Below are 72,089 nucleotides of genomic sequence, written 5' to 3'. Positions count from 1 at the left end.
AAAATAAAGATTAGAAATTAAAATCTAATTATCACACGAAAAGAAAAATATTAAAAGAGAATGGAAATCGGCATTTATAATGATTTATGTGTTTGTGCGTGTTGCGTGATTTTTTTTTGTGTTACGTGTATATGTTTTATTCTTTTATTTTATAGAATTTTGGAAATATTGTCTTTTTTGTTCTATAATCCATTTTTTTATTTTGTGTTTGAATTTATTTTGATTTTCCTTAATTTTTGTTTCAAGTGGAAGACTGTTGAATGCTTTAATAGCGTGGTATTTATGGTGCCTTTGTCCAAAGGTAGTGTTTACCGTCGGAGTTTTTATGTTTTTTTATACGCTCTTCTGACCGGTCTATTAGTGATATTTTGTGTTTGTTTTGTTTTTTTGGTCGAAAATGTAATTTAGTAGTGTTTTTACATATAATTGGCGTATATCAAGTAAGTCACAGCTTTTAAATATTTGGTCTGTGTCGGTTAGTTTATGTTTTTTTAGTTTTACCTTTAATATCGTTTTCTGTGCGATTTCTATTTGAGCGGTAGCTGCGATAATACACACGATGTCGAATAAAAGTCGTCATAATGTTTTTTTGTAACATGAACAATGTGTGTACTGAATTGTCAAAAAAGTTAGGTATGTATAGGTATACATGACAGGTATAAGTTTGTACACACCACTACATTTTTTGAATGCATCACCTTTACATACTTTTGATGACTGTTGAATTTGACATCCGCTTCTGGTTATGGGCCGATGCTAAGAAACTTTACTCAAGTGAATTCTGAAATCCATAAGGGGCTGTTCCGGTCACATTTGATCCCATACAGTGATCAATACTTCGGAGTAGTGTTTATTAGTCATTCACACAGAATACGACACTTGGCCGGTCTGCGCCTGCACTACGAGCCCTGCGTGGTCGCATCACCTACCGTCAAGTTCCACCGCATCTCTCTCACTGGAGCATCAGGAAGATCACTCAGTCTGGTCTCTGTCAAGCTACCGACTACATCCCCGTGATGATGGAGCACGGATTCACATCCCATTGAGGTGTGACCTACATGCATCCCATCGTGATGCACACCAACCAACAACCAAAATGATACTATCATTCATCGTCAGCATCAAACCACTACTAAATTCTTTATTCTATATATTCCGACTACTTCAATTGAGCAACTTCAATTTTCAACTTCACTCATCTTTCATTCATCCCTCACAACCACACCAACTATCTAAATTGACACAGCCCTGTTGTAAGACCACCATTCAGAATTGAAACGTTGCTTGGAATGGCTTTAATCTCCCACCTTCCTCATCCCAACTCCTTCCCCTCTCCAATACCTTCAGCCTCACAACATACCCCAATCTGGGTAGCCGTAGTCTCACCGGTTCCAAATGGTTGGGAGCAGTTGGGACCAATGTTTGACAGCATAAGACGATCAACATTGAAAGCAAAGCGGGCGTGGTGAGTAGGTCTGTGTCCTGTAGCAGCGCGGTGAAGTAACGCAGGGGGCTGGCTACTCAGTAGGCAGCATAAATAAACTACTCTCTTGATCAATATCTTCGGCCTTTTTCATCCTAAAAATTTTATACAGTACTTAACCACAGATATACACGCAGTACTTGACGTACGGAGCAGAACAGAAGACAAGGTAGAAAATCTCAAGGCCTTTTAGAAAAGGTGCAACCCTAGAAAATATAATCGCAATGAGCGATTCATTATTTAGCCCAAAAAACTATTTTAAAAATAAAAATTTCCTTAACTTACTGTATAGTCAATACACATTTCAAAATAAGCAATTTAATATCGGAAAAATTTGAATATTTATAGCTAATCGCTTATGTTTACTATATTTTATATCAAAAGTGATAATAATTGTAATTTAATTGCTGAAAACATGAAAAAACCATCGGCAGATGCTAAAAAAACGTGCGAGGAGTCCTTATCTAACGACGGTCTGCGACCGACTGGCTGGCGGCTGATGGTGGACCCACACGCAGCTGTACGGTCGTAGGCATAAATGAACCTACACCTAGATCGTCATCTTCGTGCTTTTAGTACTGAACATATTTCGTCCGACGGATTTTTTTGGAACTAAGAGAAAAAGAAAGAGAAGGGAATATGTTGTCACGACGTCACAAACCATCGACCAAAGATAGAGGAAAGTAAAAAAAAAAAACGGTACTACCATAGACAATATAAATACGGTCCCAATTTATTAGCCTAAAATATTATTTAAAAATGAAAAACTCGTAATTGCATGAATTATTTTACTACTCAAACACAGATAACACAAAAAAGGGACATACAAGCTTGTGCAAACACAAAACACATTTTAAATGACAATAAAATGTTAACACACCAAAACAGAATATTAGAATATTATTTCCTTTAGAGAAAAATAAAACAGTTGTATATAGAAGCGTATGAAGGTATACGCTTCTACGTCCATTTTGGCAGCAATGGGCCCGCTGCTGGGAAGACATTAGCATCTGAAATAAATAAACATCACATCATCACATTACTCAAACAAAACATAGAATATTATATCAGTTGCTGGGTTTGAAGAAATAATAATTCAAATAATAATAATAATAATTCCATTAGCGCAGTTGGTAGAGCATTGTCCCGGAAAGACAAGGGTCCTGGGTTCGTGTCCCAGATGTGACCGTTTCCTTTTCTGATTTTTCTGTTTCAGATTTGCATTTAAGAATCACTAATATTGTCTTCAATATTTCTATTGAATGAATATCTTTATCATAATAACGACTCAAATCAACGTCTATTCTTTCTCTCTACCAACACTCACAATCATATGAATAATATTAAGATAGGTCGATAGAGATTTATACCTTTAAAACTGTAATTGTGATCTCGGAGGGCACCACAATTTGTGCAGTAGTATTCTGGGGGTACACGTGGAACACGAATACGGTCTCAAAAAGAAAATAGATTCAATTCTAAGGTGATTCAAGTTAATGATAAGTTACATTAGAAACATTGAACAAACAGAGGGAGATTCGCACCTGCATTTTGGTTAACATCCCGGGTCCCTTGTGCACCAGGTAAATCCCGATATATTCCGATATCTGGAAGATTAAGGGTCGGCAAAGCATCTTTTTTCAACGAGCCACAAGTCGTTTTTAAATTAGCGAGGCATTTTAACAAATCTACTTTCACTTTTCACAAATATTTACGTCGGCGAAGAACCATGAACATAACCATAAACATGTGGTGTTTTGACTTTTGTTACCACAGATATCCCATTTTATACAACTCAGTTCTTCTATGGCGTTCAAAGTGTTCCTATTGGATATTGGCATTTTAAATATTGCTATGATGTCACCAAAGCACCACCATGGAATTCGAACTTTGACAGTTGAAGAACTCACTTGTCTTTTTTCCGTTCGAATACGAAAAAACCTAATTTTATTGCCTTTTTTCGGTTAAAACTATATTTTTTGTCCTCTTTGAGTGCCTTTATTGCTGACCAAGTCCAGTAAGTGTTATTTTATATTAATATACATTCCTTTTGCCCCAATGGCCTTTGCCATGGGTAAAAAACCACCAGATCCCGTCCCCCCTGATCCTGACCCTGTTAATTTTGATAATGACATTGCTAGCGAGGTTGAAATAATTACTGATTCCTCTACTCCCAAAAAACGAAAAGTTAGCGTCCTTCCGAAAAAGGAATCTTCTCAGGTTACAGTTCCTGTAGAGACTGTCGCTCCTCCACTCGCTTCACTGTACCCAACTTCAGCAAAAGCCCCCTTCATCGTGTATGTGCAAAACAACACACAAGGCCACTCACTGCATCCCCTTGATTTCGGTAAATTTGTTGGAAAAAAACCACTTGGCATTTCCCCAGGTGGTATCAGATCCGAAGGAAGATTCCGCATTTGTGTAGAGTTCACAACTGCACTCAATGCCAATAAATTTATAAATTCCATTGACTATCTCTCTGCCAAAAAATACAAGGCTTACATCCCTTCATTCAATGTCTCCCGCATGGGTCTAGTGAGAGGTATCCCCACAGACCTATCCGAGGAAGAACTCATCACGGAACTTATTATCCCAGCATCTTCGGGGAAAGTTTTAAAGACTAGGCGGCTGAATTATAAAGATAGAACTTCCGATTCTATAGTTTGGAAACCCTCCCAAACTGTAGTTCTTACATTTGAAGGTCAATCTCTTCCCTCTCATGTGTACCTTTTCCACAACTCTCTCCCAGTGGAAATTTATTCATACCCGACAATTCAGTGCTTTAACTGTTGTCGGTTCGGCCATTCCAAGCAATCATGTCGTTCTTCTCCTCGCTGCTTTAAATGTGCAGAAAGTCATTTAGCAGAGCAATGCCCCTCCCCTTCCAACCCCCCTACTTGCATCAACTGCTCAGGCTCTCACACAGCCATAAATTCATCCTGCCCCGAACTTTCACGCCAAAAAAACATTAAAAGTTATATGGCTTTCAATAGCGTATCATACTTCCACGCTTCTAAAATAATAGCTCCCTCTAAAAAATCTTTTGCTGAAGTCGCCTCTCAACCCCAGTTAACTCAAAACATTATTCCTCCAAACTCGTCATACAGGAAGACTGTAATGACAAAATCTGCTTCTCGTCCTCTTAAATCCCCCGGATATGATCATCTTGGCCATAACTCCCAGCTCTTGTTCCCAAATGGTAACATCAGCTCCCCATTTCCACAAAATACCGTCTTTCCTAACACCAATTCTTTGAACTGCAATTCCTTTATCCCTGATTCAAATCCCAATTCCTCAAACAACATTATTTCTAATGACAATTCTAATATTATTCAAACTCTCATCATGTTACTTATTTCTATAATTAATAACAATAATTCCCTACCGTCCAACGCTGCCTCTATACTCTCCTCCTTAAATTCTCTTGTTTCCAATGGCTGCCCTGACAGCAGGGATTCTTCAGTGGAATAGTAGAAGCGCCTTCTCCAATAAGGCTGACCTCATCCGCCTTCTACAATTACACACAATTTCTATTGCTGCCATCTCTGAGACTTGGTTTAAACCATCTCAGCTCTTCAAGGTGAGTGGCTACCAATGTCTGCGGGACGACCGCATTGATGGGAAGGGTGGTGCAGCCCTTCTAATCAAAAACTCCCTGTCCTTCACCCCTATTTCCATTAAACCCCCAGATTCATCCTTCCAGTTAGTGGCAGCTACTGTCTCTAATATTACGTTTGTATCCCTCTACATTCCCCCTTCTACCCCATTTGACATTTCATTATGGATCCACATGTTTAGAAAAATATCTTCTCCCCTGGTCATTCTGGGTGACTTCAATGCCCACTCCCCTCTCTGGGGTTCTTCATCAACGGATCCCTCAGGAATCAAAATAATTGACCTTATGGACTCCTTGAACATGTGCCTTCTAAATGACGGATCCCCAACAAGGTTAAGTCTACCTGGGCAGAGCCCTAGTGCGGTGGATATAACTCTTTGTTCCCCAAGTATATATCCAATAATTTCCTGGAGAACTTCATCAGACCCCTGCGGCAGTAACCACTATCCAATTATTATAAATCTGGCTCAAGGGTTAAATACTAACCTCTTTAAAAGAAAGCCAAAATTTATCACAAAAAAAGCCGACTGGTGCCATTTTAGAGAATCTGTCCAGGGTCACACCCTTTCCCTGCCTACCCCTTCTTCAGATAACTGCACCTCCTCTTACAAATCTTGGTCTGATTCCATTCTAAAATCTGCAGACAAGTCTATTCCCAAATCATCCCCTGTAAGCACGAAGGCTCACCCTCCCCCCTGGTGGGATGAAGAATGCCTTCGAGTGCTGAAGGAGAGGAAAGCGGCCAATAAGATATACTGCCAACAGATGAGAATGGAAAATTTCTTGAAAGCCAAGAATGCCCAAGCTGTTGCTAAACGTACATTCCGTTTTAAAAAAAAAAACAGCTGGCGTAATTTCTGCACTAATATATCCCCTGCTACTCCGGCGGGGGAGGTTTGGTCCATGATTCGCAGGTTTAGGTCTTCCTTTTCCCTGCCGAAGTCATCTCACAATTCTGGTATTTGGATTTCTGACTTTCTTAACAAAATTGCTCCCCCTTATGTACCTAATCTTGACGAAGTGCCTGTTTTATCTTACTCCCCAAATTCTTCATCTTGGCTAGATGCTCCATTTTCCATAGACGAGTTAAAAAGAGCCACGGAAGACCTAAAAGACTCAGCTCCGGGCAATGACGAAATCTTGAACATATTCATCCGCCACACAGATGACGATTCCCTTTCCTACTTTCTCTCTCTCATCAATATCTTTCTGGACTCTGGTATTATTCCCCCGGACTGGAAAATTCAAAAAATCATTCCCATTTACAAAAGTACCAAAGATCCAAGTCTAGGCTCAAGTTACAGACCGATTGCTCTCTCTTCAACACTTTGCAAAGTAGCTGAAAGAATGATTAAGAATAGATTAGACTGGTTTGTAGAGAAAAATCATATTCTTCCCCCTTCCCAGTTTGGATTTAGAAAGGGTAAAAGTACCCTTGACAACCTTTCCTCTCTTGTTACAGATGTCAAATTAGCGTTATCTAAAAACGAATATTGTATTGCAGTATTTTTAGACATCTGTGGAGCATACGACAATGTAAATATACCCATTCTTAAAGAAAAGTTACTGGCGATTGGCATTCCTCCTAAATTAGTTCAATTCATTATCAATTTGCTCTCCGAAAGAACTGTTTTTGTAAATGGATCCGAATCCTCTCCCCACATAAGACAAATATTCAAAGGACTCCCGCAAGGGTCTGTCTTAAGCCCGATTCTGTATAATATTTACACATACGATCTGGAAAAATCTATTAATTTTATGTGCAACATACTCCAATATGCTGACGACTTAACGTTTTACAAAATATCTGCCAATCTTTTCATCGAAGCATCAGCAATTAACAACGCTCTTAGAAAACTCTTGGCTTGGTTAAATAGTAATGGTCTTGAACTTTCCCCTGCCAAAAGCAAAGTTGTCATCTTCACTCGTCGACGAAAGCTTCCGGATATTCAGGTAATATTTGGCGATGAAGTGATCCCTATCTCGAAGGAAGTTAAATTCCTTGGAATGTTTTTGGACTCCAAGCTTACTTGGAACTCTCATATAAATCACGTTGTTACAAAATGTGAAAGCAACATCAATCCCCTCAGATTTCTAGCAGGAGTGTGGTGGGGATCCCACCCAGCTTCATTAAAACTTCTATACAATGCCCTCATCCGAAGCCATCTCGATTACGGATCTTGTCTGTTTGATCCAATGTCCACTTCAAATTCTCATAAATTAGATAAAATCCAGTCAAAATCACTTCGCCTTGTCTTAGGAGCCATGAAATCTTCTCCAATCAACGCAATGCAAGTGGAATGTTGCGAACCTCCCTTACATATAAGAAGGCGATGCCTAGCAGAAAAATATGTTTACAAAACATGTTCAATAACATCCCATCCCTTGATTCCTATACTTCAATCCTTAAAGTATGAGGTTAATTCAAATCACTTTTGGAAAAATCATACCCCTCCCCTTTTTTATGATTGCTACAACTCTTTCCTGGATTTATCTACAAACACCTATCTCAATGAATCTCTTCCCTTATACTCATACCCCTATGAAAGCCTTACTTTCTATCCGAAGGTCCATCAATTTATAGGAATAAGTAAAAAAAACATTAAAAACTCAACTCAATTAAATAATGCAGAATTTAACACAATTATTGAAAACAACTGGCCAAATTACATAAAATTTTTCACAGATGGCTCCAAACTCAGTCAGGACTCCCATTGCGGGGCCAGTGTCTATGTTCCTCACAGAAAATTGTGTTTCCCACACAAACTTCCCAAAGAATGCTCCATTTTCTCTGCTGAATGCATAGCTATCATAGAAGCTCTTCAACTCGTCAAATCATTAAATATTAAAAACGCACTCATCCTTTCAGACTCGCTTAGCTCACTACAAAAAATAAGCGCATCCCCACTCAATTCCAGTAGCGACTCTCTAATCTGCTCGATCAGGAACCTACTGCATTCCATGTCACTGGTTCATGCATCAGTGGTCCTAGCCTGGATACCGGGACACCTTGGTATTACTGGGAATGACATGGCTGATCATATTGCTAAGGAAGCCACTGCCCATGGTCCGTTAAGTGATATCCCTATTCCGGTTAGAGATCATTTCCCTATTCTAAAAATTAAGTACCAACTCCAATGGTCTTCTGAATGGAAAAAATCTTCTCTGATAAAAGGTCACCAGTACTCATTAATTCAACCTTCTATTCCTGTTAAGCCCTGGTTTCACAAATACACTACCATGCCTAAAAAATATATTTCTTCCTTAACCCGAATGCGGCTGGGTCACACTTGTTGTCTTAGCCATCTTGCCAGGTTCCACATAGTCAGTTCGCCGTACTGTGATTGTGGGTCAGAGGATACTCTGGACCATAATTTTTTTGAGTGTCCTATCAATGACCAATATCCAAACTTCATGCATGAATTGGTAAAACTTGATATTAAATTGCCTACCAGTATTCCCTGCCTTCTTAGTTTAAACACTCCTGAAATTTACCATTTGTTGGCAAAATTTATTTATAAAAATGGCCTTAATATCTGACCATAATAATAAATATAAACCAAATTTCTTTCACTTTCATTTGTATTCACTTGTTCAGGTTCCTATTTTCATCTATTTTTACTAATCCCAACTCTGCATATTTTGACTGAGTTAAAACACTATTCTTTATGCATTTGTATATTTTTCTTTATTCTTTTATTGTATTTGTTTATATTCATATCATAGAACTGTTTTTAAAAAAATAATGCTTCTAATTTTGGAAAAATCTGTTCTTTTAAATAACAAAAAATGCCCACTACTATTGTGCACAGGTTCCTATTTTTATAATTTTGTAATTACCCATTATTACCAACTCTGTATTGTTTTTGTTAAGTTATGTTTATGTTACACCCATGTTATGTTTATGGTAGGTTTATGTTTATGATATGTTATGTTCATGTTATGTGCATGTTATGTTATGTTTATGTTATGTTCATAGTATGTTTGTGTTATGTTTATCTTTATGTTTTATAATCACATTTGTTTACTCCCATATGCTGTGTTTGTTTATAAGATTGCCAATTTCATAATTCTATTTTTAAAAAACGCTACTAATTTTAGAAAAATCTTTGGTTTAATAACGAAAAGCGCCCACTTATATTGTACACAAGTTCCTATTTTTATAATTTTGTAATTACCCATTATTACCAGCTCTGTATTGTTTTTGTTAAGTTATGTTTATGTTACACCCATGTTATGTTTATGGTAGGTTTATGTTTATGATATGTTATGTTCATGTTATGTGCATGTTATGTTATGATATGTTTGTGTTATGTTCATAGTATGTTTGTGTTATGTTTATCTTTATGTTTTATAATCACATTTGTTTACTCCCATATGCTGTGTTTGTTTATAAGATTGCCAATTTCATAATTCTATTTTTAAAAAACGCTACTAATTTTAGAAAAATCTTTGGTTTAATAACGAAAAGCGCCCACTTATATTGTACACAAGTTCCTATTTTTATAATTTTGTGATAATCTACTGTTACCAGCTCTGTACCGTTTATGTTAAGTATGTTATGTTTATGTTATGTTATGCTTATGTTATGTTTATGTTATGTTATGTTATGTTATGCTATGTTTATGTTATGTTTGGTTTATTTATGTTACGTTATGTTATGTTATGTTGTTTTATCAATGTTGTTTTGTCAATCATGTCAATTTTATCCTGTAATTTGTTGTATTTATTAATAAGAAAAATGTTGTAATGTATGGCCAAGATCACTCTTAATGGGTGAAAGCCAAAATAAAGAATAAAAAAAAAAGCACCACCATTCTAGGACCAAAATTTAGGTCGGAGTCGACCCCCCCTGTCTGTGTCTATGAACAACTTAAAATAGGGATGTGCAGTGTTGTCTGTTTTACATAATATTATTTTTATGTTAGGGTGGTCAGATGCAAAAAATCCAGAGTTATAACGAAAACAGACCATTAATTTTGTGCGATACCTACTCACAAATATCAATTCCAATAAAACAATGGACGAATACAAACAATTCGATAACAACCCGCGGAGTGCGGGGGAAAATATTTTTTTCAATTACGTATCCAATTCCCTTTGTCATCAAATATTTAATAATATTAGCCGATATAACTGCATTCACAACACAAAAATAAAATCATTAATTTTAAACCATAAGCATTAATTTGCTATCCGTTGTGCTATGCTTATGTGCTTTGTGCCAAATAATATAATGATAGTTCAATATTTACTGCACTGCAAACAAATCAGTTCAAAAGTAGTAATTCAAGATGGCTGTTAGGCAATTTCCTCTCACCCTAGATGTGGCTTCAATTGTATATTCTGTAAAGTATTACCTTGCCTTTGACATATGTATAATATCCAATCTATTTCCTTGTTTATTTTTGTAGTTTCTTGTACTTACTTTCCTTTATACTGTTTCGTATGTGAAACTTATAATTTTGCTATCAAAATTCCAATGTACAATATTATCTACTCCCAACTATGTATTATTAACCTCTCGTCCTACAATGAGTGTTGTAATTCATCGGTATTGCTCTAGCAAAAAATAAAAATATAAAAAAATATTGTCATTCATACAAAAACGCACCAATGCTCTGTGCAAGGTTTTTCAGGTCAATGCATTAAAAGAAATGCCCGGTTCCTACTTTGTGATTATTTTCTGCAATTGTGTTTTGTCTATGGATCTGACAATTTTCGGCTTAGCATCATTTTTCATGCAGTAATAATAATTTTTGTCCACCTTTCTAACGCAATATCGAATAAAGTGCACAATAATTGTATTAAACTTATTCGGTTTGAGATTACTTCAACAACAATCGCATTTACTTCTCTAGTGACGTTTTTTCCGTCGCGCTGCGCTTTGTTCTTATACGTAGTAAGTAAACTGCCGTCGTAAGCATAAGGGCAACTAGGAATTTGCAAGTCACATTTTGAAGTATTTTTTGTAAGTCGCATGTATCAGAATTAGAGTATGACTTTTGCAAATTCCTAGCTGCCTTGTACGTTCTTTCTATATCGGTCAAGTAAATCCTTAGCTCGGTCTTACAAAATGCTTGGTTTTGTCCTACGTGTAAATAAAGAGTTCATTATTTCGCATTAGTCAGAATTACACTGGAATATGAATCGCATATGCACAGTAAACAGTACATAGATATTACATAACTCGTTCAAAACAAATTTATTAAATATATTACCTCCAAATTCAACAATAACTTTAAATTTACATTTTAAGCTTTGCAGCAAAGGCGAGTAGTAGTAGTAGTATTAGTAATTTCAACAATAAAATTGACTGTACCGAACTTTGATACGTACACGACATAGAGTGCTATTCCACACGCTTAATTACAAAACAAATGCAGCATATAATTCCCCAAACAACTGTGCTCTTCATAAATTCAATAATATTTCTCTAATTTCTAACATCGATTTTTTTTCGGATCCAGTGCCCAAATTTAAAAGTGGCATCATGTCAATAATATTATAAACTTTTCAATGCGGATACGCCATCTGTAGGACGTAAAAGCAACATGCGCTACTGTTTCATTATCTGCGCAGACAGACTGAGCCACAGCAACGCGTGGCGCTGTACATTTATAAGTAAATATATATTTTTTTTTAATATTTAAATTTGAATACTAAAATTATTGATACGAAAAAAATATTTTTCAATATAAAAATTAACTACTATCATTTTATCTCCTTTTTTGTCATTTCATAAGTTATTCTCAAATTGCGGTCGGAACCTTTGGTTTGATAGAGGTGTACATTTTAATAATTCTGTGGTTAACGTCTACATTTGAATATGAAGCTTGGTGTTTTATCTTTTTAACACCGTTTAGAACATATTTCTAACTATGGCGGCAAAAGATACACAAAGATTTCGATGAGACCAATATCAGTTGTTCTAAACAGCGAACAAATAGACTGATGGGTACTAGCTTTTTTTTCCCAAAACCGAACAAATTAGCCTGTGAACTTAATGTTATATTCTTCATTTATGGAACTGGTTAGACTCACATAAAACTACACGAGCTTAAAATTGACAGTTATCCACTAAATACACGAGAATAACGCACTTTAACTAAAACACTTTATAATTTTTTAAAGTCCATATAATACAATAACACATATTTATCACCTCTGAACACAATTGTCTATTCTGTATTGATCTATACTCTATTTATCAATGCTATCGATTATTTTCTAATCACCCAACTATATTAAAAACTTATACACTACCCCTCCCATTTTTTCTACCTTACAACTCCTGCGGTGATCTGTCTTTTTATTACTACTATCTGGCTGTTATTTACTTTACCGGTTTTGTTTTATATTAAGCGCTAAATTATGATATCAACTAAACTCGTCAATTTGACTGGCCTAAAACAGGATCCATTCCTAGTTGGCTAGTCAAAGTTTCCGCATGTTTTATTGTATGATTTTTATGTGAAATAAATTTATTATTATTATTATTTTTATTAGTGTACCGTTTAACGGCCCTCGCTACTAAATGTTTCTAGCGCGAATTCGAATATCTAACTCGCTGCACCTGGCAGCTGGCCGGTGCGTTCCATTCAATACAAGACACGCATAGAGCAAAACAAATTATTATTAATTAAAGATATTGTGATTATGAAAATTATGTTAAAATATATTTTAGAATGTAATGCAATATTACAATAGCTTGATTCATGGAGGAGGTTCTCAGTAACAACATTTAATATAACTTTTTATTTGGTTTTTTTTTTGATAAATACAATTATAAAGAGTTATAAAAGGCTTCCCTTTATTCCAGACTATACACCCATAATAGGTTAAGGTGCTCCCATAGCCGCTGTGCCCACATGATGCACAGATGGGGCCTTAAAGAGTCGGCGATGTGTGAATGTGGTGCGGTGCAGACTACCGAACATGTGGTCAACGAATGCCCGCTCCATTCATTCCCCGGCGGGATTGATGAGGTCCACATGGCGACGCCTGAGGCCCTAAAATGGCTCGCAGATCTAGATGTCCCCCTCTGACCCCCCACCATACGAAAGAAGAAGAAGATTCCAGACTGGTTTCGCAGTGCGTCGGGGCACTGTTAATACTAAATTGTATAGTTTAATTTGAGGTCACGGGTTCAAAAGCCGGCGAGGACAAAACAAATTTAATTTAATTTATATAAGTATGTCATATTATAGAATTAAAATAAATTTTATATAGTTACATATAATGAATCTGTACCTCGTTCAAAAGTGGAAGATACGTTCAGTATCACCCTGGTGAGAGACCATAATTCAGGATTGAAAGTTGCTTGAGAACGGCGTAGATATGTTTAGTGATTAGATCTGAATAGCCTGGAACTTTCCAAACCCCCATCTTCCCTATCTCTAAAAATGTAGACCACATACATAAGGAATATAAATGAAATTTCTTTTGAGGACACTTCAATGAAAATGTTATTGATCTTCTTAACAATTCTTACATGTTTTGGTTTTAGCTGAAACCAATTTTACTTTACTTCTTTTCTGTATTATGCACTTTGAATTACTCAGGATTTATAATAGGCATGCAGCGATTATGTCCAGGATCAATTAATTCGGGTAGCATGCAAAAATTGTAAAAGCGATTCAGCTGTTCAACCATATTAGTCTGCCGAAATTCGTCATCCCGTAAAATTTTTTCAATTTTTATCCGAGTTCAGTCCATACAACAAACATACAAATAGCTTTTTTTGTTACATGTAATTGGCCCTGAACCTGGTAAAACCAATGGTGAGATGTATTTACCAGAATTTCTCCATTTTTGCTAACATAATTTTTTTGGATTTTACTGCTTCTTATATGAGCATGCTGCGTGCTGGGAAAGGACATTTAATTTCAATCACGGTGTATTCAGAAGAAATTCCATCTGGTGTCGCACCCATATACGGATACTCTTCATGTATGAAAAGACCACACTTTTCTATGGTAATGCTTTCTAGTTCTGCAAGCTCCTTCAGGACATTGTATTCATGTTTGACTTTGACTTTGGACAATACCCTCAACACTACATCACTTGTTCCTGTATTCTCTCTGAAACCAAACTGATTGCTAGAGAGTATATTATATGTTTCTAAGAATGATACCAATCTCGACATAGCTAATCTCTCTATTACTTTTGAAAGAGTATTGAGTAAGAATATAGGTCTGTAATTATTAACATCTAGACGATCTCCATATTTAAAAAGGGGAATTACTTTAGCTTTCTTACAATGAGAAGGGAACATCCCACTCTCGAAGCTAATAAAAATAAAATCGTCGCATCTGAGGCTCGAAAAACCCAAGAGTTATTGTTAAAAAGCCTCTTTACACTCAACGTGTGACAGTTTGGTGCGGTTTATGGTCCGGCGGAGTCATTGGACCTTACTTTTTTGAAAATGAGGCTGGAGCAACAGAATGGACAACAGTGAATGGACTGCGCTACCGAAAAAAAATGAATGATGTTTTATGGCCGGAATCGGATGGTATTAATCTGGACAACGTTTACTTTCAACAAGACGGCGCTACGTGCCACACAAGCAACGAAACCATTGATATTTTACGATTAAATATCAAAATTACACCTCTTATTGGAAAACTCCTGTACTTACAAGGTGAGATATGAGACAAGCTAATTCGGATACATGCATTTTATACACCATAACACTTAAAGAATCAATACCGCACGAGAAAGACATTTTTAAATCATTTATCACATTTGTGACTTCAGAAATGCTAGTTGGTTTAAAATAAAAATTGTCCCCTGTAACGTGAATTTCAGATTCAAAATCATTCACCAGACACATCTCAATAGTTTTATTAGCACTGCACAAATTACTAGCGAAGCTTGGACCAATGTCACTGAAGAAGTAATTTATATGATTAGTAATTATATTTGGACTCTCTTCTATTGAAGTAATAATACTATTAATTTTCAATTTTTTAAGGTAGTTTGTTTCTTTAGTTGTTTAGTGACTAGATCTGAATAGCCAGTAACTTTCCAACCCTCCTTTTCCCTATTTCTAAAAATGTGGACTACATACATTAGGAATATAAATGAAATTTCTTCTGAAGACACTTCAATGAAATAAAATGTTATTGATTTCTTCGAAACAATTCCTTTTTACATATTTTTCTTTTAGTGTTAAAATTATATTTTTAAATTTTAATCTTTATTTTTATTTTAAATTTATCTTTATTTTAATGTTGTTTTTCTTTTTTTTTAAATGTATAAATTCTTAAATTATAAAATGGGGGCCTCAGCACGGGTAAACAACCCAGTGAGGCCAACATTACTGAATTGAAATATGAAATATTGTAAAAAAAATGTATCAACAATAAAATAAAAAAAAAATATATACATTTTATAAGGTATAATTTACATCTTATATCTACAGAATCAACAATTTTTTCATACAATTTTTCATACATATTAGAGTAAATATTTTTTTTCCGATAGCCAATTTTTCACCATATATTTAACCTTATTCATAGATTTACATTGCTTTATAGCGTCAGGTAATAAATTAAATATCTTCGGTATGTTGTATTCAAACGTTCTCTGTCCGTATTTATTATTAAATTTCGGAACTATTAACCCGTCATTGCGCGTGAATCTAGTACTGTATTTATGTTCTAATTTTTGTTTATGCTGCGGGGTAAATATATATTGAATTATGATTTTTTGCCATAGAATAGCCTTAACAGGTAAAATTTTGGCACTCTGAAACAGCAACGGTGTATTATGTCTCTGTTTAAAAATATTAGGGACGACTAGTAATTTTACAATTGCGTTTTGTACAACTTGGACTTGTTTCAGATTGGTTATACTAGTATTTCCCCATATGGTTAATCCATATCTTATAATAGATTCTGCCATTGACATATAAATTATTTTAAGTGTTTCAATTGATAAGAAAAAATTTAATGTGTACTTAAAATTAATTTAAAATTGAATATAACAACCTGCAAATCCTGATACAGGAGAAATATCTTGGGCTGTGCATTGATAAACACCTAACTTTCAAACAGCATATTCAAGATATCAAAGATAAAATTACCCCCTTAATTAGCGTATTTAGCCGGATATCATATATTTTTTACCAAATAAAATTAAAAAAAGGTCTATATTATAGCCTCGTACACTCACATTTAAACTACTTGATTGAAATCTGGGGAAATACATGTGAAACATATATAAATGAACTACAGGTAACACAAAACAAAGTAATCAAAAAGCTATTTCATTTCAAACCCAGAACATCAACAAAAAAATTATACATGGAAACAAAACTATTAAAATTAAGAAAATTAAATGAATATAATACATGTCTCCTTATTTACAAAATAAATAATAAACACATACATACAAATACAGAACTCATCAAAACGTCCCAAGTACCTACACACTTTACACGGCAACACGAAAAAATACATTTAAACACCATACATACTAATTATGGCAAGCAATCCATTGGTTACAAAGGGAGCAACATATATAATTGCCTCCCAGACGAAATTAAAAATAAAAAAAGTTATGGTACATTTAAAAAAAAATTGTTCAGTTTTATGCTCAATCAACAAAACAATGAAAGTGAATAATATCGTTGTGAAATATATTTATTTGTAATTTATTCTTTATTTCTAGTTAAATAAATGAAAAAAATGTAATTTTTCTTTTTATCTAGAATAAAAAAAATAAAATAAAAAAACCATAACCTTTGAGAATCGATTTCGGGAATGGTGTCGGAGATATTAGGAAAATCTGAATTCATTGATTTTCCAATCTTAGCTCAATATGCATCAGATTGTGGGTCTCATTTCAGTATAATAATAAGTAATTTAGGTTCCGAAGTAGAATTATATTGTCTATGGTTGCGCTATATTTTTTAAATTTCCTCTATCCTTTGTCGATGGTGTGATGTGACGTCACCGATGCGTTGTGTCTTAAAATTTGCCAGATCTAAGGTTAAAATTAGACCAAACCAATCGTATGGAAAGAGGGTGGATTTATCAATCTATAGATAGATTTATGTTGAGTGGTTTATTTATAGGCCTACCTGTCAAATGAACAAGAAGCTTTACAGCTTGATGTGTTGTAAATATCAAAAGTGCAATTCCTTGTGATCATTGAACAGCTAACTGTGAGTAAGAAGATAATGTTAGTACCCATTAACTTTAAATATTACTGGATTATTCCGAGAGTCATGCCATAGATCGTTTTCCATATTTTGTGTTAAAATTAATTGAGGTTATGTGCGTCTTCACGCATTGTGCTTAGATACCATTTAGTTTGGCTAAGCGGTTGTATCAATCTGGTTGAGTTTAACCTAAAGTTGAACCATGTGAAGATGCGTTGTATGTGATATGTGGCGTGGCTATTAAGTAGAACGGTTAGAACATACAATCGAACTGTTAAACTGATAAAATAAATAAAATATCAGGCATGACTAAAGGACGTGATGTTTTGACGGATTTTTTGACATTATATGTTTAATGATTTGACTAGCTTTGGGTATACTACATGCAAGAAGTACTTAGTAAGAGATGCTAGGAACGAAGTTCTTGTTATCTTTTTGGAACAGTTCAAATGTATTTAAAAGGATGTGGCGAATGAAACCGCAAAAAGATATATTTTTATTATTTGAGTAGCATCATTGTTATTTTTGTGCCGAGGTTCAATTTGTTTCTTTTCATACTTATAGTTAACGAAGCTTCAAGAGCACACAATTAGAATCATGTTGTATATGTTTTCGAGAGTAAAAAACTGACGAAATGGACTCATAAGATAACCTATAACTAGAGCTTAATACCACAAAATACTTTTTTAGGTTTGGGTTTCTTAGTATAAGCAGGTAGTTTGTTATGTCACATTATAAATTAAAATAAAACAATAACTTATCGATTTCGTATTTAGTACTAAATTCTAAGGCTTTATAATACTGTATTTAACCTTAAAATCTAAAATCTACAATCTACCAGTAAGTAGGGGGTTCAAGCTCCCTTATTGAAATGATTAATAAATATTTATTAATTAACCAATTACCATCACATAACAGCAGTGCCATGGACCTTCCCAAACCAGAGAGTGTTTCCATCAAGACGGAACCAGGATACCAGGAAGCAGGCGCAGGTGAAATGCCGTATATGGATATAGACATCCACCTTCCGGGTGTAAAGAAGGAATGTTTGCAGTATGCTGAGAGTGTTCAGCCAACTAGTAAGTTGCATTAAGTATATTATCACAAAGGAGTTGCAGTCAGGACAGCTGCTTGTTTTCTCCTTCCCCTCTCGTCGTCCATCAGTACTTTTGTGTTTACCTTTGTAATATTGCTTTGCAGGAAACCGTCGAACTAAGAAAATGTGAACTTATAATGCCCGCAAAGAATTCCTTGTTCCTCAAGCTATTGCTTCGCTACATTTTACCAATAAAATAAAGTATCTTTTCTAAACGTTTTCTGTTCCTAAGAAAAAATTAATAATTTGAGATAATAAGATAAATGTAACGTGTATTTCTTAATTAAACTTGTATCCTGACGTTTGATGGGGATTTCGGAATTCATTATTCGATTGACATTAAGAAACTAGACCTTCTCAAGAATAGAACACAACCGCTGGAAAATGCGGCCATCTGGTGTAATATTTATAAGTGAACATAATTACAAATTTTCTTTTCTTATTTCCCCTTCCTTCATAATTTCTCAATAGTATCTACCTAATCTAGCTAGTAAATGTGATGCTACCTACCTGTCTACGAGTACCTACTTGCGAGTGAACTACTTACTCGCGACGTCTAGAGCTACTTACGACAATACGTTGCGAGTTGGTCTAGCACATTACGCGAATTCGCTAGAAGGTTCTAGCCTGTTGCCTAGGCATAATTTCAGCGCCAACGAAAATTCCAGTAGCACCCAGACTGAGCGAGTTGTCTCCATTTTACCCGCGATCTCGCGCAGCTACTGATGCTATCGGCCGGGCTATATAAATAGGCCCGACGTAGCGAGCAGTCAGTCAGTCAGTCATTAGTTGGCCAACAATTAACAACAACAAAGGGTTTTTCAAAGCACAAAGTTCTTGCAAAAACTAATATGTAATATTGTTGTTTTAAAAAAAAAATTCCTTACATGTAATGACTCGGTGATGGCATTATTAATTTTATTTAAATGACAAATAATTAATCTATATAAAATAAAGTGAAAATCTTTGTCTTAATAAAATAAACTGTATTTATATAATTGCATGTTTTTAATGGAAATTTGTACCCGCAAATCGCAGGCCGACATTCAGCACGTCTTTACATATCATTGTGTTGATGTTTTGTTATTCCAGGTAGCATTAATGTGGAGACTGTTCCGATCCAGGCAGGACACAGAGAAGAAGACGGAGGTAGGATTCCTTATACGGAAATAGACATAGACCTGCTGGATGTTAAAAGGGACTGCTTAGAGCATTCTGAAAGTTTTAACCAGACTGCAGGTAAAATCGGTTTGATTTGTCTGAACCCGTATTAATATTTTTTGTTTTCATTTATAATAATAAAAACTTATTGGGCTTTATCCACTATCTTTTTCAGACTTGAAATTGGCCCTGAAGACGCATCCTGGAGGAAAATCTAATTCATGTTCCCACTTCTTCAGTCGCCGCAAGTCAGTGTTAGCACGACACTTGCATTCTCATACTGGAGAAAAGACTTGCAACCATTCATATTCTCACAAGGAAACTTTAAACCGCCACATGCTTTCCCGTACTGGAGAAAAACCTTATTCATGTTCCTTCTGCAACTATTCTTCTTCTCTAAAGGGAAATTTAAAATGTCACTTGCTTACCCACACTGGAGAAAAACCTTATTCATGTTCGTTATGCAGCTATTCATGTTATATTAAGGGAATATTAAAACGTCACATGTTTACCCATACTGGAGAAAAACCATATTCATGTTCCTTATGCAGTTTTTCATGTTCTATAAAGGCATATTTGAAAAATCACCTGCTTACCCATACTGGAGAAAAACCTTTTTCTTGTTCATTGTGCAGCTATTCTGGTTCTCGGAAGGGAAATTTAAAACGTCACATGCTTACCCATTCTGAAGAAAAACCTTTTTCTTGTGTTATGCATGGCCATGTTGGCAGTCCTGATGCGTCACGTGGGAGATTATAACGAGTGTGCGGAGTGTCAATAAACGTCACAGGTCTGAGTCAACAGTCTTTTAATTTTAATAATCCCCGATATTATAATTGGCGACGAGGATAATCTAAAAAGTTTAATGTAAAAACGAGTAATATTCATTTAATAGTCCAGAGTAAAACAGTGATTGCGTCTGTGTTTTTTTTCAATCATTTTAACATGTCTACGAGTACTTTGCCAGTGCCGCAATACGAGTCGAGTTGTGAAACCTTCGGAATGTTTTTAGAACGTGTTCAAATTTATTTAAAAGTAATTAATATTACGGACAAAGAGAAAATTGGTTATCTTTGTATAATTATTGGTGCGGAAAAATATAAAATTTTAAAAGAAACATTTCATCCGAAAAATATTGAAGACTTAACTTTTAACGAGATTGTAACAACACTTCAAAATAAATTCGAAGAAAAAAAATGTACGATCGCCCAAAGATATAAATTTTATAATCGTCAACAACAGCCGAACGAGGGAATTGATGATTACATTTCAGAAATAAAAAGTCTGTCAATATCATGTAATTTTGGAGCATTTCTGGATGAAGCCTTGAGGGATAAATTGGTGTGCGGTGTGAAAAATGAAGCCTTGACTATAAGATTACTGTCTGAAGATGAATCGCTGAGTTTCGAAAAAGCAAAAAAAATTGTCAAGAATATGGAGACAGTAAGTTGTTCTGCAGAAATATTACACAAAGAAGATCTTTCATCGGGAGTTTTCGAAGTAAAGCCGAAAACGTCACGTCAAAGGAGTACTAGTCCGCAACAAGGTCGAAGGAGTTCAATGTCATCAAGTCGTCTTTCATCTCCATCACGTGGAAATCCCAGGAAAAGATGCGAGAGGTGTTTTATCAGTCATCAACCAGAGTCATGTCCGTCAAGGAATTGGAAATGTTACAAGTGTAATACATACGGTCATACGTCAAAATTTTGTTCTAGTGTAAAATCAAATGTTATTAATCATGTAAAATGTGTGGGTAATATAAATGTTTTAAATATGTCCGTGTCTGAAACAGCTAATATTGATTTGTTTGTAAACGGTAGGAAAATGTCCTTCATGATTGACACAGGGAGTTCATCGACCTTAATAAGTCACAAAATGTACATAAAATTTTTCAAAACTTGTAAATTAAGTCAATTCTATGGTAATTTGTTTACAGCAAATAGTCAAAATTTATATTATTTTGGATTTTTTATTGCAAAAGTAAGTGTAAAAGATGATTCTAATTTGGTCGTGGATTTACCAGTATTAGTTATTAAAAATCTATCGTCTGAAGCTATTCTTGGTAGGAATTGGATAAATGTTTTGAATCCGTCTTGGGAAAATACATTTATAAATTCTTTTATGTCAAATATTGGTAATGATAATACTGTAAATTCAGTGTCTGTCAGTGAAAAAAATAAATCAAAAATTGTCGAAAAATTGTCACAAAAATATTTAAATTCTTTTTCTAAAACGAATAACGACATACCAATTAGAGAGTTTTCGGTAAATTTAAGTTTAAAAAATAATTCAACTCCTGTTTTCCACAAAGCATATGAGGTACCTTATGCACTGCGTGCAGAAGTATGCCAAGAGCTAGATCGTCTTGAAAGCGAAGGCATAATTTCTAAAGTTAAATATAGTACTTGGTCTTCTCCAATAGTTTATGTACCAAAACAAAATGGAAAAATACGTTTATGTGCAGATTTAAAATCTACAGTCAATCCACAATTGAGAATTGATCAATATCCTATTCCACGTCCAGAGGATATTTTTAATAAATTTTCAGGTTGTCAAGTATTTTGTAAATTAGACTTAACAAATGCATATTTACAGTTGTCTGTGTCAGATTCTAGTAAAGAATTACTTACAATTAATACATGTAATGGTTTATATGTTTACAATCGTTTACCTTTTGGGTTGTCATCGGCTCCTGCCACATTTCAAATGGTCATTGATACAGTCTTGGGAGGCATAAAAAACTGTGCTGCATACATTGATGATATTTGTGTAGGTGGTAAAGATGAAACGGAGTGTTGTAATACCTTAGAAAAAGTTTTGTCAAAGTTAAATGAGTTTAATATAAAAATTAATGTGTCAAAAAGTGAATTTTTTGTATCTTCTTTTGAATTTTTAGGTTTTACTTTGTCAGGTCAAGGCAAAAGTCCGTCTTTGTCGAAAGTTGAGGAAATTAAGTCTACTGGGTGTCCAGAAAATGTTACTCAACTAAAATCGTATTTGTCAATGTTGAATTTTTATAGGAATTTTATTCCTATGTGTCCTACAGTACTAGAACCACTCCATAATTTATTAAGAAAGAATGTAGAATGGTGTTGGTCTGATGAATGCGAAAAAGCATTTATAAATAGTAAGTCTCTCTTGTCAGATAAAACTATGTTAGTTTTATTTGATCCGTCAAAACCATTGTGTCTTACAGTCGACTCCAGTGCATACGGTGTCGGATGTGTCTTAAGTCATGTCGTAAAGAATCAAGAATTTCCTATAGCTTTTGAGTCTGCAACGTTAAATTCAGCTCAAAGAAATTATAGCCAATTGCACAAGGAAGCCCTTGCTGTTATTTTTGGAATCAAGAAATTTCATAAATATTTAATTGGTCGTCATTTTACTATATATACTGATCATGCTCCATTGTTGTCTTTATTTGCCGAAAATAAAAAAGTCCCCGTTTTAGCTGCATCACGTCTCATAAGATGGTCTATAATATTGTCCGCGTACAATTATAAATTAGTTTTTAAAAATGGACTGAAAATTCCTCAAGCTGATGTGATGTCACGTTTGCCAAGTGAACAACAATTTAATGTAGAGGAATGTAATTTTGTATACATGTCAACACCCTTAATTCCATTTTCAGAAGTTGAAAGTCATTCTGAAAAAGATGAAATGTTATCTAAAGTCATTAAGTATGTTTCAATCGGTTGGATTGAAAACTTGTCAAGTCCAGAAATTAAAAAATATTTCAAGTTCAGAAATTTACTGTCGGTCAAGGGAAAATGTCTTTTATTTGGTGACAGAATTGCAATACCAGAATCTCTTAAGTCTAAAGTCTTAAATTTAATACATTATTGTCATCCTGGTATAGTCAGATCAAAAATTCTTGCTCGTTCTTATGTTTGGTGGTTAGGTATGAATCAAGATATTGAAGATATTATTTCTAGATGTGAAATGTGTCAGTCGGTACAAAAAGCTAACAAAAATGTGCGTCATAATTGGCTTATTGCTGAAAGTCCATGGGAAAGAGTCCATTTGGATTTTTTTGAATTGAAAGGTTCCAAATACTTATTAGTTTGTGATTCATATTCAAAGTGGATAGAATGTTTTTATATGAAAAATTCTAATTATTCGGATTTGTTATCAAAATTAAGTGAAGTTTTTTCCAGATTTGCGTTTCCGAAAACTATTGTTTGTGATAACGGTCCTCCATTTTCATGTAAAGAATTTTCTATTTTTTGTAAAGAAAAATCTATTAAATTATTATTTTCTCCACCATATAATCCCGAGTCAAATGGATTAGCAGAACGATCTGTTCAAACATTCAAAAAGATTTTATTTAAATTTATGTTTTCAAAAAATTCTAAATTTTTGTCACCAGCTCAACGTCTAGTAGATTGTTTGTATACTTATCGTTCCACCCCTACTTCTGTCATCGGTTTGTCTCCTATGGCTAAAATATTTTCGTATGAGCCACGTACACCTCTTCATATTTTGACAGAAGAAAATAATGTAAATAAAAGTAAGCAATCAAGTAAAAATGCATTGACAGAGTATGAGGAAAATGATAATGTATTGGTATACTTAAGACATTTGAAAGGTCCTATGAAATGGGTTCAGGGAACTATTAAGTTAAAATTAAGTTCATGGGTGTATTTAATTCTTTTAATCGGAGGAGAGGTAAAAAAGGTCCATGTTAACCAAATAAAAAAAAGTTGTATAAAGTTAAAATCAAATTATGAAAATCCCGATAAATGGTATTTTATTTTATTTATACATTTTAGGAAAAGTTGACAGCAAATCTTTAATTATACAATGATACAATAATAATATAGTTAATTATGCCAATTATGAACTTTCCACTGATGAATAGTTAATGGTAAGGTGTACAATGTCATAGAGATGTTCTCTTAAAATAATTTCTTCTTTAGTTAGAAAATATTAAAATAAAGGAGGGTGAGGGGTGAGGAGGAGGAAATATAGGATAAGGATTAAGGACGGGAATATATAGGAATTGAACTTCTAGTTTGAGTTTTGTTGATTATTGAGTTTTTGTTTTATGACTTGGGAAGTCAAGAAAATAAAAATGGTAGTGAGCCTTTACCCAGCACTAGTGGGAAAACTGATGTAGTAACTAGGGCTGGCAGATTGGTGAAACCTCCTGTCAGATTTAGTCAAAGTGATTATGTTTAAGTTTTATTTGGTATTGTAAATTGTTTGAAAATAAAAAAAAATTAAAGGAGGAAAGGATGTTATGTATGGCCATGTTGGCAGTCCTGATGCGTCACGTGTGAGATTATAACGAGTGTGCGTAGTGTCAATAAACTTCATAGGTCTGAGTCAACAGTCTTTTATTTTTAATAATCCCCGATATCATAAAATCAATATGTATTTATAACCTTAAAATGGGTTTTGTATTTTATATTATCTAAATTAGAGAAATTGTGTTGATTTTCTGCAAAAAAACTCTATAAAACAAAACGCTAAACTAAAACTCAGTACAACAATACGACAGTAAAATTTGATTAAATATTCATCAATTAATTATGTACCTAACCTACTTATTTAAAAATTACGATTTAATTTATTTTTTTGCCCACAGGTCCGCCGTAAGCTTGCGAACAGGGCATGCACTGCACACGGGCGGCACTTTCAGGGGGCGACAAATACAGTGAACTCGGAATGTTCTAAATGGTTATCATTTTAGGATTTCTTACTTATGTGTTTTGGGTTAAAACAGATCCTAAAGGACTCTCAATATCAGAAGGTTGTTTTTAATAAAAGAATATATAAATTCACTGAGTTTATTTGAACACATTGTTATACGCGACAGTAAAATTTACATGGACGATTCTAGAATGTAGACGGTAATCTAAAAGGCACAACCAGTCGGGACAAAAGGGAAATCAAGAATGATTCGGTCGGCGCACTGGCGGACCGTTGTGTTGAACACAGAATGTTGCCATAATAAGGAAATTAACTTAATAATTATTTTGTGCTGTTCGCTGGTAGGTCGCTGGTAGGTACCGTCTACATACTTCGCCCCCAGTTGTTAAACGATATATAAAATAAGAAACATATAGTAGTATACATGATTTAAAAAGAAAAAATTATAAAGTTGAGAACTTGTAAGTGATTTTAACACACAATTGTACATTTTTAAATTTAATATAACAGGAATTATTATTTTTTTAAAAGTATTTTTAAATTATTTTCAACTGTATATCGAAATGTGTTATTTATTATCTCTACATACTAATGGAGATAGTAATATTAAACAAAAATGAGACTGGGCAGTGTTCTCATCCAGTCTGGCATATTCCATTTTTATTTCCATTGTAAACTATTGTTATTACCTTTGAAATGCCAAATAACATTTACATGTTTACATAAACATTAGGATAGAATTATCACATAAATTATCACATGTTACATTATATTACTACATTAAAAATTTTTATCATCTGTGAATTTGATATTAAAAAATATAGCTTAAAAATGCTTAAAATTATAGCTTAAAATTATACAAGGATTCAACGCGTAAAGCGTAATTATTTTCAATGCAAGTTGCAATGTCATCGCTATTTGCGGAATATTTTTAAAATTATAAAAAACTTAAAAACTATTATCGCTTGCGGAATATTTTTAAAATTATAAAAAACATGTTTGTACAGTTATATACTTAATGGTAATATGTGATACATTGTTTTGCATGAACAATATAAGACATATTATTAAGCTATTATATATTTAGGACATTAGCGTAGTTTGCAATTTATAAGTATAGGTATATAAGATTTGCTTATACATATCTAAGTACATAGGTTAAATCATTTATTTACTTTTTAGGAAAAGAAATGCCTTTTTATGCTTTAAACTGTCCTAATCTGTCTGGGAAATGAACTCTTCGACCAGATTTTGTGGTTCTGATTATTTCTGGTAATACTGGAACAGATGTAGGAACAGATACATTTTCTTCTGCAGGAACAAAAGCAGGTTTTAGGCGGTCTATTGTGACACGCTTAGGTTTTCCTTTTACAGTTATTAGGAATGTTTTTTCATTCCGTTCTTCCACTTTGTATGGGCCTTCGTACGGATTCTGCAGTGGTCTTCTTCCACCGTCAGTTCTGAGGAACACATGTGTCGCGCTAGGTAGGTCTTTGTGGACAAAAAACTTTCCTGTACCATGAACACTGGCAGGAGTTGGTTTAATGGCTTTGAACGTATTTTGTAGCCGTCCGATATATGTGTCTGGTTCCTCGCGTGGTGTTGCTGTGAAGAAATCACAAGGTAACTTAAGGGTTCTACCGTAGGTTAATTCAGCTGGTGAACACTTCAGATCTTCACGTACCGTTGCTCTTAAACCAAGTAGAACTAGTGGGAGGCTTTCGACCCAATTTCGATCGCCACAAGCCATGAGAGAGGCTTTTAAGGTACGGTGCCATCTCTCGATCATACCATTCGCTTGTGGGTGGTACGCGGTGGTCCTAGAATGCTTTATTCCAAACTTTTCGGTTAGTTTTTTGAAGAGGCAGGACTCAAATTGTCTGCCCTGATCCAAACTGATGGTATCTGGGGTTCCGTGACGGGCAATCCAATGTGTCGTCAGTGCAGTAGCGACGGTTTCTGCAGTCATATCTTTCAAAGGGATTGCTTCGGGCCATCGTGTGTACCTGTCAATCATAGTGAGTATATACTGGTACTCGTTACACGCTGGGAGAGGTCCAACCAGGTCGATATGAATATTACGGAATCGATCCTCTGGTAGTAAATACGTTGCTAATGGTGCAGCCGTATGTCGAGAGACCTTAGCTTTTTGGCAAGCTATGCACTGTTTGACAAAGTTTTTTATGTCTGTCGCCATGTTAGGCCAAACAAATCTTTGTTTTATTGTCTTTGTCGTTCCCAGGATGCCAGGATGGCAAACATTGTGTACACTTTCGATTACCTGCATTCGCATGCAAGCGGGTACGAATGGTCTGATGTGGCCCGTTGATGCGTCACACCATATTGAAGCTTCAGAGCCAGGAATCACCATTTGACGTAAGGCGAGGGCGGTGTCATCTTTTGCCTTCATAAGTCCGTCATCTTGACACTGCGCTTTCTCCATCTGCCTGTAGTCAATAGAAGTAGGGCTGTTAATCTCTTCGATTCGAGATAGTGCGTCCGCTACTATATTCTGTTCTCCAGAAATATGTCTGATGTCCGTTGAAAATTGGGCAATATAATCCAATTGTCTCTCTTGACGTGGAGAGCTAGAGGCTCGCTTCTTGCAAAAAGCAAAGGTGATTGGCTTGTGATCTGTATAGATGGTGAAATTTCGACCTTCAATCTGACTTCTAAAATATTTTACCGCTTCGAAAACACCAGTAAGTTCTCGATCGAAGGTACTGTATTTTCGCTGCGCTGGTGAAAATTTCTTGGAAAAGAATGCTAAAGGTTCCCAAGAATCGCCATTTGACTGTTGTAATGACGCACCCATAGCTATGTCGCTAGCATCAACCATTATAGCTATTTTAGCATCGGTATTTGGGTGTGCGAGTAATGCTGCGTCAGCTAAATGTTGTTTGCATTCCTTGAATGCGTCCGTCAGTTCTTGATTCCAAGTTATTTCCCTCTTGTCATTTTTCTTATAACCGGCAATGCAATCAAATAATTTAGTTTGAGTGTTGATAGCCTTAGGGAGGAATCTTCTATAATAATTCAACATGCCTAAAAAACGTCGCAAGTCTTTTGCTGTTTTAGGTAATGGAAAATTTATGACGGCATTTACCTTTTCTTTGATAGGCGACATTCCTTTTTGTGTAATTGTGTGTCCCAGGAAGTTGACTGTAGGTACGCCAAATTGGCATTTGTTAATATTGATTACTAGATCATATTCAGCAAGGCGTTTGAGTAATATTTCAAGTGTTTTCTATGTTCTTCTTCATTTTTAGAAGCAATCAGGATGTCATCAAGGTATACGAAACAAAAGTCCAAATCTCTTGTCACAGCATACATAAAACGTTGAAAGCTTTGCGCTTTCCTTTTATGACTAATCCTGTTGACTGGTCTGCGATTGTTGACTTTTTTAAATTCACCGTCAGGTTGAAATGATGAAGAAAGTCTGCACCTAGGATTGGTCTTGATACATCAGCAACAATAAATCGCCATTTTAGTGCTCGACGTAGGCCAAAATCGAGTTCTACTGTTCTTGTGCCGTATGTCTTGATGGGATTTCCGTTTGCACCATATAGTGTAGCTGGACAGTTGTCAGAAGTGATGTTATTTTTGTTGTATGACGGGTTTCTAGGGATGACAGAAACGTCCACCCCAGTGTCCACTAGGAATTTTTGTCTAGTTTGTAGATCATAAACAAAGAGACGACATGTGTTACTCGGAATCTCGCACGTCCCTACTGAGAGGTTCCGTTGTCGTTTCCCGAATTTTTGTTTTTGAAATGACATGGTTGGTAACATCTGAAGGATTTTTCGCCATAACGTCTATGGAAATGACATAATCCATCAGGATTCCTCTTGGGTGATCTACCGCGAGACCTGGACCTCGGTCTTCCAGCGGGATTCTGTTGTGATGAATTGTTGTAAGAGTAATTTCGACGTGGGCTCTGATTTTGTCGTCCACGGAAGTTTGTAAAGTTGTTATTTTGAGACATTTTTAAACGTGACACTTCATGTGTAAGGTCGGAAATTTGCTGTTGAAGTTGTAATAATATAGAATTTTCCGTATTTTCCTTTTTTGAGGTACCCGGTTTATTTTGATGGTCTACAGCACTGCATTCGGATGACTGGTAGACGTCTATTATTTTATCAGCCGCCAACGCGAGCTGATTTGTGTCATTGTCGGTTAAAGCTGACAGGATTGCTTGGACGTGTTGCGGTAAACGCTGCAACCAGAGTGTTCTCACTATAGCACTGTCCGCTAAAGCTGGTCCGGCAAGTTCCATCATGTGTCGGAGGAGTCCGGTTGGTTTCCGATCTTCCAGCTGGATTCCAGTAAGTAGTCGGGTGAGTCGTTTCTCAGATGAATCTTGCAGTCTGTCAATAAGTGCCGCTTTGAGGCTTAAATATTTGTCAGTTGCGGGTGGTTTTGTGACAATATCGCTAACGCATTGTAAAGTCTGAGAATCTAGCGCTGCAATAATTATGTTATATTTAGTAAAGTCGTCCTTAACACGTGAATTAGCAAATTGCGCTTCCGCCTGTACTAGCCAAAGCGATATACTTTCTCTCCAGCATGGTGGTAACCTGACTGTTACATAATTGATATTTGAATCGGGATTAGTTCCGCTTGACGATTCCACGTTTTCGGTTTTCTTTGTATCCAGTTTATTCGTAGTTGGTTCAAATGTTTTCTTCAAGTTGGGAATTTCTTCATCCGATATCATTCTGACATTTTCGTAGTATTTAAATGGACACGTTTAATGCATGTAAGGCTTAAGATTTAAATACGTATTTAAACAAAATGTAATTAGTTAACATAAGATTATCTTGAACCATTCACTATCAAGTAAAAAAATCAGAAAAACTTTAATACATATGTTTAGAACCATCTATGTATTTATGTTGAAAATATTTGTAAATACTGCGTGGATAATCAAAGACGCAAACCAAAAATTTAAATGTAGGTAGTCCACACCAATTAGTTTTCAAAGATTTCGAATAATAATGTTAAATCAATAATGTCAAATAATTAATAATATAATGAAATTCAAGAATCATACATGTTTTTCAGATTCATTCACATTATTTAAAATTTGCTAATTAATTTCAGATTCATGCACATTATTTTAAAATTTATTTAAGGTTTGTTAAAATCGCAAGAATTGTAAAATCATTAGGAATATTTGCCAAATATGAATTTATTTTTAAAAAACAATCAACGTTAATCATAAAATATTTTTTGGAACTGCATAAAATTATTAAAATCTTTTATATTATTATGTAGTTTCATGTTAATCAACTGTAGGTATGACTCTAATATTGTAGTTACAATATTCCAAAAGTTCTAGAAGATTTTTTTATTCAAACATGTGCTGATTTGCAACATATTATTTAAAATTCATTATTATTTACGTCTAATCAATGCAACATATTATTTGAAATGCATTATTATTTACGTCAAATCAATGCAACATATTAACTTTAATTTTAAAAATGTGGAAATGAAGGATATGTAAAAACTGTTTAAACATTTACGTGACGTGAATATGATTTTTTCTTTCTTTCTGGAACTTGTAATCCCAGGATGACTCAGGAAAACTGGAATTCGCCCAGCAGATCGTCTTTCTGCATATGGACCGATGTAATGTGGCAAAATCTCGCCCCGCTGATGAAGTGTATCGTGATGTCGTGTTTCGTCGTGCTGACGCAGTCCGTCTTCCACTGGATATAGCTGGTCGATCTTTCCTGGAATTAAGTTTAAAACGCACTTAATGCTCGAAGAAACAAGTATATTGTATGATTAGTTGGGACATTTTATTAAAAAAAGTTGAAAGACTTTAATCATTTGTAGGTATTTCGTTAAATTGACAACTCGTACTGCATATTAATGCTTGTAAACAGGTTTTGGGCTGCTGTTAATAGCAGGTCGCGCGATGCGCTTTATCTTAAACGATACTGAGAACATTTATTTTCGTTAATTATGAGAAAATAATAATAGTTAAAGTTACTTACGGAGGGGTACTCTATCTCAGGATTCTTGATTCCACGCTGTCTCGACTGGATGGCAGATGACAATAATGATAAATACGCGTAATTTAGAATGACAATAATGTTAATACGTGTGAAACGTCGGGTCACCAATTTAGGATTTCTTACTTATGTGTTTTGGGTTAAAACAGATCCTTAAGTACTCTCAATATCAGAAGGTTGTTTTTAATAAAAGAATATATAAATTCACTGAGTTTATTTGAACACATTGTTATACGCGACAATAAAATTTACATGGACGATTCTAGAATGTAGACGGTAATCTAAAAGGTACAACCAGTCGGGACAAAAGGGAAATCAAGAATGATTCGGTCGGCGCACTTGCGGACCGTTGTGTTGAACGTTGTTTTTCTTTCAACTAGCATCGAGAAAGCACGGCTTTTGTTGTGAAAATGTCAAGTGATGATGATGAAGGGATTATTGCATACAATTTTATTAGAAGACGACGAAACAGGCGAAGAAAGTACTGGATTCATCCATACGTCGAAAGAAATATAAATTGTAGATTGTTTGTTGCTGCCAGAGAGTTATCAGAAGATGATTCTGCATTTCAATCATTTTACCGAATGACTAAACATATTTAGTCATTCAGAAAAATGCGTTTGTGTGTTCGCCTCCAAAAATTGATAGAGTGCATTGTCATCGACAACGAGTCTATCTGACGAGACAGCTCAATTAGATGTCAGGAAGTGGGTTTATGTGCGTTTCCAACATTTGCTTCAAATTCAATGAATTTGATTCATTCCGAATACCTATAAATATTCAAATAGATGTGATTAAAAATAATGTTACTGTTATTATTATTCTTATTGCCTTCCTGTTATTCTTATCGCACTGACTTCCTGTTATTCTTATCGCATTGCCTTCATGTTGTTCTTATTGCATTGCCTTCCTGTTATTGTAATTTGGCCAGTTATTATACTGTCAATATGATTTTACTGGCAATCAAGTCCGCCGCTAGCAGCTTGAACGCCCGTGTACATATCCGTCAATGCCGCCCCCACCCCCCATCCGTACTCTACTTACCAACACGAGTTTTCATCAAAAATAATTTAAAGCTGTTTCAAAAGATATCTCCATATTTCTGTGCCACTTGAATAGTGTTTCTTTGAGACAGTTTTCTCCGAAAAAGCATTTCAGAAGTTAGGAGGGGTGTAGTGAGGTGGGGGGAGGGCTAATGAGTGTTCACCCAAAACTCAAATTTGCTACATTGATATGACGACATTTCGGTATCTACCGAAAAGAAATCTTCTCTATTTCCAATTTCAACGATAATTATGGAAAAATTGTTTGCTAAACAATGCATGCAATAAATCCAATGAGAATTGTAATTCTGGAAAGATTAATGATAACCATTTAGAACATTCCGAGTTCACTGTATTTGCCGCCCCCTGAAAGTGCCGCCCGTGTGCAGTGCATGCCCTGTTCGCAAGCTTACGGCGAACCTGTGGGCAAAAAAATAAATTAAATCGTAATTTTTAAGTAATTAGGTTAGGTACATCATTAATTGATGAATATTTAATCAAATTTTACTGTCGTATTGTTGTACTGAGATTTATACATTTTTTTTATTTATTTATTATTGATACATTATTTTACAGTATTTCATATCTTAATTCAGTAATGTTGGCCTCACTGGGTTATTTACCCGTGCTGAGGCCCCCATTTTAAAATATACGAATTTATACATTTAAACAAAAAGCAACATTAAAATAAAGATAATTTTAAACTTAAAATGAAGATTAGAAATTAAAATTTAATTTTCACACTAAAATTAACTAACATTAATTAATTAATTAATTAACATTAATCTAACATTAGTTTAGCGTTTTGTTTTATAGAGTTTTTTTGCAGAAAATCAACACAATTTCACTAATTTAGATAATATAAAATACAAAACCCATTTTAAGGTTATAAATACATATTGATTTAACTGGTAGAAGAACCAGTAATAAATGACACGATTAAGTGAATCAAGTATGTAGTTATTCGATCAGGTCATGTCAAAAGTGGAGATAACAGAAGACGCAGTATGTTGGATGAGACAATGTATAAACATTCATATGTTCATTGTTCAGTGTACCTATATTATTTGGGTTAGTTTGTGTGCCTTTAGATACTGACTGATAATTTTACATATAAATATTAATAACAATCTGGTTTGACTTTCATGTTTGTCTGAAATGAGGCCTTGATTCAAAGCAAAATTTATAGAGTTCAATGAACTGGAGTAACAGACACAATAAAAATTTAGTGCTTGTAAAAATAATTATGGTTAGGATAGCAGATATAGAGAGATAGGATAAGGAATCAACGCTATATTAAAAAAGCGGATAAATTACGGATAGGCTAAGGAATCAACGCTATATTAAAAAAGCGGATATATTACGGATAGGCTAAGGAATCAACGCAATATTAAAAAAGCGGATATATTACGGATAGGCTAAGGAATCAACGCAATATTAACTCTTAAACCCTACCACTCTGGGAATGTAATTATTCCTACCACGGGGTACTGAAGTACCCCACGCAAAAAAAAATGAATAAAATAAAAGTCTTTCATATTTTCTTAAATATTATTTTCATTATGGCAAAGTTATAAGAAAAGACAATAAAATTTATTAATAAAAAACTAATGGACATTATTGTTGTTACATTAAGGACAGATTTTGTATTGATGGTTAGCACAAATATGGCTGCGACAAGTGTTAAAGACAGATCGAGATTTTCTGTCCTTTGTGCGCGGACAAAAGCAGCAGCGACCAGGTTTGGGATTATCAGGGACCGGCCTATGATCTTCACTATAAATATTCAAGACTGCACGTATAGTTTCTCTGATATCCCGGGGTAAACTTGGCTATTGTATAACACTATATTTATCCGCTATTTTATAACACTATATGTGTATTCTCACTTACCCAATTGGCTACTTTCGATAAGAAAACACATAATCAATATAATGTACTTGCTCTCTAATTAATTAATAATAATCTAACATTTCAGGTTTCTGTTAAGACGTTACCAGGTGGGTGCAACAAAATATTGCGGCGAGGCATTCTTGAGTGAGAAGGCTTAACACCAGTCCACTTAAGTCGATTATTATGACCTTTTCCGTACATAACTAATGGAGAATCTAGCACACGAACCAAGCACCTACCTTCTTCATTTATAACAGCCCCGTCATTTTCAGGCTTAAATACTCTTCATCTCCTTCCACACTTTCTTGATCACCGTCTTCGTGAGATGCGACTTCAAAACGGTCGCGGAAATCCTCGATAACACCGTCGGGCTCATCTTCTGAATCTTTCCTAGGTTGAGCTCTTCGTCGTCAGAAACCAACAAAGCACTTTATTAACACTGTACACTAACCATTATCACAAAGTAAAGTAAATCATGAATAATGTGTAAACTTACCAGAGAGATGTCCAAAAACAACTTCAGTAATTCAAGTATAACTGGAAGGAAGAACTAACACTATTCCTACCACGGGGTACTGGGGTACCCCGGAACACCTGTGGACGCGACTGCACTTGCCAGGCGGTCACGGCTTACTGACGTACTTACGCGCCAATTATCCAGAGTAGATTAGATAGAGCGATTTTTGCAACAGTGCAATATTGTTCAAATTAATAATAATATTTTAATAATATTTGGCTAATTTATATAGCGCCGTTTTCGTGAGAAATCACCTCAAGGGCGCTGTACAAATATATTTCTTAAATAGTTAATACTAGAACTACTGACTTATCTCTAAGACTTATATCTAGTGACTTACGACTAAGGCCTATAACTACTATCTTAACGACATATATACCAGTATTTACATATTTAGCAACTTACAACTAAAATTAATATTAACAATCTAATCTTACTAACGCCAGAAGAAGAAGGAAGTTCCATTATATTAGGGTGTTTTATGGTTAGCTGGATATATATGTTAAATGAATGAAATTAATGAATAAAATCAATCGTCAATCTTAAACGCATTTAGATGATTCATCTGCCAACAATTAAACCGATTGACTTGTTATGTTCCCGCTGATATTGTCCATTGTCCATTGGTAGGCAAGTTAATAGAAAAATTGAATAAACGGAATCGCTAGATAATGTAACAATTACAGTATAAAAAATGAAAAAAAATATATATTTGGATAGAATGACGGATTTATGGAAATGAGTGTCTGAAAAAGTGAGTTTTTAGTTTGGATCTAAATTCTGTTGGGCTGGTTATACATCTCAATTCCATAGGAAGTTTATTCCAAGCCTTAGGGCCGGATACTCCAAATGCACGATCACCAAACTTAGTGTTCGGATTTCGCTTTGATATTGATTGATAATTGTTGATATTTTAAACACCAGGGGAGTACTCTAGTACCCCAGGTAGGGTTTAAGAGTTTAAAAAAAAGCGGGTTTATTACGATAGGCTAAGGAATCAACGCAATATTAAAAACGCGGATATATTCGCTTCGCTTCGTTATAAATACTTGTACATTTGTTTTAATGAATACAAAGATTACAGAGTCTTTACAATGTGACAGTTGAGTAGCGAGAAAGTAATCACTAGGGCTTTTAGATCTTGGAGATTGGTTATGGGTTCCAGGCATTGATGTATTATACTAGATTAGCCCTGTCTAGTTAAATTCATTTTAAAATGACACCTCAAAGCGTTCGTCACAAATATGGAGATGAACTTAACAACCCAACTCTGTTTAAACTCCTTATACAAGTGTTCAAACTCGTAACCGAAACCAATGAACAGCGTTCATTTTGTTACCGAGGTGTTGTTCTAATTTGAATACAAAGCCGTCACGAAAGCAACATTTTTTTGCTAAACCAGTTCTAAATCAGGTAAAGGACAAATAAATAACACAAAATGATTTTTATTTTCGCATTTTAAGTTTTGGATTCTGTACACTACATATTGAACCAAAATGGGAAACGTACACATATTTACTATGGAGCAGAAGTTTTATGAATTTACAAAATTATTTATATAAAATAGAACAAAATTATCAAAGAAAGCGTTTACTGTGTGGCTTGAAAGTTTAATCATATGAAAAGTTATTTTGTTTTTAACGACTTTGTTAGGTTTATAATACAGCATTATAAAAAACTAGTCTAGGTACAAACATTAATAAGGTATAAAATATAATGTTAAAATAAAGCGAGAGAAATCATATTAGACGAGGACAGAGCTTCAGAGAGGGTGTGGTGGGGTGGGACAAGGGTGGGGGTTAAATGGTTTTAATATCAATTTATTTATGCCCAATAAAAAGTTTGTTATAAAAGATAGCTGCCAGGCAATATCCTCTCACCCTAGATTAAGCTTCAATGCCACTCATACAAAATCGCACTAACGCTATGTCCAGGACCGGAAGGATGAAAATATGAAGTAAAGATGAAGTTTTTTTTTTAATTATTATTATTTTAATATAGATCATAGTTACATTAATACGTACATTTTTTTGCAAAATATAATATTTAGGTACATAATTAGTCATGTGTACCTTATCAGAAAAGAGGAGCTCTTGTGCCTGATAAGGGAGCCACGATTCTTACTTCAGTGATTCAATGTTATGTGTAAAATATAAATATAATATATCCATATATTTTTTTAATATAAGTTTTTTTTGAAAAAAAGTTTGATTTTATTGATTTGTTCTTGTTGGTTCGTAATACAGCGCAATTCGGAAGGGAGATTATTGTAGTTTTTTATGGCTTGGTAAATATAATGGTTTTGCATTTGAGTTGTTTTAAAGATTGGCGTAATAAATTGATTTCCATTTCTCATCAGTTTGTAAAATTCTTGATATTCTGTGTTATTTTTTTCTTTACACATTTTTATAATTGAAGTTTGCTTAAATATATCAACAATATTTGGTACTGGAAACATTTTAAAAAGCAATTTTGTTGGGAAAGTAGAGTTTTTTTTAAGTATTACCTTTATAATAATTTTTTGCGAGACTTTTACTGAGTTTAGGTTGTTTTTATAAGATCCTCCCCAACCTATGATTCGAAGTTAAATGATTGAAGTTACGTTAGCTATTGCTAACGTAACTTCATACATTCACGAATCATTAGATAAAGGTAAAAAATGTGCGGGTATATTTATTGACCTTAGAAAGGCATTCGATAGCATATCCCATGAGATGCTATTAAAAAAATTGAATAATATCGGCATAAAAGGCAACGTGATTAAATGGATCACCGACTACTTAAAAAACCGTCCTCAAGTGGTAAAAATCAATCGTGTTAAAAGTGATCAAGAGATTACAAGCTTTGGAATCCCCCAAGGTGCAGTGCTTGGACCAATTCTATTTACTATATATATGTAAACGATATTTTTTTTTCAACCTTTACATGGTCAAATCACGTCATACGCCGATGATACAGTATTAATAATAAGTGATAAGACTTGGGAAAAAGTAGAATTAAAGGCCACAGAAGACATCAACACGCTCAAGAATTTTTTCGACACTAATTTACTGTCACTTAATAATGAAAAGACATTTGTAATTCCATTTGCAATCCATACAAATGATACTCCTATAAATTTTAACATTGTCATACATAATAATACTAAAATTCACAGCCAAAACTATTGCAAATCAAACTGTACAGTACTAAAAACAATAAATGAAATTAAATATCTAGGAGTAATTATTGATAAAAATCTGAAATGGAAGGAACAAATATGTCAAGTAGTAAAAAAAATTAGAAAATTAATATATATATTTTTAAGAATTAGAAACTTTCTGTCGATAAAAAATCTATATTTAATTTACTATGCCTTAGTTCAATCCACTTTACAATACGCTATTATTAGTTGGGGATCCGCGTATAAATGTAACCTTCTTCCAATTGAAATTATACAAAGAACAATTATTAAAATTATATTAAAAAAATCCTTTGACTACCCAACAGAACGCCTGTTTGAAGAATTTCAAGAACCTACATTTAAAGACTAAAATATTAAAAACTCATTAATCCAAATTATAAAAGAAAAAGATAAATATCAATTTTTAAATGAAAACAGAACGCGACTTAGACATGTTTTTCTATGCCCAAAACTAAATACGTCTTTTGCACAACATCATTATACTTACCAGGGAAGAACTTTTTTCAATCGTCTACCAGAAGAAATCAGAAGCATTAATGATAAAACCCAAATACTGCTCTCTGTCAAGAGACACTTTAAAAATATTCTGAAAAAAAAACTACTGTCACTTAATTAATCTCACAAATATCCTTAGTTTTCCGTAACTTTCTTTCTTTTTTAAAATTTATTATATTAATATATTATCCTTCACTACTATCAAAAAAAAATACTACAGCAAACATACATTTATGTACAATGAATTATTTAAGTACTAACTAACAACAACATTTATGTACACTCCCCTTCCATACACAAGCAAATGCTTTCAATGGAAGAGTAGTAAAAAAACCCAAGATGTAAAATGAATTATGTACCATGTAAACATATTATTAAAAATAAAAAATAATTCCAAAAAAAAAAAAAAATACAAAAAAAAGCACCTCATCCACTTGCTCTATTCCACTTACACAGTACTAATCAGTATCTATTATTTGTCTGGAGAATTCAAATGAGTCCCGACTGTTAATAACTGAAAGTTATTCCACAAGTTGTTGAAAATAAAAAATAATTTTTAAATTTAAAACTTTCAGTCTGTCCTCTGCTACTCAACCTACTAACAATAAAAAATAATAATTCACTCCTGTTCAACACCTGTTTTTTCCTGTAATTGCCCAAACTTGGAAAAAGTCACCAATTTTAAACTTAACATCCCTTTAGAATACATAAATTACCTGTCATTATTGAATCTTTTAGATATTCCGACATTAGAAAACAAAAGAAAAATAAACGACCTAACCTTTTTATTAAAATTATTGAACTCTAAATTCGATTGTTGTGAACTCCTGCATTTAATAAATCTACACTTACCTACACGAACAACTAGGCAAATATCAACATTTTACATACGTACATCTCATTCCAACTATTGTTTTCATTCTCCAATACAACGTTTACACAGTCTTGGTAACAAATACTTAAACAATATAAATGTATTTGACAATAATTTGAACTTGGCAAACTTTAAACGGAGAATGTGCGAACTATTTTTACCTAATTTGTAAACTATTGTTATACTTTCTTATTATCATTTTTGTTGATTTGGAGGATTTTGGCAGATTTTATATTTTTCGTCTCACTTATCTTTACTATATCCATACCTATATTTTTTAAACTCTTATATTTTATGTAACATATTTTGTCAACTCTGATATTTTTTTATGTAACCTGTATTTTGTTAACACTGATTTTTTTTTTTTAAATGTAATCTGTATAAATAAAAAAATAAAGATGTATATTATTATAGGTAAAAGCCCTATAGGCGTTTAAAATTTAAAAAAATATAGATATTGTCAATAATATCTGATTGACAATATCTGCGTTGGAATCAGCACATAGCCAACTCCCGCATTCTTATGTGTTTCCAACCCGTAGAAATATCCTTACTCCTACAGCAATTAAATCAGTATACTATGCTCTCTACTAATCCATATTAGAATATGGTATCATCATTTGGGGTGGCTGTGCTCAAACTATTATTAATCCTCTGCAAAAAGCACCAAAAATGGTAATATGTGTTATCAACAAGCAACCGACAAGATATGAATCATTTTTTAGTATAATTTATTTATTTATTAATTAACGGACTTACTTCCAATATATTACAAAGCGACACGAGATTTGGGACAATGTACAATGCAAAAGTAAAGGATGGTATATAAAAGCAGAGACAAACAGGGAAAACATAAGAAAATAGAAGTGTCAAGTCGAGTCAAGACCTTGCTAAAACTAAAGTGATACAAAATATTCTCAACTGCATAGTGAGTGATAAAAAACATTCTGACTTATACCAAAAAAATCAGGTTCTTGGCGTAAGTTGACCATTCTACATATTCTGGACGATGGTGAATCATAAGCATAATTAGTCGAATGTTGATTAACCCGGCGAGGCTGTGGTGGCAAAATGGAACAATGAGTATGTGGTGGGGTTTGACATGCCCACTTATTAAATTGGCCATAAATATCATAATATCGATAAATTAAGTTCTAATCTTATGTTTTGTGATATTAATATAAACAATAAACAGCTTTTAATGAAAAAACTTTAATATTTTAATAATTTTCTAATTATTATTTAGGAAAATATAAGAAACTGAGTTTTTTTAATCGAAAATAGGCCTTATCTTAATAAACCTCTAAAATAAACAAAAATAAAATTTTACATATAATTCAATCGTAAGTAGCGCAGAGTTCATCGACAACATCTACTCCTGCTTTTGTACCATTATAAAATGTTATAATTTCAGGCTTCTTTTTATCTCCCGTGGTCTCATCAATTCTATCATCATGGTGTAAAGTGGACATAGCTATAACCACTTTATTCTTTTTCGGGGTGTAGGACACTAATGTAATGTCCTTCTGGAAACAGAACAATGAGCTTCCTGGTTCTTTTCCAGTTTTCAATAAAGCGGACGGAATGCATTTTATTTCGAACTGTTCCTGTAGATGTAAGCCTATGGTTAGCCAGTAGATGTAGCATTAATTCGTGACTAGTAAACCAGTTGTCGAATGTCAGGTTGCGGTTGGACTGTGATATGGGCTGAACAAGTCTTTCCACAAGATCAAACGGTTTGTTGCTAACTGCATAAGGTCCACTGGGTTGTTTCCCTGCATAAACTTCTAAATTGAATGTGTAGAAAGATTTTGTATCTACAAGAGCTTGGATTTTTATTGCATACTTAGCAGGTTTGCTTGGAATGTATACGTGAAATCCGCACTTCCCTCTAAAGGCTAACAACATTTCGTCAATGGTCATATATTCATGAGGAATATAAGCTTGCTGGCAGCTATCAACAAATTGGTCAAAAAGCATTCTGATATGAGTTAAGTTATCAGTTTTCTTTCGCTCGTCCCTTGTCGATTTATCATCAAAACGTACACAGTTTTGCAGGAAGTAAAATCTTTGTAGGGACATAGTTGTGTGAAAAATATCAACACCTGTACCATTCGTTCTCCACAAATCTCTGAGGCTCTGGCGACTAGATCTATTGAGTCCAGCAATATATAGCAAACCAACAAAAGCGTCGAATTCCGAAGCTGTTGTCTCTTTCATATAGTACATTTTTTTTCGGATCATTACACTTTGTTTGCCGGTTAATAATTTCTTTATTTGTGTATGTCAAAACAGAAGTTTTCATTTGTTCAGTAAAAAGAATATTCCAACATTCAACTTCCGTTTTAGCTAACTTTGCAATTCCTTTTACGCCAGGCCGTTCGAAAATTATGTTGTCGCTGCGAGTACGTACATTAGTCCACGGTGGTTTTTTGAGCCATTTCTGACCATCTTTGGACTCATAATAAGGAACTTGAACAGAAGAACAACGTCGATTTCTCAAAACTGACAGCGGGATATCATCGTCAGAATCATTAAAATCTAGTGCAAGTTCACTGACCTCTTGTTCTCGATCGCTAATCTCCTGTTCTGTCTATCCTAGGTTATGTTCGCTGCAATGATCAGATTTGGGTTCGGAGCTTGACTCGTCCGATCATTCTTGGAAAACCTGCTCTATCATGGACTCAAGATGCCTTTGATCTCTTTCGAAACTCATTTTCGTTCAAAAACTAAAACAAAAAAACAAATAATAAGCTAATAAACCAAAAAAACAATTTTCAATTTTACCAAAATAACCACACACCAACTTTGTGGCGGGGTATTACGTACCCGACAGGAGTTTGCACACGTATATCTCAAGCGCCGGTTAGCGCAACACTGCGATCACGCCACTATCCCCTCCCGCAGCTCCTTAGCTCCAGCTATGCGGCGAGACAAACCGTTACAGCAAAAATTTAAAACAAAACGATCGTTGAAGTAAAGCGTGGGGTATGTCACACCCCACCACAGCCTCGCCGGGTTAAGGAAGAGCAGTTTAGAGTCTACGAGAAGGTATATTGAATGAGATGAATTCTAGTAATGTAGGTGAGTCAATAAAATTGTTAATAATTTTAAAGAAACAAATGAGATCAAATTTTGTCCGACGGTCTTCTAAAGGAGAACGGTTTAGAATTTGTTCAATTTCATAATACGAGTAATTGCCACTTTCTAATCCTAGCAATCCTTTTTAGGAACCGATGTTGAACGGACTCGATATGACGAATATGGATAGTATAACAAGGAGACCATATAACACAAGCATATTCAAGACGGGGACGAACCAAGGAGCAATAAAGAGTTCTAAGGGTATTTTATATTTTTGTCAGAAGTGATTCTAGTTATGAAGCCAAGTAGTTTGAAGGATTTATTAACAATCACATTTATATGTTACCGAAAAGAAAATATACGTGAACTCCCTTTAAAATTTATGCTAACACATTTATTGTACAAATACAATAAAAAAACACTCTGACAACACAATCGTACCACCAGAAACATAACCAAAGACACTACAATGTACCCAAATCTCATACATCATCAGCACAAAGACAATAAACCTACCTAGCTTTAACCTTCTCCCTGATATCCTAAAAACCTCAACTCAACTCCATACTTTCAAAAAACAAATAACTCTATTAATCCTTCCATTTAAATCTGCAATACATTACAATTACAGCAACCAAACAATCTTCACTTTATCCCCCTAATCTCCAACCATGGCTTCATTCATATTAAATATTATGATACTTATCAAAGTTTAATTAATTATTAATTTATTATTTGTCACATGAAATATGAACTAAGTCGGAATTGTATAATTTAATTACTATTATAAATATTATGAAAATGTTCAATCTGTAAACTTCACCCGCCATAACACATTGGTATCCCTACATCCCTATCATGGTGGTTGTAATAATATTCCTAATGTATCATCCAATGGAAATTTTCATTGAAATAAAAATAATTATTTGAATAAACCTGAGAAAACATTTTGCATTTGAAATAATTTTCTAAAAACAATTTCACATTTTGCGTTTTCAAATGGGAAATTTTTCTCCCGTTTGCATTTTGCACATCTCTGCTAACGACATACCACAATTGGGGATCCCGTAGTCCCACAGGCTCTGGGCAGCTGGGCCTTTGGTGCAGATATCACGTAAAACCAAACTAAACCAAAAACTAACACACCGTCAGTTTCAGCACAAAGTCAAGGGGCTTATTAGGGCTCCACACCAGAGGTGACCGCCGAATTCTGGTGATTTTTGATTTTCTTTTTATTTTATCAATAATTTTTATGTATTTGCGCATTGTTCTCTTTCTTTCTGGCTTAACTTTTCTAAGTTAAGTTTTATTTCTTTTGTTAATTTGTCTACCTTCAACCATCATTGACCGTAAAGACTTGTATCGACAATTACGGTAATACAGAACACACCAACACTAAAGTTGGTAGAAAAATCTGAATCAAAACAAAAGACGTACAAATTAAAAAAAAATTATTAACATTAAACAAGAGTCAAAAACATTTACATTACATAATACTTAATAATAATCTAACAATTCACATAACTAAGGCTCAGTTGCATCGAAAATAGTTAAAGTTACTTTTTAGTTAAGGTTAAATAAGAGTAACTTTTTTATCATTTCTTGCTTAAATGGGTTGTTTCAACTTCGTTTAAATAAAAGTTAACTAAATTGTTACAAAATAGTTACTTTTATTTAACCCAGCGATGTTGAGAGTTTAAAGTTAGATTTTGGTCAATTTTAGTTCAGCTGTCATCCGTCACCATCTTTCAAGGAACGAAATATTGTTTGAAGAGAAAATAGTTAAAAAAATGTCCGACAATCCGGGTTTTGATAATCGATTGATTCTAGAATATGTGGGAAATAGAAAAAAGAAACAATTTAATCCACGAACCGATCATTTTCTGTGGGAAGAGTTGGATTTTATCGCCAGATTTCGGATGTCGAAAAGTATGGTTAGGCAATTAACATCACTCATTGCTAATGACATCACAACGTCTACAAACAAGTAGGTTTATTTAAACTAATGTATCTAATAAGTTCTATTGATAATATACTAGCATAGTTATATTGTATGTAACTGACAAAATACATTTTTTTGTCATTTCAGAAATCATGCTGTTTGTGCTGTGGACCAGGTTCTAATAACATTGCATTTTTATGCAACAGGAACGATGCAAAGATGCACAGGAGACATCTCTGGGGTGCATAAAAGTACTGTCTCGCGTGTAGTAGACAGGGTTAGCAGAGCAATAGCCCGCCTTCGGTCACAATATATTGTATTTCCTCAAACAGAGAATGAAATTCAGCAGTGTGCCAACGAGTTCTACAGCATCGCTCGATTTCCCAACACAATTGGTGCCATCGACTGCACCCATATAGGAATTCTCTCTCCTGGAGGGAACAATGCTGAGTATTACCGTAATCGAAAAGATTACTTTTCATACAACGTGCAAGCAATAGTGGATGCCAACTGCAAAATAACCAACATTGTGGCAAGATGGCCAGGTTCTACACATGACAGCACCATTTTTAACAATTCCAGAATTAAAGGAAAACTGGAAGATGTGCTCTATGGAGCCAGACACCTAGTTGGCGATCGTGGTTATGCGGTAAAACCGTATTTATTAACCCCACTGGCAAATCCTGTTTCTGACGCTGAACTTTTGTACAATGAAAGCCAAATCAGGACAAGAAATGTTGTAGAAAGGACTTTCGGGATATGGAAAAGGCGTTTTCCTGCAGTAGGAATGAAATTGAGAATCGATGCCACAAGAGTGGAAGCCGTGATTGTAGCCACAGCGGTGTTGCACAACATATGCACTAACAACAATGTCACAGAGCCACCAGACTTTGTCACCATTCTCCAAGAAATTGACGGACATTTTCCTGAAAATGTTGGACAGGGTAATAATGACATACGACAAAATCTTGTCAACAGTTATTTTGCTCATTTATTGTATAAAATAATGTATTAATTAACTTAAAAATAAAAAAAGATTTGATACAAATAATAATAGAAAGAAAGAAAATAAATGTTTTAATCTATTGTAACGGGAAATCATTCTCCTTTCGGTTTTCCTCTTTGAATTTTTTTACTTCTAACTCGTGTATATGTTTCATGTGTTCAATTTTCAATTCAAAAATAGCTTCACGATGCCTGTCTTCATGTTTCATCTGTTTAATTTTTAATTCAAAAATAGCTTCACGATGAAGAATTTTTTTCGTGCTCGAGGTCTAAATCTGTAGACAAATCTACAGATTTTTTTTGTGCATCCGCCAACTCCATGAAATTTCTGCGGACATCGTTTGGTGTGGATAATTTTCTTTTTCTTGATAGGCCGAAAAAAATATTACATTACATTAAAAACGTTAGATAGTAAGTACCTACTACCTTTCTAAATTATTTCTCTAAACTACCTAGTTTAGACAAATTTACTGAAACATTTAGTGAGATGCTGTTAAGATAATAAGATTCTATAATACTTAAGGCACAACTAAACTCACTTTTCAGGGATGGTGTTATTGGTAAGCGTTTAGTCGCTACACCTTGATACTCCGATGCACAAGGGAGTGGGGGATCTTCCACTGCCACCTGTAAAGACATCATTATTCCATGTTATTGTGGGAAGAATAATTGGCTAACAGTTGGGGGACAAGTTCCATACTCATAGCGGGTAAATGAGTTCTCCCTTTTCAACACGTATTGTGCTTATGGAAAAGTTTTACCAGACGAGAGATCTGGGTTCGAGTCCCAGTTGCAACCGCTATCTTTTATTTTTTCTGTGTCATGTACATTTTCATATTTTAATTTAGATTATTATTATTATCTTCTTCAATGATATATTACATTGATGAGAATAACCTTCAAAAGTTAAAAAGAGAGTTTTCTTATAAAAAAAGTAGAATCAATTTTATTTGTATGTAATTGTGGTGTCATTTCTCAATCAAATGCCACAATTAACTGTTATACTCTATTTTTTTATTATTTCTTAATTAACAATGATTTTATGATATTTAATCAGTGTTTAGGGTATATTTATACCGTTGATATTAAATAAATAAATAAATTGTAAAAAATATTAACGTCTTTCTTACAAATTCCATCAAAAATGGTGTCTGAACATCCGCTTCTTCCACAGTTGGGTCTTCCGGTGTCTTGGGTCTTATGTGCAGGATTTGGTTTTATAACATATTTTGTCATAAATAAATGATTATTCGCAATCCATAACTGTGAATGAAAGTAAAGATGTTTGGAATGCTAATCATACAGTGGATAGTATATAGAACTTACTTATAGAAGCATCGTCATCAAATTCAGAGTTGATCCCTTCCATGGATATTTGCATGGCACCTTGCATCCACGTTGCATTATCGCTGAGCTTGGATGGTGGTGGACCACCCCCAGTCTTTCGGCGTTCTTTTGTGAATTGTGAAGATTCCTGGAAAAAACATTAACTCATCATTTCAATTTTGAAACAATCCATGACTTCAGAAAACAATGTGTGACAATCTACAAACCTTTCTGGCAGACTTTTTCAAGTTTTCAAACTTGTTTCTAAGCTGTTTAGTGGATCTATAACGGTTTGCGGGACAGGAGGCGTTATATTTGGTTGTCAATAGTTCCCATGTCTGGTCCTTCTCTTTGACATGCACAGCATCGCTTTTTTTATTCAAAAGAATATTCTTGTGGGCCTCCACGAGCTCTCTCAGCAAAATGACATCTTCGGCGCTAAAGTTTGAAGATCTCTCTCTGAAAGTAAAGTTCGTCGTATTGAGAAGAAAATAATATAACAAGTCGAATAAAATACACATACGACAATAATAAAACCTACTTACTTTGTGATTGTTTCCATTTTTATTATTTATGTTTAACTGAGCTGCGAAATAACCTCAAAACTTCGTAAACGTCAAAGATGCGTCAAAGACAATGATAAAGCGCGTTGAACTGCAGTGTTGACACGCGTAAAAATAATTATGTGTTTATTTTTATTAACAAACATCAAATACAAGGAAAATTCGAAGCCATTTCGATGGCAACACTGGTAACTTTAAACTAACTATTTTAATGTTGGTTCACCTCAATTTTGTTGAATTTTAGCTTAACTTTAGTTAGGGCTTAAACTCAGTTTAAATATTTAACTTTAAACCTTACTTTAATTATTTTCGATGCAATTGGCCCTAAGACATGTGAACGCCTCAGCAAAAAAATGTTGTTCTCCTAGTGAGGTGTTCACAAAACACTAAAACATATTCTTGATTCATTTGCACGCATATTCATTACCCATCATCCCCACCTTACTTAATGCGGTGTTGTTGTCTAGAAAGAAAAGGTTTTAGAATTGAGTGTAGACTGTCCAAACTGAATAGTGATATATTGATAAAATGATAGAGTTATAGAATAGAGGGAAGTATGAGTACTGACAAGTAGTGAGAAGGCAACAAGTAACAAGAACTGAAGGACAGAATGCCAAACTGACTATAATCCAATTTCCAAGAGAGAGGAACAAGTTGTTCTTGGCCCTGGGTTGGCTGATTAGCTGCTAACTATCAATTACTTCATTTTAATCTCACCCAATGGTACATCCATTTTACATGCACAAATATAAATCGGCAACTACGATTTCTCAATAACCAGTTGGCCGATTGACCTCAGATTTCGTATGTACCTTTAGTAAGCTGTTTTTTTTTTAAGTAGCAGAATAAGGTCGATAACATTTTAATTTTATTTTTTATTACTCAGATAGAAGTAAAAAAAATATTTGGATATAAGTTTAGTAAAAGAAACAATATTACAAAAATATGTTTTTCTTCTGTAAAACGTGTTTCCAATTTAAAAACTGATTTTGATATTATTAAATCATAAAAATCTCCTTTTTATAGAAATAATATAGGTATGTACCTACATTCCACAAAAAGTCATGTTTAAGTACCTTTAACTAATCCCAAGTATGCCTACCCACTGTAATACATGTTGTCCGGAAACTCGTAGTACAAAGGGGAAACTGATGAAACTATCATAAAAGTATTTTTTTATTATGTGAGTTTTTATTTTCGAGTAAATTGAGTCAGAAGTTGGAATTCATTTTTTTTTTCAATTGGTACTATTTTAAAATGCTCGAAGTTTCGGTCCGGCTAAAAAAGGTTTTAATAGAAAAAACTCAACAGAAGAATTGAGATGATCTGATCAAACAACACCAGTATTTTTTGGGTTTTCTATGTGACGTAGATGCGCCAGTTTGCCGCTTGTACTACAAATTTCCAGACACCGTGTATACACGTCATGGGCATCGACAGTGGGGGCAGCGAGAGGGCAAGGGGGGGGGGTTAAGACAACTGTCCCCCCTTAACTAATTCTATTGATACCATTATATGCAGAGTGAAAAAAGAACTAATTACAAAAAAATAAATTTAAAAATTGCTTAAAACACGGTCCTAAACAACAACACCGCTTTCAGGCCATACAATACCCTCTATCCAAGAGACAAAGGTAGATATCCGCGTATTGGTGGTCATACAGGATGAAGGTTTACGCCAGGATTTCAACCCCACCAGCAGGTGAGTACAGGTCACCCTGTGGCCGTTGGATACAGTCAGTGGAGCGCCATAGTACAAGGTCTGAGAACAAATTAAGTGATAAGTTGAACACCAGAGATGTGCTTTATTTCAAATAAATCCATTTCAAATGGAAATGCAAAATGCAAAACGGGTATTTTCCATTTTGCATTTTAAATGCTTTTCTAAAAACCATTTTGCATTTTGCATTTTAAATGATTTTCTCAATGCATTTTCCATTTTAAATGCTTTTTTGCAACATTCTTCCTACTATCTCCACTCATCTTTTTTTCGTAAGCCCCAAATATCAGTCGGTCCTCAACCTCGCTATGAGAGATAATTTACATTTGTCAAGTTGCTCCCTGGTAGGAGCCCTGGCAATTAAGTGATACCATTACAAAAAATACTGATTCAAATACTGAACATGGGGCCATGACGCTGTAATATTAAATGTTAGATAGCAGTTTCTATGTTTTTACGTTGGCAACATTAGTCTCGCGCAATTTTTTTGTGGTTTCATAATCTGTAGTCGTGGTCGTGGTGTTTTTGGATATACCATCATGTAATATGTTTGTTCTACATTGATGTCCATTATTAAATGACAAAATTCTTTAAAAATTCTATAATTATTTTAATTGTTTGACCTGAGAAACCATTTTGCATTTTCAATCCATTTTGAAAATTGGTATTTTGCATTTTGAATTTGAAATGCTTTTCTCAAAACCATTTTGCATTTTCAAATGGAAAAGTTTTGACCCATTTCCATTTTGCATTTCAAATGGTTTTGGGTACCCATTTTGCACATCTCTGGTGAACACACTCCAAATTTATTAATTCATTTTAATTAATCAATCCCTTTTTTAAAACCAGTATGTAGTCAGTGTTTACATTCATTGTCAATGGAAATGGTTTGGTTAACCTAACCTAACATTGAATAGAACTTTCACAGAACTTTAAAACCAACTTTGAAATTTGATGAAATATTCAAATTCTGTATAACAACCCGTCTTTTCATTAACATTCAATCAAGAGATTGAATGTTACTTTACATAATATAGACATTATTGTGAAATTGAAACTATTTTTATATGCAAAATTATTATGTGTTATGTTAAATTAAAGAAAAATGGTAGACCTTGTAGACAAGCTGCCATGGGGCAGGCAGCGGGACTACTTGTTATATCAATGTTTGTTATATAATGAGCTTGGTGTACAATGCATCCCAGCGTTACATACCGGACATACTCCAGCTGTGTTGACTGGGCGACTGCAAATCTCCAGGTCATGTTTTACGCCGGCAGGGTGATCGCGGCTGCCAGCGGGGAATGTTCTAGAGCACTCCTTCTCAGATACTCTCTGCATTGTCATCTGAAACGTTGAAAAACGTACCAACTAATTGTTTTATCTAATGAGAACAATCCGTGTTCTATTACAATGTAAAGTGGGGTTTTGTACTGCACAAGTCTCTCAACTGTTCCAATGGTACTGTGACATCCCCAATTGAGGAAGTTTGGCAGCGAAGGAGATGAGGGAGAGGAAGGTGGGGAAGTATCTGACTAATTAGATCTGGTCACCAAACACGACTACAGCCATTTCAAGATACACTCGATCCGAATGAAGATCTTCCACCAGGGCCATACTGAGAGTATGTTCCACTCTGGAACTTGCCACAAATATATATGTACATTATTTTTAATAAATTAATCATTTATCGTGAAAACACGCGAGGATTTGAAGCAGCTTCTTCTAAGTGTGTGCTTTAATCAACATTTCATTTCTCCTCTTCAGAGTGGTAGAAATACCATAAACATGTGGAGATCGGGAAAGAATTCGATAATGTAAGCTTTGTGGAAAAGTTTTATAAAGGGACCCTAAGATGGGTTTGACATGTAGAGCGAATGTACGGAGAAAGGAGTGGATGGGAGAAGAAGTCTGGGACTCCCAAGGTAGACATGGCAAGTACTTGGGTCATCTCAAAATTCAGATTAACAGAACCTATGTATGAATGTGCATGAAGCGAGGAGTGTGTGTTAAAACAGAGTTGTGTGGCGGTCCATCCTCTCTGCCTACCCCTGCGGGGTTAGATATCTATTTAAACAAATGTACATTTAGTACCAGCCACAGCTGTCAATCTTATCGTTATCACGTTATCATCGGTCATTGTTCATTCTGAAGGCACGGAAATGTGTTCTAACCTTGTGGTCAGGTGTGGGTGAGTCACCCCACCCAGTGTAGAGGAACCCACTGTCAGGAAGAGTTGTGCCGGTGTGGAGACAGGCTGGGATTATACTGCTTGAGAATGTTACCCTGAAATGTATATATAATTTATTTCTGTAAAACTGTGTGTAATTTACGGAGGTAAAGTAAACACGCAGTTGCTTGCAAGGCTGTTTATTTAGAACTGGCTGGTTACAATAATGTTGGGAATACCTACGCAGTAGGTAGATACAGTCTTACCATATTACACTGTGAAGTGGTAGTGCAATGCAATAATATTCCTTAACCCTTTAGGAGCGGTATGCCGATATTCCGGCATGACGCATGACGCATGACACTCCTGTCACCGGTTATTTTACATCGGAAATAATGGTAATAAAGTAACAATAAATTATTAAATTTCCTAAAAATAATAAATATCGTGACATTACTTTTGAACAGATTATTGACTGTAACATTGTAATAATAATTACAAATAGGTTTCCAGAACTTTGATAGTGATTTATTTTTGGGGTGTTATGCCATATTGCGCTACCTTCTTCTTTAGCCCACTTCGGACAGCATTACAATAATTACAAATAAACATGTAATTTCTTGTTCGATTGAACATCTGCCCTGAAAATGGACACTATAATGCTGCCCGAAACGTTGGTTAAAGAAGGAGGTAGCGCAACATGGCATAATACCCCAAAAATAAATCACTTTAATAATTTTTGCTGTGAAAATTTCAAATCATATCCAGAACTTTGGTTTTTAATTTAAGTGTCATCATTTTCAAAATTGGAACTGATTTGTCGAGAATATATCGAGGGCATATTTCTATACAGGGTGTATCGGCACGAACCCGACAAACTTTAACCAGCTATTCCTTAGCACATTTGGAGTAAAAAATGTTATGGGCACTTTGCTGTCCGGTAACATTTTTTTCTAATAAAAAAAATATTATTCATATTTTCACCACATGTCACCAATGTTTTATCCTTTGTCAAAGTTTGAAAACCCGTCTGGCGATATTTTGTTCGAGTTTCGTTGAATAATGTACGTACGTACCTACGTTGGCGCACTTTTACAATCACAACGAAATGGCACGGCACCATTCGTCTCATTTTTAACTATTATTATTTAGTGTGTACGAAATATCGAGGACACTTTTGACACACTTGCTAATAACAGCTGTTGAACACGAGAAACAATGCAAATGACAGTGACGGAGTGTGGATTTGTTTTTTTTTTTGTTTTTAATGGAAAAAAATGTTACCGGACAGCAAAATGCCCATAACATTTTTTACTCCAAATGTGCTGAGGAATAGCTGGTTAAAGTTTGTCGGGTACTTGCCGATACACCCTGTATAAGTCTAAACTGTTTGGTGTTGCGCACAGTTTACACCCGCGCTAATCAAGCGAGTTCCCTACAGAGCATCAGACCATGTGAAGCAACAGTGGGCATGTTCCGCTAGCAGCGCATGTAGCAAGAATGAAAGATAACCGATTGAATGGAACTCCGCAGGACTCCGGAGTGTTTGTTGGTCGACCTACACTGAGGTGGCACTATTCCTACTAATAATTAATAAGGAACTAACTTAGGAGATGGGAAGAGGAAGGTGGGAAAGTACCTGGCTATTTCAAGCAACATTTCAATTCTGAATGGTAGTCTTACACCAGGGCGATACTGAGAGTATATTATACTCTAGAAAGTACTGCACATATACAACATAATAAATTATTAAAATAAGATTTACTATTTGAACCTCCGGATTGCTAGTCGAGAGCCTTACCACTCGAACACGGTGGCCGTCAGATTGGTAATGTTGATAAAATAATATGTATACACTTAAATGTAATAAAATGGAATGCAGAAATACGGCAGGTCTGAAGGTTCGGAAGATAGCTCAGTTGCTAGAGTAAACGCCGGAATAGCAAATGGTCGGTAATTGAAATTCATGAACTTATTTGTTTTGTGATTTTTACTAATGTTTAGTATAATTATGAAAAGCTTACTGTCTGTCAAGCTGCAGAAGGGCGATGTCGTTATACGCGCGTGAGTAAGTCCTGTTGTATAGTGGGTGGGAGTGTGTTTTTATCACATTGTATATAACGTCAGGGTTGTACTGAGGTGTAAAGTTCCCCCCCAATCCAACGACCTTATCTGAGCTGAAACAAAAGATTAAATTAACATTGCATCTTAAGGCGATGCCATACGTAGTAATGCAAAATTATGTGTTTTTGGTTTGAAAATTTGGTCGCCTAGAAATGTTTCAGATGCTTTAATTAAATACTGCGAGTAGAATACATCTTGGCCTTTGAAATAATCCAGTATTTTTTAGATAAGTCTTTTTATAAGCCCAGAAAAAATTGTGTAAAGGCCTATGAAAACTGCTTTAAAGTTCAAAATCTCCTACTTACGAATCCATTTTCGGTTAAGATTTTATTGTATAAAGTGGAAAATTAAGTTATTTATTTTTATAAATAACTGATAGAAAAAAATATAAATATTTATGGCTGAACATCCACAAAATAAAATAAAAGGCACTTTTTGACCATGTTTTTTCTTGCATAAATCAAAACATAAATATGATCATTTAAACAAATTTATTTATTAGTAATTTCAAATAAGGACTTATACAAAAATCTCAATGACATTTCTGTTTTCAGATATTCTTCAGATAAGAAAGTCAAAAAATTTCACATAAAAAGTAATCTTTAGTGAACAATTAAAACGGCCACCATTCTAAACCAAAAACTAAACATACAGACAGATGAAATGCAAAACGGTCGAGTTGAAACAGGACTTCGCAACGCTCAATTCATTCAATTATATGAGGTAAATTCACTAGTTCGCCACTTATACCACGAGTTTCCAGACACCGTGTACACCACAAGTTTGTGAAATATCATCTAAAATGCGCTTAAGGCGATGCACTACGTCATGTAATATTTTAAATTGAGCCGCTATCAATAATAACCCTTACTCTTCAGCGCCCTTGAGGTGTTTTTGCACAAAAACGGCGCTATAAAAGTCATCCAGGTATTATAATTATTATTATTATAGATGGCGATAAGGTTTAAATTCCCGCTTAACACCATCCGCCTGTTTTGATTTATGCAAGAAAAAAACATGGCCAAAAAGTGCCTTTTATTTTATTTTGTGGTTGTTCAGGCATAAATATTTTTTTTTCGATCATTTTATAAATAACTTAATTTGCCACATTATACAATAAAATCATAACCGAAAATGGGTTCGTAAGTAGGAGATTTTAAACTTTAAAGCAGTTTTCATATGCCTTATACATTATTTTTTTCTGGGCTTATAAAAAGACTTATCTAAAAAATACTCGATTATTTCAAGGGCCAAGATGTATTCTACTCGCAGTATTTAATTAAAGAATCTGAAACATTTCTAGGCGACCAAATTTTCAAACCAAAAACATATGATTTTGCATTACTACGTATGGCATCGCCTTAAATCTTTAAGGTTAGATCGTTCAAATATCGAACCGATTTGATTGTCTATTTTCATCGTTGCAGTCATTATTACTAGGAGGAGTTGAATTTTAAAATGAAGAAACAATAAACTCACCCATGAACTATAATGGCAGATGCAGTGCAAAGCACCCACCTGTCATTCAGTAATGTCACTGGACGGCCCCGCCAGGAGATCTCTCCTCTCTGACCTGATCCAAGTCGTCCCTGGGAACACAACACAACTTCATATTAATCTCTGAGCAAGTGTTGTTTTAAATTGCTCGCAAAATCAAAACCTAACACCGGACATGATGTTAAAAATATATAAAACATATGTGCCACCTCTCCTGAAATATGATTTCCAAATATGGAGTCCTTACTTCGCAAAGGATATAAATCTGTTAGAGAGAGTACAGAGTCAAAATACCAAGAGCTCTGAAAGATCTACGATACGAAGATAGACTCAAGGAACTAAGATTACCAACCTTACAAGAAAGAAGAGAAAGGGGTGACTTGATCGAGACTTTCAAAATTTTATCTGGACATTACAGTTGCCCTAGCATCCAAGAAATCTTCACTACTAATACAAATATAAATCTCCGTGGACACTAATTACCAAAACGCCTTTTGCATCTAATCCTAGAAAACACTTCCTTGCAAATAGAGTAGTGGATGCTTGGAACAAACTCCCACAACATGTCATCGATGCAACAAATATAAATCAATTCAAAGCTCTATTGGATTCACATTTGGAGAGAAGAAAGGACTTAGTTCAAACATAAAACAACTCAATTACTGGCAAACTTGTTGTCAAATCAGATATGAGCGCATCAACAGAATGCTGCTTGCTCATTACATAATAATAATAAATGTTTGCTGATTTTCGTTTTTCATTTGCTTTGTTCATTTTTTACTGCCAACCATCTGGAACCAGTGGCACTATGGCATCCCAAATTGCGGTATGTTGTAAAGCTGTAGGTAGTGGGAATGGACCGTGTTAAAAATAAGGAAATCGTCACCAAACATGACTAAAGCCATTTCAAGCAGCGTTTCAGTTATGATTCAACTGTACTTGTATATTATATAATATTTTAAATGAATACATTGTGAAATAACACAACGTGACCAAATTGTAACCAAAGCACATACCGGGATTTGAACCCGCGACCTCCGGATTGCTAGTCGGGTGCCCTCGCCTGGCCGGAGATGGTAGGGCTATACCACTTAGAATAAAGTAAAATATCGTAAAACATCTCAGCATTGCCTCGATGAAAAGCCATCAGAATGGAAAGTTTGTCAGAAATATATGTACCTATGTATGACACAATGTATAAATGTGAATGAAACAAGGAATGTGTGTCAAGACAGAGTTGTGCCAAGGTCCATCCTCTCTGCTTACTCATGCAGGAAACTGCGTAATTGTTAGTTAGTATTATAATAAATAAATTAATATTTTAGGTTTTAATCTACCTATTTATATAAATATAAACATGAAATTGTTGTTATAAACCGCAATTACATATATAATATTTGACTTAATAACAATGTCTGCAACTTACATAGTGCGGGGCCTCGGTGCTAGTTGCCATTGGAGTCTGTTTGTATTTCAAATGAGGTACTGGTGAGAGCGGAGGGCACAGATCTCCCCGAGACCAGCCGAAACTTGTTTGTTGGCACGGGAATATAAAGTTTTCAACTAGCTCTAAGCAGTCTGCAAGAGAAACAAACGTTAGAAGTGCCTACAGTTATTGATGGGACTAAGTGGAAGATATTTGCGATAAAGCAGATGTGGAAAGCCAGGGAGTTCTCCTTTGCTCTGTTATCTCTGACTGGTCTTCCTTCTCCAAGAACTGAGAAGACTTGCGCTAGTAGGGCAGTTCCTTTGCGAAGCGGACATGTTGCAGTGTTCACACCTCAGCTATTATATCAGATTATAGATCTTATCAGACTCAACAGACATTTTTTACAATTTGTCTGGGCAGGGCCGGTCCAGTACAGACGCAATTGTAGCAGCCCGCTCCGGGCGCCGACTTGCAAGAAGCCAATGCGCTGATAATACCCGACACTAACACAGCGCCCTTATGTTTTCTAGCGTTTAGCTCAGCCGGCCCCGTGTCTATGTAGATTATTTGAAGAGTTTTTTTACCAATATAACAAAATCCCCAATTAAATTACTGAGATTTAAAAATGATTCACTCTAAAGAGATATTAAGAAAGCGTGTCTACCTTAAATTTTGATGTTTTGTTTATGATTTAACATGTTTAAATTTTAAATATTTAAAGATATATTATTTTAATTTTTATTTACACGAATTTCTAAAATTATTAGCACACACAATGATGAAAGCTAAGTTAAGATTAATAAATAAATACATTTTCACAGTATCTTCAAGAGCTAGTCGATGGTAAATTGTACGTTAAACACTTATTTTTATTTTCATCTTTATATCGATGAACTGAGTGCGATTCTGGATTTGCAGAAGAGAATACAGACAGACAGTTAATATTGTATTTTAAAGCAGTGTTATTGTTGGAAATCGGTGAATGTGCACTGTACACGACAACATGACACTTATTGCTAAAGCTTATAGAAAACCGCTACTGTTAGCAAGATGGCCAGCGTGCTCAGTGGCCCCAAAGGCAGAGGTTGACATGGCCCTGGACTGAAGGAAGTGAGGAGAGGGGTGAGATGGAAAATGACTCCTTGTGGAACTGATTCCTCATTGCTTTGGATCACTACGCCACTGGGTGATCTGATCGCCTTGAGATATACTAAGCCCGTATTTACCAAATCGATGATATTTACAAAAGAGACATGATTATGTGTCTGTAAGTTTACAATGAAAATGTGAATGGCAATGTGACGCCACGCCGAGCCAACAAGACTGTCTGCTCATCATTAAATAACTTGCTCATGTCGTGATAGATCCCTCGACCATGTAGGACGTCATTACATGGCCGTTTCTGATACGTGGTTAATCGCTGTACAATCAACTGATCTTTTTGAAACTTATTAAATACTCACAATCAGCCGCCTTTGATCCAGTAAGCTGCTGCGACACTAGTCCCTTGGACAAAGGCGGACAGGGCTTTGTGCAGCAAACAATGTCTTCGTCTGTATGATTGTCCGGGGAATTACATCTCTGAAATCCAACATACATAACATATAACTCGAAATAACAAATAATAGCAATGATTCAATGGGGTGAACTAGGCAACAATTATCAATTATTGCCCTGCTGATGGACACTGCAAAGCTGTCTGAAACGTCGCGCAACACAGTTTACTACCTCAAAAGTCAATCACCATTTGGCAAACAATTATTCTTTGGTTATATTTAACATATGCCTACTCTGATTTAAAATCCACCCACAAAATGGTAGGAACTTTATATTCGGCTTGCGATCAGTTTCGTTGGCTTTATTTACCAACCTCTATCCTAACAAAACTTTTTACTTCATGGTGATTGAATTCTTCATGTATCTTTTAGCCAATGTTTCAGATAATCTTACGGTGTCCATCTTCAGGGTAAGTGTGCAGATTGTGTATTAATAGAAGTTGGTGCCAGGGAACATGTTCCCTGTGCTCCTCCTATGTAACGGTGAGAGAGCTGCTAAACTTGAATGCATAGATTGCGGTGAAAAGTGTTTTTGTTTGTTTATAAGTGATACCGTGTTGCCCTCCTTCCGTGTCTTTTCTTTGGTTTCAAATTTAGATCTGAGTTATACTCCCCTGTTCTCGTTTGTCAAGCAATCCGAGATATTTTTGACTTATCTCGGATTTGGGAATCGATGAATTCTGACCAATGACGTGACGGTTGTGGTTTCGAATGATTTTCTCGGACAGTGTGATGATTTTTGACATTATCGATTTGTCCGTGATAATGTATGGAAATATTTCGATTGTCAAAAAGATCGAGTAAATCATCGATTGTGCCCAAAGATATTAGAAGAACGAGATATGCTATGTTGGCCGCCGGACCGTAGCTGGAGTACTACCTAATTAGGGTACTTTGAACGGTATCGGGACGTGTACGCACAGAAATCTGTTCTATGTATTAGTACGGATACGCAATCGAATCGTAAGCGAAGGTGTGCAGTAGTATTGGTGAACAAAACCGGCGACACTGGGCAAAACAATTCCACACAGTATGAACTGCTCATAGCACATCTCGTTCTTCTAATATCTTTGATTGTGCCCATCGCTAGTGTATTATGGCCCCTTATGTCAGTCAGTCCCTGTCCCCGCTATGAGAGGTATTTACTTCTGATAAGTCTATCTGTGCGGAAAATGAGTGTAGAGGTAATTTTGTTTTTTTTTTTAAATACTTAAAAAAAAGTGTTTTAATGAAAATCTATCGATTTCGAATAAAATGGATAATTTTCATTTAACAAATTTTCATTGTATTAAAGTTAACCTACGCTGGCGATGAAAATTAATTTTTGTAACATGCTGACGGGAAGATTTTATGATGTAATTCAGTTATTTACCTCTGGTAGTATGGCTTTTCTGGCAGTAAGCATCGCCACCGGGCAGTTGGCGAATAGAGTGCATGCTCCCGGTATCCCCTTCACGAAGCATGTCTTACCTACAAGCACACAGCACACAGATACACCAGGGTACATAGGAAGAGACTATCGCCTACTACAAGCACACAGCACACAGATACACCAGGGTACATAGGAAGAGACTATCGCCTACTACAAGCACACAGCACACAGATACACCAGGGTACATAGGGAGAGACCATCGCCTACTACAAGCATTCAGCACACAGATACACCAGGGTACATAGGAAGCGACTATCGCCTACTACAAGCACACAGCACACAGATACACCAGGGTACATACGGAGAGACCATCGCCTACTACAAGCATTCAGCACACAGATACACCAGGGTACGTAGGTAGAGGACTATCGACTATCACAAGCGTACACCACCAAGATACACCAGGGTACATAGGGAGAGACCATCGCCTACTACAAGCACACAGCACACAGATACACCAGGGTACATAGGGAGAGACCATCGCCTACTACAAGCACATAGCACACAGATACACCAGGGTACATAGGGAGAGACCATCGCCTACTACAAGCACACAGCACACAGATACACCAGGGTACATAGGGAGAGACCATCGCCTACTACAAGCACACAGCACACAGATACACCAGGGTACATAGGGAGAGACCATCGCCTACTACAAGCACACAGCACACAGATACACCAGGGTACATAGGGAGAGACCATCGCCTACTACAAGCACACAGCACACAGATACACCAGGGTACATAGGGAGAGACCATCGCCTACTACAAGCACATAGCACACAGATACACCAGGGTACATAGGGAGAGACCATCGCCTACTACAAGCACACAGCACACAGATACACCAGGGTACATAGGGAGAGACCATCGCCTACTACAAGCACATAGCACACAGATACACCAGGGTACATAGGGAGAGACCATCGCCTACTACAAGCACATAGCACACAGATACACCAGGGTACATAGGGAGAGACCATCGCCTACTACAAGCACACAGCACACAGATACACCAGGGTACATAGGGAGAGACCATCGCCTACTACAAGCACACAGCACACAGATACACCAGGGTACATAGGGAGAGACCATCGCCTACTACAAGCACACAGCACACAGATACACCAGGGTACATAGGGAGAGACCATCGCCTACTACAAGCACACAGCACACAGATACACCAGGGTACATAGGGAGAGACCATCGCCTACTACAAGCACACAGCACACAGATACACCAGGGTACATAGGGAGAGACCATCGCCTACTACAAGCACATAGCACACAGATACACCAGGGTACATAGGGAGAGACCATCGCCTACTACAAGCACACAGCACACAGATACACCAGGGTACATAGGGAGAGACCATCGCCTACTACAAGCACATAGCACACAGATACACCAGGGTACATAGGGAGAGACCATCGCCTACTACAAGCACATAGCACACAGATACACCAGGGTACATAGGGAGAGACCATCGCCTACTACAAGCATTCAGCACACAGATACACCAGGGTACGTAGGTAGAGGACTATCGACTATCACAAGCGTACACCACCAAGATACACCAGGCTACATATGGAGGGACCATCGTCTACTGGATAAGTACTGTACCTTCTAATACTGACTCCTGAGGACAGCAGACAATCGGAACGGTGCCCTCATGATCGCATATCTGAAAACAATATTAATGGTCATTTGAAACGCATTATCTAACCTTTCATTGTAGTATTTATATATTTCAGAGCTTCTAGATTATTAAGGCATAGACCTATCCCATTTCTGATATTAGAATATCAAAGAGCAAGTAAAAAGATTGCCACCGAGAATCAAACCGGGGACCACGCTAAAACCCTTTGATCTAAAATTATATTTATTTTGTATTTCATCTTACGAAAATTATTTACTAAAAAAAATATTTATTATTTATTTATTTATATTTTCATGTTCTCCATAAAACGGTTATACACCAATATATCATGGAGAACATTACAAATTAAAAGGTTTACACAGGCAGTTTTACTATTTTGTGACATTTGTTAAAAGATAGTTACTGAATTGTCTGTAGTTGAGTCGCTCTGTTTATTGGCGCGTTCTGATAGGCAGAAGTCCTCGCTTTCGGAGCATATAAGAGTGCATGGGATCTCCCTCGAGTATAATTGTTAGGGACATAAAAGTTAACCTCTTTCAACATAGGCGGATTGTGTATTGTACCAGAGATTAACTTTAAAAAGTGTCAATGGAAATGTATATACTTCACATAGCATAAAAAATTCAGAAAAGTTTGATATAAGGCAATATTATTTCAAAATGAAAGATATCTCATTGATATGTATGTATAGTACAGTGTATGTACAGATTGGTTACGATGATCTATAACAGAATCAAGTAGTGGTTTCACCTGAGGAGGTATTCCTTCAAGGGAGGCATCAAGGACCACGCGGCACTGAGATATATGCCTGCATATGCCTGGCCGCCCGGTACTCTCCATGGTGCAAGAATCACCTGTAACATAGCACAATAACAGGTGACACATACAGACACGCTATCAGACATACATTCCCATTGGTAGTGATTCGAGCGATGTGCTGAAATAGACCAGACCATGACGCGTAATTACCTTAATACACCAAGAGAGAAGAAAGTCGTGGCATATCAAAAGCCAAATACAAGAAACGTATTATGAAAAGATACATAGTTATATCCTTTCTGCTTTATGCGCACAAGGAATATATTACTATACACGTTTCAATGGGTATTTTCCAGGCTAATGCGAAAATACTTAGTAGGTACACATATTGTGTGTGACTATTTCTGCCCAAAATGTTCAAGCAAAAATATTATCCTTCTCTATCTCTAGACTTGAAAATATTATAAAAGGACTTCCCCAATATTAATCTTCTATTTTAAAATATTATAAAACAGATTTCAGGGGCTCTCAAACATTTAAATTTTTTGTGTTCATAAAATTATAGACTTTATAGAAATTTATTATTTGAGAAAATATAATTTACAACACGTGAAAATATAGACTAACAAAAGAAAAGATACATTAAAACATGGGCCAACGGTTGCCGAACATTACTGGAAGAGATATTTTTTTTGCAAAAAATTTTCTTTTTGCCAAATATATGCTTTGATGTACAAAATAACAAAAATATTACAGAAAACAGGACAGAGAAAAAATGAAATATTTAATAAAATAATTAATTTTTCGGAGACTTTTTTTATAAATACATTATACAAAAAAATTAAATAAGATATATTTTTTTTATTTATTCTTGGCTAATTTATATAGCGCCACTTTTGTGAGACCTCACCTCCAAACATGGGTTAGAGGGTTTCAAATATTTCTGAGAGAGAAAATTTTAATATTTTGTCAAATAATTTAATAATTAGAAAAATAAATCATTCATAATTTTATAATATATGTAGATTTGATATGTCTTTATGAAAAGTTTGAGAACTTTTAGTGGGTGGCTCATATTAACTCTTAGTGGGTGGCTCATATTAACTTTTAGTGGGTGGCTCATATTAACTTTTAGTGGGTGGCTCATATTAACTCTTAGTGGGTGGCTCATATTAACTTTTAGTGGGTGGCTCACATTAACTTTTAGTGGGTGGCTCATATTAACTTTTAGTGGGTGGCTCATATTAACTTTTAGTGCAGGGGTGTCAAAGATACGGCCCGCGGGCCGCATGCGGCCCTCGGACCCTATCAATACGGCCCGCGAGCCGTATGCGGTACTCAGGTCCCATCATTACGGCTCGCTACCACGTGACAATATTATGTCGCGGAGGACAGAACCGCACTCTTTCATTGTAGATTTTAGATATTCAGAGGACAGTCGATGCCTACGCGTGTTTAAAATTGCAAGCGATCGATTTACAGTGTAATGTCAAGAGACGCGTGCATCGAACGCGGTGCGCCGTGCACCGAGGGTGAGCGTAACCTTTTCTCTTACGCCGGCTGGTGGCGCTGGTCTGGTAAATTAAATATAAAATAGTAAATTTTATAAGGAGCAGAGGTCTAAATCACAGGCAGTTCAGGCAATTTTTACAAGATTTGGACGAAAAGTATTCCGATGTACCTTATTTCACGGAAGTTCGTTGGCTCAGTCGAGGGGCAGTTTTGGAAAGATTTTTTGAGTTACGTGACCCTATTCAAGCTTTCATGTTAGAAAAAGGCAAGCCAATTGATTATGACAACGACTGGTGGCTTGATTGTGCATTTTTGGTAGATATGACAAAACACATGAACGACCTCAATATAAAGTTACAGGGTAAAGACTTGATCGTCACTCAAATGTATTCGCATTTACAAGCCTTCGAAACAAAATTAAGACTGTGGGAAATTCACATAAAAAACCAAACACTCGATCATTTCCCTCACGTGAAATCATTTGGCACAGTGAACCAGACAAAATTGGATGAGTATTCTCAACTTTTGCTGAATCAGATCACAGAATTTAACAGTCGTTTTGAAGATTTTCGCAAAATGCATAAAATGGAATTACAACTTTTCAACAATCCATTTATTTTTGATGCTGCACTGGCACCAATTCATTTGCAAATAGAATTGATAGATCTCCAATGCGACAGCATTGTAAAGGATAAATTTAAGGAAGTCAATGTTACTACATTTTATACACAATATTTCAAGAGTTTCAATAACTATCCAAGTATAAGAAATCATGCGGCACGTATCCTGTGTATGTTTGGTAGTACGTATTTATGCGAGCAGATGTTTTCCGTTATGAAAATAAATAAAAACAAAAATCGCTCACGGCTTACGGATGAAAATCTCCAATCGATTCTAAAAGTAACTACGACGAATATGACACCCGACATCAATGAACTTGTCAAAACAAGAGAAGTCAGGGGTCCGGCTCAAGATAATTTACCTTGTTACCCTTCTTTTTAACTTACTGAATTTATAATAAATAGGTATCTAACTAAATAAAGATTTTAACAACTAATTATGGGTTTTATTTTTTAAATATTGAGTCCGGCCCGCTTACACACGCCAAATGTTATAAACGGTCCTTAAGAATATCCAGTTTGACACCCCTGTTTTAGTGGGTGGCTCATATTAACTTTTAGTGGGTGGCTCATATTAACTATTAGTGGGTTAGGCCAGTGCAATTAGCGATTCGCGATCGAAGTAATTCCGGTAGTCCCAATTTTTTATATGTTATATAAACTGATCCCCTGATGTAAAATCTGAGTTTCCGACCTTGGCGCACCTGTGCTCGCGCCGTCATTTTGAAAAAACTGGCCGAAATCGGGCCTAAATCTAGTTTTTTCCAAATATCTCATTTCCAATGCAAATTTCGGCTAAAGTATCTTAACAAGTATAATATAACATAAAATAACCTACAACTTTTGTTTTCAAATTTCTTCTATCTCTAATAGGTACCGAGGTAGAAAGTCGTAAATGTGCGTATATTTTTGAAAAAACAAGTTTTTTGCGCGACTAGGTTTGGTTTTTTATAAATACCTCGTTTCCAGTACAATTTTGTGAAAAATTTAGTGATGATAATTTTGTAGAAAATAAAATTTCGTTAAAGAAATATGTATATAATTTATATTTTTTATCTCTATTACGTATCCAAACTCTAATCCACCAAAACCAGGCCAAAAATTGAAACAGAGGTTAGGTGTTTGAAACTTGGCATTCCTTGATTTTATTTTTCTTTAACAATTATTGTTCTAAGAACATATACGTTGACAACAATCGTCATGCCTGTGTCAGACCTAGCTATAAATATAGTAGATAGACTATTTCAGCATATCGGTCGCCATACATTACCAATGGGAAGATCACTAAAATAGGCCAAGCCACTACATTTGTCCTCGCAGCTCGGTCTGACATGCCTATCAACGTAATCACAACATACATTTAAGATTATTAATACAATTAAGATGATAAGGTACATAAAAAAGATAAAAAATTGGTATTTTCGTAAAATTAACATTCTTTTCTTTATTAGTTAAGTTGTCAGCATAAAAAAAAATAAAATTAATGGTAGATCAGTTTAGACAGAAGTACGAGCCCTTGACTATAGTTTCTTACTTCTGGCCCTGAATAGCTTCTTCATCTGTCTTATCACCCAAATTTGTGGCGACTGGGTCATCATATTCCTCGTCATCGTCATCAACGAAGGCTTCTACAGCATTCTCGCAGGAGTTGCCATTGCAATGAATGCAGAGTAGGGAACATTTCAAACCCGACTTTCTGCAGGTGCACTTTCCAGCGCAACCTTTTTTGCATTGACATGATATGAAGTTCAGCAAGGCCTGAGGTGCAGCTTCCTTCAACATTGTTACTGGAGTAAGTAACCCAATAGCATCCTTTTTCCACCCCCATTCAGTCGGATCTTTATCGTGACCAAGCCAAGTCTGCACTTGCAAGTATGTTCTTGAAGCGTGTTGCTGGACTGCATCTTTGGTGGGTGGTAGCCTGGATAAATTGAATTTGTTCTTTTTTACTCCTTTGACAAAAATGATGTACCTTAAATTTTCCAAATTTGATTTCTCGTTGCCGCCATACAAAAGTGCAAATAGTTGTTCGGCAGCCAAAGTGATTGTTTCTGTCTTTGCTTTTGGGTCTTGAAATACACGAACAAGTTCATTCACTGAGAATATTACAAAATATGTGTGTTTGCCTTGACCGAACGGAGCTCCAGTTGTATCGCAACCACTTATGGCATGAAGGAATAAAATGTTTTCAACTATTTCAATGTGTTTAAAACATTTGTTCGAGTACAACGCGTTAGGTGATTTACCTTTTCCAACTTTTTGGCAATATACGTTGGGAGGTGAGAGAGCTGTGAGGAGTACCAGCAGATCAATATCCTGACCAACGATTATGACTACACCATGTTGAGATGACAACGAATTTGCTGTGTTCACTATGAGAACGTCAGCATCATCTTCAGCGTGTACTGTCGTTATGTGGGATCGTGCAAATGAGGTTCTGAGTAGGGAAATAAAACGAGACTTGTTCTTCTCATTTCCCAGAAACTATTCTTGTGGCACTTGTGGGTGCATGCTTTCAAAAAACAAAACGTCAGCAGAAGTTGTAACTCTGGCACGCCGTGCTCTTTCCGCCCCTTTAGTGCTTTTCTTTTCCATAGAATCTGGGTATTCATCGAATACCACTACTGCATTGGATCTATAATGATTTTGTACATACCTGACATATTGCTGGAAAATTACTGAAAAAGGTTGAGCACGACCCCATACAACTTTGTGCAGTAAATATCCTCCATCAATTACGTGTATTTTACTGCTTCCCAGTTCTGTGTTATTTGGTAGAGGGTTGAATGATAAATAAAATATAGACTTCGTTCCTTTGCGCATGCCTTCCTCTGAGAAAAGAGACAATGGTACAGGAGAGAGTTCATATTGAAAATATTCTTTAAGTTCACTTTCAGACTTTTTGGCAATACACATACGATGGAATAGCATTAATGAATCTATTGCCATAGTCACACCCTGATTTTTGACACTGTTGGTCACCGCCGCAAGAGAAACTATCGCATCATTACGTTTTCAGTGTAGGTTTCCAAAGTTCTGGTTGATAACTTTAGTCATAGCTAATTTCCCCATCTTTTCAGCCATGTGACAAGTGACTTTGCTATCCCCGATTGTGCCACTGCTAATAGACATAATCACGTTTGTTTTAGGAAATGGTTCATAGCAAGCAAACCAATCAATGAGAGTTTGAACGTCTCGATCATCCCTCTTAATTCTTGTAGACCTTATATCTACATGTTGCTCTGACGTTCCTGATTCAATCCCTGAATTCCATTGTTCCATTCAACTGAAGGGAACCGGAGGGGAGGAGTAGAAGGGTGGGGGGTAGCTCCCCCCATACCGAAGTGCCTTCTAGTAAATTTGTATGTACATATTTAAAAATGCAAACAAAAATCTAATATCGTGATAATAAACCGTGATAGATTTTCTGTGCGTACCTACCTAGATTTGTTTATTCTTTATATCGGTAAAAAAACTATATTAACATAAAAACTGCACAGTTTTTTTGAAATTTTATGTTCTACATAATTAGTATCAATAAAATTTTCATGAAATTCCACTGGAAACGAGGTATTTATAAAAAACCAAACCTAGTCGCGCAAAAAACTTGTTTTTTCAAAAATATACGCACCTTTACGACTTTCTACCTCGGTACCTATTAGAGATAGAAGAAATTTGTTTAACCAAAAGTTGTAGGTTATTTTATGTTCTATTCTACTTGTAAAGATACTTTAGCCAAAATTTGCATTGGAAATGAGGTATTTGGAAAAACTAGATTTTGGCCCGATTTCCGTCAGTTTTTTCAAAATGGCAGCGCGAGCACAGGTGCGCCAAGGTCGGAAACTCAGATTTTACATCAAGGGGTCAGTTTATATAATATATAAAAAAATTGGGACTACCGGAATTACTTCGATCGCGACCCCCTTTTTGGCGCTAATTGCACTGGCCTAGGTGCCTCATATTAACTTTTAGTGGGTGGCTCATATTAACTCTTAGTGGGTGGCTCATATAAACTTTTAGTGGGTGGCTCATATTAACTTTTAGTGGGTGGCTCTTATTAACTTTTAGTGGGTAGCTCATATTAACTTTTAGTGGGTGGCTCATATTAACTTTTAGTGGGTGGCTCATATTAACTCTTAGTGGGTGGCTCATATTAACTTTTAGTGGGTGGCTCATATTAACTTTAAGTGGGTGGCTCATATTTTCTTTTTATTATCATGTAATCAAAATTTAAATTATCGACGAGTTCCAAAATAATTTGATTTTAAAATATATATATAATTTCCCAAAAATGATTTTGGTTCTTTAATATTTATTCTATAATAATAACTATTTCGGTTCTATAATATTATCATGTGATTATCAAAAAGTTAATTTAAGATAATAAATATTTTTTTTTATCATATTTTAAAAAGTTTGAGAACCCCTGACCTGTGCAGTTCAATATTTAATTCTTTCGGTATTTTATGTTTACTTGTAATTATGTAACAATAAGATTTTAATTGTTTTATATCATATTTAATTCTTATAATATTAAATATTAAATAATATTTTTTATTATAAGAAATAAATATTATACAATATTAAATATTATAAAATATTTAATTATTTCGGTATTTTATATTTACTTGTAATTATGTAGCAAAAAGATTTTAATTGTTTTATACAAAATTTTCTCTTTATTATATTTTATAATACAAAACATGAATTAAAAAAATTTCGATTATTAGATAATTTTAAGAAAATTTTATTGAAAAGTTAAAAAAAAAATGAGAAGCTTAGGATTCCAAATTTAAAAAAAAAATATGATAAAAATGTTCCCGAATAAAAAAAGACTTATGTGTAATGTTTTAAAAAATAAATCTAAAAGATTGAAAATTAAAATAGCATGTTATGCTTAGGAGGTATTCATATATATATAATTTTTTTTAAATTTTATGGTACCCAAAGGTATTTTTTAAAGTTGATGTATAATTTTATGGTACCTAAAGGTATTTTTTAAAGTTGATGTATAATTTTATGGTACCTAAAGGTATTTTTTAAAAAGTTATTTTTAAAAGTTGATGTATAATTTTATGGTAACTAAAGGTATTTTTTAAAGTTGTTGTATAATTTTATGGTACCTAAAGGTATTATTTAAAGTTGATGTATAATTTTATGGTACCTAATTGTATTTTTAAAGTTGATCTATAATTGGAAAAATGAAATCGACAAGTTGAAATAAGTTTTAATATTATATCAATTGCACAAAACATGAAACGCATCCGCAAAAGAGTTAATAGATAGAATTATTACCTTTCTGTAGTCCCACGACACAATCCAACATTAATAACGTGAACACAATCTCTAGAAAATAACGCATTGTGATTTTTTTTCGACATCAAAAATGTGTATATTCTTGGTATACCTTATATTGCAGGTAATAGGCATTCAAATCGCCTGACAAACGGAGTCTAGAAACGTTCGATTTCAAGCACATAACTGGTTTTTATTTATTTTGTAAATAATTTTATAAGAAAGCAAAAAAGTTAATCAAGTGAAACTGTCACAGATAATCTTAGCTATAATAATGTATTTTTTTCCATTACGCGTTCATACATTTCTATTGAAAAAATTTTTTTTTTAGTAGTTTACATTTATATTTTTTATTCAGTAATTAATTTGTTTATTTGTATTCTACTGAAACGAAATGGTAGGAAAACCTTCAATTTATCTAAAGCTAATTTGATGGTATTCAAAATGTACACCGTTTTAATACGACCTTTGTTTTGGATGAATTGTTTGAAGTTTCGCCAAGTACGACTGCTTATATAGGTACATCTGTCAACAATGTAAAGTATAGAATTGCGGACGTGATTTAGTATTATCGTGTTGGACACATATTACGGAGCTGCCCTGACGATGGACACTGTAACGCAGTCCGAAACATGAAACACGTCGCAACACGCAACACGAGCCGGTCCTCAGCCAAACGGCGCGGCGTGATGGTTAGTTAGAGACATAAATCTGCTTGATCCAACCAATACACATACTTGTAAATATACAAATAGAATAAATTATTAAACTATTTTGAACAAACTAAACAAAAAACACGCCACATGCATCACAGAAAATACAAACACAATCATTGATCATTACTAACCGACATTAAACTCTCATACTAACTAACGAACTGTGATAGTTCAATATACGACCACAACATTCTATTCCTTGATGCAAAAATATACACACAACGATATCATCCTATATCCCTTTCATCTTAATATGAATGAAGACTAGGTATTCAAATATGACAATCTTGAAAACTACCTCACAAATTGAAATATTATAATAGCACCACTAAAATTAACACAGAAAACACAAATAACCCAGACTGGATAACCAAAGACCTTATAAAATTAATCCATAAAAGAAACAGATTACATCTGAAACTAAAAAAACAACCAAACAATGCATTATTTAAAACAGATTTCCTAGAAGTAACAAATAATTTTACTACAAAAAAACGAAACTTAAAACAAACACACTTCGGTGATCTTTTTAAAAAATGCGTAAATAACAGTAAAAAAACTTGGAAGTTGATTAACCACAGAATACTTTTGTAATAAATTAATCATTAATAACGCAATAATCATAAACAACGGAGAGATATGCTACCACTTTACAATTTCTTTTCAATTTATGTATATTATCAGCTAAGAAGTAGCCAATAGCCAATGAAATAACATTAGTGCATGATAGTATGGAATCATTATGTCTTCAAACTACCACGGAATTAGAAATTAGTAAAATAATAAAATCCTTAAAACTAAATGCTTGTTATGATACACTCAAATGTAAGACAGTTCTAAGTCTCTCCACAGAATTGGTTCCTATTTAATTAAAGTTAATCAATCAGTGTCTTAAAGAAGGAACTTTTCCAGATACTTGTAAAATTGCTATGGTATAATACCAAAACAATACCTCAAACTACAGACCCATTTCTATCTCACCAATATTATCCAAAACGAATACCTCAAACTACAGACCCATTTCTATCTCACCAATATTATCCAAAATCTTTGAAAGTGTAATTTAAGGAAGATTAAACAACTTTCTCTCAAAAAATCTAACATAATTACGGCAATAAATGACTTCATCAGTAAACCAAGAAGCAGCATTAAATTAGAAGCATACTAATTGACCTTCAAAAAGCCAGCGATACAGTAAGCCATGACGTAATTCTCAAGAAAGTTGAGAAAATTGGTGTAGTTGGTCCTGCTCTTAATCTATTCAAATCATATATTAGCAACAGAAAGCAATTCGTTAGCATCAATAATCAAAAAAACCGCTGTCTCACAGTTTCCAAACACATTTATGAGCATTTGGGACTCTTGGGCGGTATTTACATAAAACATTAAGATTTTGGAAAGATGATTAGGTGTTTATTACTAACTAGGCTTACTGCATTTTAAAACAAGAGTACTCACTGTTATATTATATACTGTCGCCTCGGCCGTCACACTATCCCAAATCCCTGTGGGAACATCCCACTCCCCTTCGGCTACTGGTCATGTTACTAATATTTACTATTAATATTTACTTATACACGTTATTACACGTTTCGCTAACAGGGTTGTAATTACGCATTCTTTTAACAAAACAATTATTAAAAACTTTATAAGAATCCGGTAAAAATATTGTTTTTTGACTCTCCTAAAAAAATTCCAAATATTGGATACACCTATTGGTCATCACCAACTTACTACAGGTATTTATGCCTTATGGCCCAAAGGCACTTGCGCCGCTTCGGGCGCTGAATTTCCAAGGCTAATAATACCTATACTATCACACCACCCTTAAGATTATCTTTCATAAAAACAAATAAAGATACAAATATAATTGATTACAGTGATCACTTATCTACTACCTAGGGCCTAGGCATCTACTGGTTCTGACAAGTAGTTTGGCCCAGGGCCGACCCTGACTAGACGAACAACAATAGTAACGCCTTTTGACTTTTACATGGTATAATTTAAGTCATAAGACATAAACCATAATATAAGAAATACAAATCACGTAAGTAATAAATTAACAAAGGATATTATAAAATAGAAGTTAAGACTATGCATGTTGACACAATTCATTCCATTATAAAGATATATTGAAACGAACTTTTTCCTCTGAATCTAGACAGAATTAGATTTAAATTTGAAAGAGAATCTTATGAGCTGTAAACTGTATAGGGAGTTTTAATAGCGATAAGTTTGTTTAAATAATTATATAGTTTCCTTTGACATATCGCAGCTACCGCATGCTGCTGCCCAATATCTCCAAGAGGGTCTTCTGTTTCCTGGGAGCTTTCTACCCGGCCAATCGGACCGTCGATTAGATTTAAATTTGAAAGAGAATCTTATGAGCTGTAAACTGTATAGGGAGTTTTAATAGCGATAAGTTTGTTTAAATAATTATATAGTTTCCTTTGACATATCGCAGCTACC

At 34.9% G+C, this 72,089-nt stretch overlaps 1 protein-coding gene and 1 long non-coding RNA gene across 2 annotated transcripts; both read right to left on the bottom strand.

The window, feature by feature from the left end:
• Nucleotides 1-46,643: 46,643 nt before the first annotated feature.
• On the bottom strand, nucleotides 46,644-51,128 carry LOC149413968 (uncharacterized). The gene is made up of 4 exons (XM_089643946.1): nucleotides 51,023-51,128; nucleotides 50,064-50,195; nucleotides 48,743-48,890; nucleotides 46,644-46,714 (listed from the first exon to the last, which is right to left on the bottom strand). Exons 2-4 carry the CDS (start codon nucleotides 50,193-50,195, stop codon nucleotides 46,644-46,646), a joined length of 351 nt encoding a protein of 116 aa, XP_089500072.1. The 5' UTR covers nucleotides 51,023-51,128.
• Nucleotides 51,129-60,631: 9,503 nt separating this feature from the next.
• On the bottom strand, nucleotides 60,632-68,975 carry LOC149413967 (uncharacterized). Its single transcript, XR_016304091.1, has 3 exons — nucleotides 68,905-68,975; nucleotides 61,469-61,572; nucleotides 60,632-60,742 (listed from the first exon to the last, which is right to left on the bottom strand). It is a non-coding gene; the product is annotated as an uncharacterized LOC149413967 (long non-coding RNA).
• Nucleotides 68,976-72,089: the final 3,114 nt, after the last annotated feature.

Source organism: Hesperophylax consimilis, chromosome 20 (assembly GCF_061612785.1).
Source record: "Hesperophylax consimilis isolate HC1 chromosome 20, BYU_Hcon_1.0, whole genome shotgun sequence".
Classification (NCBI taxonomy): Eukaryota; Metazoa; Arthropoda; class Insecta; order Trichoptera; family Limnephilidae; genus Hesperophylax; species Hesperophylax consimilis.
Note: the sequence above shows the minus strand (reverse complement) of the source record. Positions and strands in the feature narration are given on the sequence as shown.

Coding starts and splice junctions, on each gene's coding strand:
- LOC149413968 (XM_089643946.1), bottom strand. CDS start 50,195: ATGACAATGCAGAGAGTATCTGAGAAGGAGTGCTCTAGAACATTCCCC. Junction 48,891..50,063: donor ACACAGCTGGAGTATGTCCG/GTATGTAACGCT, acceptor ATTTGTTCTCAG/ACCTTGTACTATGGCGCTCC. Junction 46,715..48,742: donor CTTTGTCTCTTGGATAGAGG/GTATTGTATGGC, acceptor TGTTTTTTCCAG/GAATCTTCACAATTCACAAA.